At 43.1% G+C, this 72,089-nt stretch overlaps 1 protein-coding gene across 1 annotated transcript; it reads right to left on the reverse strand.

Moving 5' to 3' along the window:
* Positions 1 to 18,035: 18,035 nt before the first annotated feature.
* tpd52 (tumor protein D52) lies at positions 18,036 to 58,300 on the reverse strand (the record flags this gene model as incomplete). The annotated part of the gene is made up of 6 exons (XM_083789831.1): positions 18,036 to 19,757; positions 24,487 to 24,535; positions 44,871 to 44,972; positions 46,987 to 47,135; positions 47,396 to 47,523; positions 58,168 to 58,300. The coding sequence occupies 6 exons, from the start codon at positions 58,298 to 58,300 to the stop codon at positions 19,644 to 19,646; spliced, it is 675 nt and encodes a 224-aa protein (XP_083645957.1). The 3' UTR covers positions 18,036 to 19,643.
* Positions 58,301 to 72,089: the final 13,789 nt, after the last annotated feature.

Below are 72,089 nucleotides of genomic sequence, written 5' to 3' on the forward strand. Positions count from 1 at the left end.
ACATGTGTCTCCACAGTAAGCTGAATAATACAAAGTGTGAATAGAGTTTCTAGGTGAAAGTGATTTTTTTACGTGCCAAAATCTGCCATTGAGCCCCATGTTAAAAGTCTCAAATTTGAAAGCACTATATTTCTAAAACGATGACACCTTTCAAAGATTCCTTTTCAGGCAAACATGTCCACCGTAAGATGAACCTAAGTAGGCTAGAATGGGGTTGGTAGGTTTAAGTATGTAGGACTAGTAGCATGCCAAAGTTTGTGCTATTGCCATAGAGAATGCATTGGGCGTTTAAGTTAAACTAGAAAGCAGTTCCTGTAGAAACTGCGTGGGCTCGCGTAAAATGCTTTGTATAAAGTTATTGCCGTGTCAAGTTTGAAACTCGGGGACCGGAGTAATGGTGTTACCATTGGTGGTCTAAATCCATAATCAAAATTTAGGGACTGTAGCATATTGTAAACAAAAGTAGAAAATGCATTAAAGCTGAAGTAAAAGTTAAAAAAAAGTATGAAAATGTGTAAAAACTATAGTTTAAGCAGAATAAAGTATGTGGAAGTTGTAGAAGTGTTTTTAAAGTTTTTCTTTAAATGTAAAAAAAAAAAAAAAAATCTAAAAAATTGAAGTTTTTTCTTTTTAAGTAAAAAAGAAAAAAAAAATATTTTTAAGTTTTCATTTTTTTCATTTTTTTTCATTTTTTCCATTTTTTTAATTTTTTTCAATTTTTTTCAATTTTTTCATTTTTTTTCATTTTTTTTCATTTTTTTATTTTTATTTTTTTTATTTATTTATTTTTTTTTTTCTTATTTTTTTTAAGTTTTTTTTAATTTTTTTTATTTTTTTTAATTTTTTTGAAAATATTTTTTTATAAACGTGTGTGTGTGTGTGTGTGTGCGTGCGTGCGTGCGTGCGTGCGTGCGTGCGTGCGTGCGTGCGTGCGTGCACTTGCGAGAGCTGTGTAAAGGCCAGCCAATAGGAAGACAGGGTGTGTGTGTGCGTGCGTGCGTGCGTGCTCTTGCGAGAGCTGTGTAAAGGCCATCCAATTGCACAAATAGCAGACCTACAAGCCCACAAGGTATCGCAGAGCAACTCATTGAGATCTTGTAACTTTAATTTCAGCCCTGTAATTAAGCTCTTATATGTCTCAGCTGTGGAAGTGTAAAAGACAAACAAGTGGCGCGCAACTTGAAGGTCTTGATCTTGAATGGTCTTGAATGGTCTTGAATGGGGGGAAACTATGCCCGAACAAATTGCTCTATCGCAAAAAGTAAAAGTCGAATGCAAATAATTCTTTCGCTGTGAGTGGCCTGAGATATTGAGGTACACCATGTGCGATTGTGGTGTTGGTACGATCGAAAATGTGGTTATAAGAGCGAGTTAAGAATTGTCATCGCGATAATTTCCTCGTAAGGATTTTACTATGGAGGTCAATGAGCAGATTGACTGTATTTGTGTCACTTAAAAGGCCGTAGTTCACATTCTGTATGTCTCTGTGTTTTGGTGGTCACATTGTGTGAAAGAGGACATGTGTGGCTACAAAATGACCAAAGGACATGCGTGTAAAGTGAATATCTTGGCCGGGACGGCAATTTGTTTGGTAAATTTTCAAGGAAAGATTTTCTGTTCACGCACTCTAGTGAAAGAAGCCCTGCACTCTAACTTGGCACTAATTAGGCGAAACGGCCTGCGATTGAACTGCGATTTCGGAAAAACCGTTTAACGTATTCAAATACGGTTTGAACCACGAAAAAGTCCAGAGTCGTGTGAGCTTTCTAAAGTTTAAATCACGTTTCTACGACAAAGTATGCCAGAGTAATGAGGCTGCAAAAGTGAGGTTGATTTAGAGATAAATCCCATACATTGTCGATGGGAGGAAAAAACTATAAATAAAGTTAAATATTTTAAAAAGTATAAACTTTTTCAAAACAACTTTTTCACCAATGAAAGTTCAAAGATAGATGAACATTATAAAGTTTGAATGAAGTTTCAAAGTGGAAGTATGACGGAGTAATAAGAGCTCAAAAAAGTTAACTGTGAAAAATGGGACCTTTCTTCCATCAACTCTCACTATAAAGAATGTAAAAAAAAGTTAAAAAGTTAAAAAGTATAAAAAGTATAAAACTTTGTAAAAATTCTAATTGGAGCAATAATAACTGCAAAGAGCTGAACAGTTTGAAGTTTGAACTAAATTTCTAGCATAAAGTATGTGGAAGTAGTAGGGTGCCAAAAAAAGTGGCGGAAATTGGAATAATAAATATAAACTGAGAGTAACTAGTGTGTGCTCGCTGTGGCGAGCCCACAATAACTCCTGCATGACCCCCCTCACCTACTCTCCTCCTGCCTGACCCCCCCTCACCTACTCTCCTCCTGCCTGGGGCCCCCTCGTCTACTCTCCTCCTGCCTGACCCCCCCTCGCCTACTCTCCTCCTGCCTGACCCCCCCTCACCTACTCTCCTCCTGCCTGACCCCCCCTCACCTACTCTCCTCCTGCCTGACCCCCCCTCACCTACTCTCCTCCTGCCTGACCCCCCCTCACCTACTCTCCTCCTGCCTGACCCCCCCTCGCCTACTCTCCTCCTGCCTGACCCCCCCTCGCCTACTCTCCTCCTGCCTGACCCCCCCTCGCCTACTCTCCTCCTGCCTGACCCCCCCTCGCCTACTCTCCTCCTGCCTGACCCCCCCTCACCTACTCTCCTCCTGCCTGACCCCCCCTCGCCTACTCTCCTCCTGCCTGACCCCCCCTCACCTACTCTCCTCCTGCCTGACCCCCCCTCACCTACTCTCCTCCTGCCTGACCCCCCCTCGCCTACTCTCCTCCTGCCTGACCCCCCCTCACCTACTCTCCTCCTGCCTGACCCCCCCTCACCTACTCTCCTCCTGCCTGACCCCCCCTCGCATACTCTCCTCCTGCCTGACCCCCCCTCACCTACTCTCCTCCTGCCTGACCCCCCCTCGCCTACTCTCCTCCTGCCTGACCCCCCCTCGCATACTCTCCTCCTGCCTGACCCCCCCTCACCTACTCTCCTCCTGCCTGACCCCCCCTCGCCTACTCTCCTCCTGCCTGACCCCCCCTCACCTACTCTCCTCCTGCCTGACCCCCCCTCACCTACTCTCCTCCTGCCTGACCCCTCCTCACCTACTCTCCTCCTGCCTGACCCCCCCTCACCTACTCTCCTCCTGCCTGACCCCTCCTCACCTACTCTCCTCCTGCCTGACCCCCCCTCACCTACTCTCCTCCTGCCTGACCCCCCCTCACCTACTCTCCTCCTCTAATGTTCTCCTTCATATTCAATATATATGTGGCCGGGCCGTGGCCCGGAGTTAGAATATTAAAGTATATATAGTAGTAGTAATAGTATATTATTAGACCATTTAAACAAGCTTTACAGCATCACTGGTTCTAAATACAAAGTGGCAGTAAAGAATGGGACAGAAACAAGGAAGTGTACAATATAGTTTATTAATCAGAAATAAAAGAAACACTTTATTGTATGAATTACTTTAAATATTAGAACCTTCTTTGGGGGGAAATGTAATTACAAAATGTAGAAACGAATACAATAATGGCCACCAAATTATGAAGTTAAACAAAACTCAGTCAGGTCTACAAAACAAACATATTACACATCAATACTGCAACCATCCATCCATTATGTAAAATAACAACATTTGTAACATTAATAACATTTACGTCTGTCTGCATGACTATCACACACAACAGGGAGGCTCAACTCAAGGCAGGGCCAGTATGGAGCATGGCCTAGCCCATTCTGACCTGAGATCAGATTCATACGAGGTTTTCCGCCGGACACACACTGGCCTGATGAACCCATTCTGACCTGAGATCAGATTAAAAAAATGTCAGTCGCTCTTCGATTTAAAAAAAATAGCAGACCTACAAGCTCATATCGCGCCACTCGGTGGCGCGATATGAGCTTGTAGATCTGCTATTTTTAAATAGCTAAAGCATAACATGATGCTGACACCAAAATGGGTGCCCGGTCAGAATGGGCTAGATTGTGACAAACAAGCAGGGAAAATAAACAGGACTTTCCTCTATATTCTGATTGATTGATTGATTGATTGATTGATTGATTGATTGATTGATTGATTGATTGATTGATTGATTGATTGATTGATTGAAATATTTATTAACAGTTTGTAGAATTACAGTACATTTCAAGCACAGACTCAATACAAAGACCCTCTATAGTCTATATACTCTATATAGATACATTGATGTATCCTGTGGCAAACCAGGGGAAACAGCCAGGCCCATTCCCCACAGAATGAGGCTGGGGGAGGTGATAAGAGGGAGTATATCACCCTGTACAGGTATTGCAGCCAATGGGAGCCTGGACATGGACGCACCTGCAGCCAGTAAGGCAATCACCAGAAGCTTTTAAAGAGCCGACGCCCAAGCTGTCTGGTGGGTCAGTTTGAACTAGTGGAGGAGTGAGGAAGGAGGAATCGCTCTGTTCATGAGGATGCTGGTATGAGGGAGATCTCTCAAGCCGACTGAACTCCACAAGGGAGAGCCTACAGCACTCTCCCTCAACTAAAGTAGTCACTAGCTCTCTCTCTCTGCTCTACCCACAGGACGGCAAGTGATTAGAAGCCCAAGCCCCTAACAAGAGGATCCCTATGTTGATGTTTTGCCCCGTTTTCCCCTTTCCCTAACACTTTAAATAAAAGACAATTTAAGTTTATGTTGAATCTGACTCTGAGCCTCTTATTTTATTGTGAATCTGTAGGCCTACCTATTCTCCCCTGGGTTGCCATTAAATCCACAGTAGCCTAGGAGGGACATTTCCTGACTGGCTACATATAGGATACTGTATGAATTTACAAAGGCCCAGTTCTCCAGCATGGCTCCTGCACCTCTCACCACTGTAGGCAGAACCTTATCAAATATAAAATAATATAAAACATATACATCTCTATTCATTATGTCAAGTTCAAAGCAAGGTAGGCAATTTCTCCCTATAATCTTTCCCCACAGAAAAAGGGTCCGGCAGAGCTGATCGATACCCTGCCTGTCTTCAGCTGCTATAGATCTAGTAAACGGCCACCTGCTCTCTAGGGTCGCTCCATTCATAACCATGAGAGTCAACCCGACAGCATTCAGTCGCTGGCCCGAGGCGGGTCTGTTATTATGGATTGGATATAGAGAGACAGAGAGAGAGAGAGAGAGAGAGACAGAGAGAGAGAGAGAGAGAGAGAGAGAGAATTAAGCCATTAGGGTGCAGCTTTTGTCCTTGGCTGCCCTCCTGTGTCCTGAAAAGGTACTGCATGTGTAGACGTCACTTCAGGTTCCTTTTTTTCTTTTAAAGATATATATATTTGTTTGGCTTTCGCCTTTTTATTGATAGAGGGATAGATGAAAGTAGGCTGACAGAAAATAGGGAGAGAGATGGGGGGAGGGGGGGGGGGGGGTGACACTCAGTAAAGCCCGTCTGGATCGGGAGTCGAACCTGCGGCACACTGGCCAAGGTGCCCAGAGTCCGGGCCCACTCACGCTGTGAGAACAGAACTAGATAAAGTGCCCATCGGCACAGGTCTCCACCAGGGCAGGTCAGGTTGTGGCCTCCTGGTGGCGCTATAATAGGCCAATGTGAAAAGGGTGCCTTGGATGGCAATTGGATGATTTGAGGCTTTTTGTTAAAAACGGGCCAATCCTGCAAACGTGGAAAGCCAATGTTAGCCAAGATGGAAAATGATATATCGGACAGAGGACGACTTGTGGCATGTCGTCCTCGGCCTAGTGGAAATGTGCGTGTATAATTTCACGGAAATTGCACACTGTGTTTGTGATTTGTGGCATTTTTTTAATCGTGTGAACTTTGGAAGCAGATCTTAAGCCAATCAGGATGGAAGATGGGAAATGGTGCCGCTCCGTGTTGATCACATGACTATGGAGATAGTGTATACCGAATTGTGTGATGTATGGATAAAATGTGTACGAGTAATCTACAGAAATGTGTTTTGCCTAAATCGGCCTCATGGTGGCGCTATAACAGGCCGTTGAGGAATATTTGGGGCAGAGGTTCGTCGTTGGCATCCAGGGAGTGTGTGTGCAAAGTTTGGCATGGATCGGGCCAACGGTGCCAGAGATTAGCTGATAACGGATGGACGGACGGACGGACGGACACACACGGACGGAGAGCGAAAAATACTCTCCCCCCCATGCCTTCGGCCTGGTGGAGACAATTAACCCCTTATGCCATATGTACTTGCTGAAACTGAAAACAGCTCGTAGATCTGCTTTCTTTCTTTAAAGTGTTAAAATGATGTTTTATGTGGCCACACCCACCAGTTATTTAGGAATGGGGTATCCTGTTTTTCACCTTATAGCACCACCCACCTGAACTTAAGCCTCGCCCACAGCTGTTGTATACACTGACACGAAACAAGACAGGAACGCCCAAAAACGTCACATCCGTTTTTTTACCCTGGGCAGAATTTTCTATGGCTGCCAATGCGACTTTTTCCAATCCTTAATCACATACGGACAAAACATCTATGCCGATAATATCTAACTTGCAGAGGTAACGTGCCTTGTCCACGGGCAACAGATCTTTCAACGTATGGCATTGCAAAATACGTTTGATAATCGCTACTCTGCGCAATATTGTTTTGGAAATGCCGCAAATTGCATTACAGTGAACGAGAGCAAATCACAACTTACCCTGGGGGTGGTGACTCCGCCCTGAATACGCGTTTTCGTGTCAGTGTATGATAATGTGGGGTTAGGGGAGGGGATGATTTTGTCACTAAAGTGATGCATTTCGATTGGGCCTTTTAACTCAAAGGTTTTCAGCTTTGAAAGCTGGAGATGAATATTCTGTGACTACCCGTATAGTGCCGAATATAAGACGACTCTGATTATAAGACGACCCCCATTTTTCAAGACTATCATTTTGTGGAAAAAACATTGAAGTCAAAATCTGGTTCTTTATAAAGAAAATTGTTTATTTCATAATGCTTGCGACTTTTTAAAGTGTTTGCGACATGTGTGCAACGTGCATGCATGTGTGCGTTTGTGCATTTGTGTGTGACTGTGTTGACAGACATTAGACCTTGTGTGGTTTCTTTGTGAAAGAAAATGAGGAAGGATTGCAATTCAACTTTCCATACAGTATACACTGTATGCTTCCTAAGAGGTATAGTGAATGCTCTACAGATTTAATCACCCTATCTTCAACAGCAATTCACAAACATCCTTAGTCTGCAGCGTTCTTAATTCCTAAACGGATATAAGGTACAGTATATATACTTTGTTATGTTTCCATCTTAATATTATGATAGAATATACTGTAGGGGCAGGGGAACTTTAGTACTGTCTGTGCATGTGCTTGGTTCTAAATTAGTTGTGTAGAGTTGGACCTCAACAACCTTTATTTTTGAGTGGTGCAACCACTCCAAGGAACAGCAATGTCCGTGTTCCCGTGTTCACCTATGTGTTCGCCTATTAACCCATTCTGACCGGGCACCCATTTTGGTGTCGGCATCATGTTACGCTTTAGCTATTTAAAAATAGCAGATCTACAAGCTCATATCGCGCCACTGAGTGGCGCGATACGAGCTTGTAGGTCTGCTATTTTTGAAAAATCGAAGAGCGACTGACATTTTTAGAATCTGATCTCAGGTCAGAATGGGTTCATCAGACCAGTGTGTGTCCGGCGGAAACCTCGTATGAATCTGATCTCAGGTCAGAATGGGTCAGATATCCTCCATGTGTGCCATCTCCTCTGTCCTGGTACCTTGACATTGAATTGTGTTCTGGATTCTTTCTGCTGGTGGTTCCCTGAATGTGTGTACATCTTTAAAAAGTTAAGGTTTATTTTTGAGCTTTTTATACGCCTTTATTGATAGATGAACAGTAGTCTGACAGTAAATGAGTAGAGAGATGGGGGTGGCAGCAACGTTCGTTGGATACTGTACAGTATACTGTACACACAGTGTACATACAGTATGTACTGCAGTTGGTTATAACTCACTCTTAAGTTTAGTTGGTTAACTTGATTTGTGTGTGCTTTGCCCTTCTCATGTGTGTTCTCTGGAGCAGGTAGGTTGATGGGAACCATCAACTGACAAGCTTGATGTGGCCTTTTACTTCAAAACGTCTTCTTTGCAAGCATAGCAACAAGTCTGGTTAACAAACTGCCCTTCCAATCTGGGCGTTTTGGTGTAGATCACATCAAAGCTTTGTACCAAAACCTAGGTGTATGTAAAGACGATTTAAAACAGGTAACGGTAACAAGTTACAACTGATGAGGTACTGAACACATGTCCCCTGCAACCCTTACCCAACAAGGCCACTGGCCATGACAATTATTCCCCCCAAATTCCTCAGACACTCAGCCATCTCTGAAGGGTCTGCCGTCCACTAGGGGCAGTATATCTTTAGCTTTCCTGTTCTGTAGAGTGTAGAAGAGAGCCATCTTGTTTGTTGTCAGTTTCATGTTCACATTCAGAGATGCATGTTGTGTTGTTTGGAGGTTCTTCACCTAATACTTGTAAGTTTGTTTGTGTTATGCATATATATGGAACTATGATATAGTTTTGCCTCTTTCTTTTATTTACACTCTTATGTGAGTAAATGTTTGCTTGTACATTTTCTTATGATAATTAGCCTGCTTATTTTAGTTCATGTTTTTCTATTATTGTTTGTTTGTACTGCAGGGCTTCTTCATCTTTGTCATTAAAGAAACAATTTGACATAGAGGAGTGTATTTCTTCATGAAGAAGCCATGGTTGTTGTTGGATGCTCTGTCCCTGGCTGCGCTTTCCGAACTGACGACGTGTCTGAAGCTCTCGCCATCGCGCTGTTGAATAATCATGGACTTGCCCATCAGAACGCACCACCTGCCGCTCCGGCCCAGGCCCCAACCCCTCAGGGCCCCAAACTGGATCGGCCTAAGGTTGACGTTGGCGTGTCTATTGAGGAATGGAATGTATTCATCCGTCGTTGGGACGTCTTCTGCGCCGGCTCGGGCATAGGAGCTGCCCAGGCCCCATTCCAGCTCTTTCAGTGTGCTGGGCCTGAACTTGGTGACAGCCTGCTGAAAGTCAATCCCAACGTCACTTCAGGGACTTTGCCAGATCTCATCGCCGCCATGCGTTCTCTAGCAGTCATTCCAGTCGCCACATGTGTACTGCGCACCGAGCTGCTTCAGTTACGGCAGGAACGTGACGAGACCTTCCGCGCCTTCACTGCCAGGGTGCGGGGCAAAGCGGAGACATGTGCCTATGTTACAGTATGTGCGTGTGGCTTGCATGTGGACTATACCGACCACATTATCCGTGATGTTCTAATCAATGGGATTTATGACTCGGACATACGGCGTGAGACGCTGGGGTCACCTGACATCCTAAAGGAGCCAGTTAACGACGTCGTTGCACTTGTTGAAAACAAAGAGATGGCTCGTAATGCTCTCCCATCGTCTGCCCTGTCGGCCATGTCATCGTTCCAGCGCTTAAGGAAGGGCCCACAGGTGAGCCCCGCCCCAACCCCAGTCCCGTCAGACAAGGCGAGATTGGCCTCGTGCCAGGAGTGTAAGGGCACCTTTAATGTCTTCACGGAGGGTCCCCGCGGATGGAATACCAAGCCCCACCAGCTTTGTATTGACTGTTATAGGGCCCGCCGACGCAGGAGGCGACCGCAGCTGTCCGCCGGCAGTCAACAGGCCGCTATGGAGTTTGAGCCAATCTCCCAGAATTCATCTATTCAGTCCAGTGCCCGCCTTGGCCGACGTCACAGGGGCCATGTCAACACACCCGTCAGACTCGAGCACCACATTTTTTCGAAGGGCGAGTGGAGGCGAGCCAGGACGAGGGACCATCCCCGTGCGCTGGTCACTATCTCTGTTGACAGGCCGGTCGGACTGAGTGACAGCGCTAATGGCCAAGGCTCGGCCAACGTGGCTAGGGTCTCTGCCATAGCGGACACTGGTGCGCAGTCGGACCTTTGGTCCTTAGAGGAGTTCCTTGCCTGCGGATTCTCGCGTGATGTCCTACGTCCTGTCCACCTCAGTATGTCGGCCGCCAACCGTTCCCCCATAGCTGTCGAGGGAGCATTCTTCGCTAGGCTTTCCACAGCCTCCGGCAGCAGTGGAGTGTCGTCCTGCCGCTCCATGGTGTACGTGAGCAGCTCAGTCCGGGCCATGTACCTCTCATATGATTCGTTGCTCAACCTCGGCCTCCTACCTTTAAACTTCCCGTCGGGTGACATCGGCGGGGGACCCAAAGACGGGTATGGACCCGACACCCTTTACACGCTGAGCCGTCCTTTATCTGTTTCTGCCGTGAGGTCCACCAACGGTGGTTGCACCGACCAGAGCGACCCCTATGGCGCCCAGTGCTCATGTCCCCAGCGTACTGTCCCGCCGACACGTCCTGCGACCCTACCATTCCCTTGCACACCGGAGAACAACGGCCCCATGAAGGATTGGCTGCTCCAGAGATACGCCTCATCCACGTTCAACACTTGCCCTCATCGAGCATTGCCGTGCATGGAAGGGCCACCCATTGAAATGCACGTGGACCCTGCGGCCACGCCGAGAGCATGCCACACCGCAGCCGTGGTGCCTCTACACTGGCAGCAGAGAGTCCACGATGACCTTCTCCGCGACGAGGCCCTTGGTGTCATTGAACGTGTGCCATATGGTGAACCTGTGTCGTGGTGCCATCGTATGGTAGTCACTCGGAATCACGATGGTTCCCCCCGTAGGGTCGTGGACCTCTCACCCCTCAACAAGTTCTGCCTACGTGAGACCTTCGCCTCAGAGTCTCCGTTTCACCTTGCTCGTCGTATCCCGAAGGGCACCTGGAAGACTGTCACGGACGCCTGGAACGGCTACCACAGTGTGCCCCTGCGTGAGTCGGATCGTCATCTGACCACCTTTATCACACCCTTTGGCCGCTGGCGCTACACGAGGGCACCACAGGGTTTCCTGTCATCAGGGGATGGCTACAACCGCCGCTTTGATGCTGTCCTCTCAGACTATGAGCGCAAAGAACGTTGTGTGGATGACACTATCCACTACGACACCGACCTGGAGCAGCACTGGTGGAGGACCATTGACTTTCTGACACGTGTCGGCCGTTCAGGCATTGTGTTGAACCCAGATAAGTTCCAGTTTTCGTTGAGGGACGTTGATTTTGCTGGCTTCAGGGTGACGGACGCGACCATCGAACCACTCCCCAAGTACTTGGATGCTATCCGGGACTTCCCTGCCCCAGAATCTACGACGGATATAAGGAGCTGGTTCGGCCTTGTCAACCAGGTGGGTAACTATGCCCAGTTGCGCGACACGATGGCTCCATTCAAGCCGTTCCTCAGCCCACGTTGTAAGTTCTCGTGGTCGCCCGAACTGGAGGGAGCATTCCTGTCGTCCAAACGTGCCATTGTTGAAGCAATCCGTGAGGGTGTGGAGATCTACGACATGCAGAAGCGCACCTGCCTCCGTCCCGACTGGTCCAGGCGTGGTGTCGGTTACTTCCTGCTCCAGCAGCATTGCAGCTGCGCCTCGGGCGTACCAGACTGTTGCCCTGGAGGGTGGAGGATCACCCTCGCCGGTTCACGCTTCCTGTCCCCAGCGGAGCAGCGCTATGCAGCCATTGAGGGAGAGGCCCTGGCCGTGGCCTGGGGTCTGGAGCAGACGCGATACTTTACACAGGGATGTGACAACCTTGTCGTTGTTACCGACCATAAGCCCCTGGTGAAGATTTTCGGCGACCGCACACTGGATGAGATAACGAACTCACGCCTGTTCAGGCTCAAGCAGCGTACCCTCCCGTGGCGCTTTGACATTGTGCACTTGCCGGGCAAGAGCAACCATGCTGCTGATGCAACCTCCAGACATCCTTCCCCTTCAGGCTCAGCAGACAGCCTGTCACTGGGGTTGCCGGGCATGCCTGACGACGTGGAGTCCGCACATATGGCTTCTATCCGCAACGATGCACAAGAGCTCGGGGCCGTCTCCTGGTCCCTCCTTGCGCGAGAAACAGCGGCTGATGCGTGCCTCGGCCGCCTTCTGTACTTGATCGAGCGTGGGGATGGAGTCGACGTGGATGACCCCGCCCTGGCGAGTCTGTCACCGGTCTGTGAGTCTGTCTACGCACAGGATGGCGTCCTACTATATTGTGACCGCGTCGTGGTCCCTCCATCCCTTCGTGCCAGGGTCCTAAGGAATCTCCATGCCGCCCACCAGGGGATCTCAGCGATGGAACAGTACGCCCGTGCCATAGTCTACTGGCCTGGAATGTCGGAGGACATCCGTGCTACCAGGTACGGGTGTGCGGACTGTAACCGCAATGCACCGTCGCAAGCGGCCACGCCCCCTGTGCCATCCTCGCCGCCGTCCACCCCATTCGAGGCGGTGTTTGCTGACTTTTTTGACTATGGAGGCCGCCATTATCTGGTTGTCGGAGATCGACTTTCAGGCTGGGTGGAGGTCCTGTGCTCTACAGCAGGCACTGCTTTGGGTGGCTCGGCCGGCCTAGTTCGCCACCTCCGTGCATTCTTCGGCACCTTTGGCGTACCAGTGGAACTTTCTAGCGATGGTGGCCCGGAGTTCGTGGCTGGCCAGACACAGGAGTTCCTCCGCTTGTGGGACGTCCACCATCGTGTGTCCTCTGTTGCTTTCCCGCAGTCGAACGGGAGAGCGGAAGTCGCGGTGAAGACTGCGAAGCGCCTCCTGATGTCCAACACTGGCCCGACTGGCAGTCTCGATCATGACCGCTTTCTGCGCGCCATGATACAATTACGCAACGCGCCTGACCCGGACTGCAACCTCTCGCCGGCGCAGATTGTTTATGGTCACCCCCTTCGTGGTTCGCTTGCCTTCGTCAACAGGCTTGAGAAGTTCTCAGACCCTCGTGTCCGGCCGCTCTGGCGCCAGGCGTGGGCAGCGAAGGAGGATGCCCTTCGGACCCGGATGTCCCGTACCACTGAGTCTCTGAGGACTCACTCGAGATCACTCCGCCCGCTGACGCTTGGTGAGAAGGTGTTCCTTCAGAATCAGCAAGGCCCGAGCCCTAACAAGTGGGACAGGTCGGGAGTGGTGGTGGAGTTGCTTGAGCACGATCAGTATCGGGTTAAGGTGGATGGATCAGGGCGGTTGACTTTGCGCAACCGGCGCTTCCTCCGTGGCTACACCCCAGCCACCCCTTGTGCCCTACAGCGGCCTGCGGCGCAGTTGCAGCCGACCGTGGCCCTGGATCGCCAGCATCTGCCTGTCCGCCCGTTGACGCCCCAGGGGGTCGTTCAGCGGTCAGGGGATGGACCCCTTGACGCGGGTTTGGGCTCCTCCCTTCTGGCACCGTCTGATGGGGCAGCCTCTGGCCTAGGGTCCCAGGGTGACCCCGTTCCCTCTGCCCTTGATTCCCAGGGCGACACTGTTCCCCCTGGCGTCGTCCCGGGCACGTCTCTTCAGGTGTCACAGTCGCCGCCGTCTCCGCCCCTGTCTGCGCGGCCGTGCCGCACTAGGGAGCCGCCTAGGCACTACGAGCCGGAGACTGGCCGTTGGACGCTTTACTGAGTCCTTTAATCTATTACAGTTCATAGCTTACCGGACTGGGGGGGATGAAGGGTCTGCCGTCCACTAGGGGCAGTATATCTTTAGCTTTCCTGTTCTGTAGAGTGTAGAAGAGAGCCATCTTGTTTGTTGTCAGTTTCATGTTCACATTCAGAGATGCATGTTGTGTTGTTTGGAGGTTCTTCACCTAATACTTGTAAGTTTGTTTGTGTTATGCATATATATGGAACTATGATATAGTTTTGCCTCTTTCTTTTATTTACACTCTTATGTGAGTAAATGTTTGCTTGTACATTTTCTTATGATAATTAGCCTGCTTATTTTAGTTCATGTTTTTCTATTATTGTTTGTTTGTACTGCAGGGCTTCTTCATCTTTGTCATTAAAGAAACAATTTGACATAGAGGAGTGTATTTCTTCAATCTCCAATAATCACCCGCATAGCGCAACAGTATCCAATCTGGCTTCAGAACATCCCACTCTGTGTGGGTTCTGTGTGTGTATGTGTGGCTGTGCCTTTAACAGTCCCATTGCAGTGTTGGGGGGCGGAGCCAGAGATGATGAGTGGAAGGGGAGACACCTGGCCAGTGTCCTCCCCAAACACTATTTAAGACACCTGCTCTCACAGCACTACAGATCTGCTTTGCTCCACAGGCTGCAGGGGCGGCCGTAGGAGAGTTCCCTTGTTCATTTTGGTCCCAGGTTTTTGGGCAGCATGTTTCCCTGCCAGTATTATTTGGAAACTTTGATTTAATTGTTTAAAGTCTACCTTTTCCACAAGTATGAAATAAAATACTTATTTTTCGATTGTCCTCCGGTGTGGTTTCCCCTTCTTCGTTATGGCCCCAGAGCCAGCCATAACAACTGACACATGCCTCCTCTATTTGAGCGACTACATCAAAGAGGTGGATGCTGGCAAATACTGCAGCATGGTCATGCTGAACCTCCAAAAGGCTTTCGACATAGTTAACCACTCCATACTGACTTTCTGTCTTTCCCTTTTTTACTTTCTTCATATGATTTCCTGTTCTTTCATAGAATTGTATATTCTTCAAATGTTCTGGTGAATTGAAAATGGAGGACCCCGATGTAAATAAGTTTTAAGTGCTTTTCATGGTTTCGTAGTAGTAGCAGTTGTTTTTATTGACTTTCTATTCTACATAGCCTACTGTGACATAAAATGTTCAATCAATCAAACCTGAGCCAGGATGCTCACTCCCTTGAAAGGCCTGTCTCCATGCAGTCCTCCAGCAGTTCATTAGATCTTTGCGACACCCACTATGAACCACCTTCTTCAATATCTTATGCGAATATATATGCACTCAACCACACTACACAATCCACATCCACTCATGCATGAACTGACTTTACTGATTTCCACAGCTCGTCTGTTCAGCCTTTATTTGTTTATTTGCTATGTTCCCTTGCACGGTGGCACGTACCCTAGGCCAGGGTCATGACAAAAATTGCTATCTACAAGCTCACAGCATGCGGCAACACATTGTGAGCTTATCGATCAGCTATTTTATATAGTAGTAGTAGTAGTAGGGAATTCATTTGTGAAAAAAGCAAAAAGTTGGAATATGGACACACAAGGTTTCAACCCGACAGTGGCGATATGGTCTACCTCAGTCAAACCAGGGGCGTGTAATGTTCTATGCAGTGTTATGTGCGCTGCCGACAATTTATTTATAATTTCCGGTATGTGTTGGACCCGAGGTATTCCCCTCATCTCGATAATTAGTGCAAATTGCACTCTAGTCTATTCACACATTTTTCTGTGAATTAGATATGACCGTCTATGGAGCTTATACTTTAGGGTTTGTTTTTTGAAGAATACTTAACTTAGGCCTACACTAACTTCAGTTCCTGTGTGTGTGTGTGTGTGTGTGAGAGAGAGAGAGATAGATGAGTTATAATAACTTTAGGGGTCAAAGATGTTCCCCAAGTAGTAGAACTTGAGAAATCGACCATTTATAAATGGCGAGATAAATGTTGTTTCGTGACTCATGTTCAACAAATATTTGTATTATTAGGTATTATTACTACTTGTTTAGTAGGAAAGAGGGGTGAAGTTTAGCGGGTGGCGTTTTAAAAGGAATGCATAACAGGCTGGGATGAGCTCAGATGTCAGCTGCTCCAAGGGGTCCTGCTATGTGAATGATGAGCCAGCAGGGGAACACTTGTACCACACATGAAGCTATGGCCGCTTATTCCCCTGAGCCTTGTTCCCAGTGGGACAGCCAGCACTCCTTTAAATGAAAACCATTTTTTATCTCCTAGCTCCTAGTCTGTTCCAAAGGGCACAGTAGCCTATCAAATGCCACATACATACATAACACATGTGCACACACATCTCTATGTGTGTCACACACACACACACACACACACACACACACACACACACACACACACACGTGTGTGTGTGTGTGTGTGTGTGTAATAGAAAAAAATACAAAAACAAAATGTATATTTAATCTTTTATAGTTGTCACGAGAAGGAAAACATTGCATGTTACAGGTAAACTCAGGGAGTGTAGAATAAGAATAATACATGTGACTAAAATAATCTACATCCTATAACTATCCTTCATCGTTCACAATCCAGAACAATAACAGCCGGGTCAACGGGTCCCTGCCTTGTATAGTATGCGTTTCTTGTACGTCGTGTTGGAGGAGGGAGGAGAGGTGTCGAACTCCCCCGGCAGAAACAATAGGGGAAGTGTTCAAATATTGACCACGACCACGTCACACACACGTTTATGACCGTCTGCAGCCTCAGTGTTTACTTTAGTTAAGAGTTCTAAGAATCCCAGACTGGATTCCCGCCCAAAAACTGCCTTACAGCAGAGAGCACGGTCTTTGTCCATTACATGGTTTAAAGCAAAATACAATGTCACAGACAGACAAATGTCCAAAATGTGTATATTATGGCCAAGTCCTATTGCCCTAATGATTTGTGAAACGTGTGAAAAGGAGCCCCGCACACTAGCGCAGTTTGCTAAACAACTAACACAATATGTAAAATGATGTTTACGTAACATAGCAGGGTCCTACATATTCTGACAACCAGGTGAAGACATCACAACGTTGACATTTGAGTCTTCAACCTTTTGTTTAATTGCTTTCATGCAATATCCTGACTATTACAATTTTATGGAAGATACTTCTTCTGAACATATTGCTAACATATTGCCACTTCAAATCATGTGATCTTAAAATAATAGGGCAATAGCCAGGCAATATACTACAAGCAAGAGCTTGTAGATAGCCCATTGTCACTGCACCACATGCTTTCATAGAGAACATGCATGGCTTCTGTGGAATCCAAATGACTTAAATCAGTCATCGTGAGTTTAATCCATGTTTATAATTCGGGGGTAAAAGAACAATTTCAGCTTTGATCAAGCACACGGTTCAGATCAGAGCTGAGTTAGCCACTCTGCTTCCTCCTCCACACCTAAAATCACCACTGATGATCACCAATGATACGATTCTTATTCATGGGATCTTAATCTACATAATAATAATAATAATAATAATAATTATACACTTTATTTATAAATCTGTAAGGTCCTTAACTCGTAATCCAACTCTGAGCAGTGTCCAAATGGAACCAATTGAAGGTCCATTTGGTTCTGGGTTGCAGTTGCAAAATGCCACTGCGACAGCATGCAACATAACGTTGCAACAACAGTCATGTATGTGTACAACACAGAACACAGTACAGCGGTTCAAAGACAGTATTGTACTTGTAAAACATGAATATACGAGGTGAAACTGTTGAGATATGCCTTAATGCAGTCACTACAGTGATGGACTACCATGCGTTCTTGTGATATCCTATAATATGATCATATACAGGAACAACAGAAAAACTAAACAGGAAACTGTTTGATCATGGAAAACTGAATTGAACCCTAAACTCCCTTGTTTTTTTTTGTTGTTTTTTAAACCCCAAAACAGGAAGGGAGGATTAAATACTTATCACTGTATAATAATTCACACACCCGGTAATGTTAAGGGAATAATAAGTCTATAAAGCCATCAAGGCTTTTCATTTATATAAAAAAAAAAAGACTGTAAAGTTTTCTCCATTTTTGTGCAAGTGGCGACAACACCGGGCAAAATCCTGAGTGTTAATTCAACTCTCTCTCTCTCTCTCTCTGGTAACACTTTCAATCTGGCCTCAGTATTTTGGGCATGTCATTATGGACGGACATTTGATGTTCAAACATTAGGGCCTTACAGCAACATCCATTTTACAAAAACATTGCAAGGCACAATATCTTTTTTAATTTACTATTTGAATATCCGGATCTGGGGATCCAGTACCTCCTATGACGATTTCCTGTTTTTTGTATATTCGTACGTCTCTAAATGTTTCGATGAATTGTAACTGGTGGGCCCTGTTGTAAACAAATGTATGCGAGTGTCGTCCACTCACAGTTACGTTTTTGTATCGAGTTGTACTTGAAATGTACTGTAAACTGTTTTGTAACTAGTAACTACACAACCCAAACTCCTCCTTATGAGCCTTTGGACACACTACATGACACATCTCATACTGTACTTAGGACGGCAATGGAAACAAGCTGTAAGCTTTTATTGTTTTGTTTTGTTATGCCATCCTTTTGATTATGGTGGGTCAGATGTATGCTATTATGGCATATGTTTATTTCATGACCAATAAATCAATCAATCAATCCATCCAATCAATACCAAAGTGTCAATTTGCCCATAAAAATAACACTCAGGATTTTGTGGTCCACCAGATGTAGCCATCAACAACAACAACAGCAACAACAGACATAATCCAATTAAGGAACCATTGTTTTTGGCAACGTTTTACTAAGGTTTTCTGGGTTTTGTGGGGTGGGGGTTGGGTCGTGGGGGTAAAGAGGGGAGGGGCGGGACGTCCCATCCGTCTTGTGGCAGGAGACCCCGTTGTAACGACATGTGTGACAGCACTGGTTCTTAACGTCGGGTTCCGGGGACCACCCGGGGTCCAAATGGGACCTTTACGGGTCTGAGGCCAGGTACAAGATTTCTCGTGCTTAGGTATTAAACCCAGCTATGCCAGGGATGAGAAGACGATATCTTTTGATTACTATTGATTCAGAAATGTATCGCTGATATTTACCTTATAGTTGTTCCCCCGTCGCTAGGCAACGCTTGCTTCCACTATGGTGGGCGATACAAATATTCCCCCCCCCGTCCACTTCCATTATAAGCAGCGTTTTTCTTGAAATTGAAGCTCAGATTGAGGTAATATGAGGTGAGGGACGATGTTAAGGACGGGGAAAAAAATAAGACCTAAATTCGCCAAAAAAGCAGCAGTCTGTAAACACCTGTACGGATCCATTTGGTGCCATTTGTGCACTCTCAGAGTTACAGACCCGTAAGGGTCCATTTGGTGCCATTTATGTACACTCTCAGAGTTACAGACCCGTAAGGGTCCATTTGGTGCCATTTTTGTACACTCTCAGAGTTACAGACCCGTAAGGGTCCATTTGGTTCCATTTTACACGCTCAGGCCTCTTCAACCTAAATAACTTTTGGTTCTAGAACTGGTTCCGTTATACATTCTTGGAACTTTGGTGCTTTTACGGAACCGGCGACCATTGTGGTTCCAGTTCCGAACCAACTTTTAGGGTTCTGAACCAATTCATTTTCAGTGGAAACACTCTGAACTGGTTCAATATTAGACGTGGAAAAAAATAACCGAACCCCGGTGAAAAGGGGGCCTCAGAATTACAGACGTGTAATGGTCCATGTGGTTCCCAACTATCTGCGGACCCGCTCAAGGACCCCCCTGGGGGGGGGTCCCCAAATCCTACATTGAGAACCCAGTGTGCTACAAGCAACACGAGAGAGAGCGAGAGAGAGCGCCTCTAATCCCCACACGCTCTGCTCCGCTAACAAGTGAGCGCACGTGTCACACAAAAGGAAGGAGACAATTGGATCATAAAGGAAAGGTCAAAGGTCACGGGGAGGGGCAGGAGGGGTCAGTTGTTTGTCAAATGCAGGGAGGGAGAGAGGGAGGAGGGATTGGCACATGGGAGTTAAGGAGTTTAGAGGCGACGGGGTGAGAGGCCAGAGGTCAGATTTCAGTGCATGGGCGCTTCCTGGTGGGGCGTGTCTTCAGGCTGCTGGGTCATCAACGCCGCCTCGGACTCAGGGTCACTGTTGAACTGATCGCCGTGGGAGGGGGCCATCTTGGTCTGAGAGAGAGAGAGAGAGAGAATTGTTTCACACTAGTCCTTACCCGTTCTGAATATATGAACAGCAAATCATGTTCAGTGTGCGATGTAATAGATCACATTACTGATAGGGGGGGTAATTGTTTACAGATGGTCTTGGGAAGTTGGGTTGGGCACAAAAGTATAGGCTAATTAAATGCTGTAGTACAATCATAAGTACACCATTGATGTGTGATGTAAATATGGTGGTGATATTCTGCCTATAAATGGAAGTTATTGAATATTTTCAAGTTCGGTGTTGCACTTTGTAGATGGTCCCTAACCGCTCACCGTCTGCTGCCCATGGAGATATAAGCTATTAAACGGTGAACGCGGAGGTTGGCTTTTTGGGCTTCAAAGCAAGTTGTAGTTTGTTCTTTATATAATCAGGATAGGAATTTGATGTTTTGTGTGATTTAGGAACGTGTTGTTGTCATTGCATCTGTCTGTGTGTATTTTGTCATTGTGTTGTTCTGACGGCACGGGATCTGTCTTCCCCAAACGTCTCCATTTGGCCACCCCGAGACCCCGACAGATGAGCATTCCGTTGTGATCGTGCTGTTCAGTGTGTCACGCAGCCACGCTGGGTGCGCGCAGGGCTGTAACCTGTCGTTGTCAGTGTCCAGGCTTTGAGCATGCATGTAGCCCATGTGTATGGCACGGCGAAGGAGGTGGTTGAGGAGGGGGCGGACAGTGTGGTCTCGAAACAGTGTGTGTGTGTGTGTGTGTGTTCACGTTAACATGCCTCCGTCCAACTGTCGGAGCTTTCAGGTGCCTGTGCCACGCAACCCGGCCGCGGTGCTTCCCCAAAGAAGAAGTTATGTCGACTGACGCAAGAGTAGCTGTACTATGGGTCCGAGTTGTTTTCCTCGTGTGGGTCTGATGCATAGGTCTGATGCCTGCCTGGGGGCGGTGTGAAAAAGGGGAAGTGCGTTGGAGAATGCAAGGGGAATGTTGCGCCGGAAACTGTGTCCCAGTATTAATCTGTGTCCGTCCCAACATGCATTTCACTGGTGACACTGGTGACACGTGATTTGCGGGGAGATGAGTTGTGCGGTTGGATTATTATTTCATATAAATGGGTATTGTACTGTAAATATGACATAAATATGAATGCAAAGTAGTGGTTGAGGTGTGGACAGGCTAGCTGTTGATGTTGTGCATGGTGAGATGTGTGCAAACGGTGTGGTTTAGTAGGAGAAGACGGCCAAAGGATGCAACACACACACACACACACGGCGCCAAATTGTATAGGGCACTCTTTGTTGTGTTGCGGCGGTAGCTAGAGGAAGCATGCCAGTGGGGTAACGGTGAGAACGGTGGCCTGTGGTGCAGGTGTCGCTAAGGGGCGGAGGTGTGTGAGGGTGCGAGGTTAATTCACTAATAAATTCATTATTAATCATTAATGTGTCAAATCGAAAAAAGGGCTTCGTTAAGACCTCCATATTCATATGGTCAATGCCTGTGTGAAAAGCGGGAGTGATTGGTGCAGGCAATGAGGAGATACGGCGGTGTTTCTGACACAATGTCAGACATTGTTAGAATTATAGATGATATGATATCGTCACAAAACACAATTCTAATATGTAGACAAATATAAATAAAGAATAGTCCATTGAATAGTCCCCACTCTTTGGGGTGTTTTTTTCTGCCACTGTATACAGTATAATGCACATACATGAAATCCGTCCTCTGCCATCCTACAACAACAACTAAGAGCAGTGAGCAGCCATTTTACGCCGCATGTGATGTACCAACTGTACAACTGTAGGGTTGGGATCGGGAACCGGAGGAACCGGATCCAACATTGAGGAACCGGAATTGGTTCAATCACATTTGGTGACAACCGGTTATGAAAACCAGTTTTAATCACGCGGTCACAACTTCCGTTTGTGCATGGTGTGCTGTCAAAAGTGGGACGTGGACTTCAGGTCTGCTATACAGTACGTATGATTGAATTTGTTGCTTATGCAAAATTATCTCTATATTTTTAAGTGGTGCAACCACTTCATTAACCCATTCTGACCGGGCACCCATTTTGGTGTCGGCATCATGTCATGCTTTAGCTATTGAAAAATAGCAGATCTACAAGCTCATATCGCGCCACACAGGTGTATCAGTACAGTACAGTACAGTACAGTACAGTACAGTACAGTACAGTACAGTACAGTACAGTACAGTACAGTACAGTACAGTACAGTACAGTAGAGGGACCCACACACGGTAACTCTGTAATTTCTCGACCGTTTCGGATGCGGGGTGGCTCGCCGTAAACCAGGCGCGTTCCTGCGGGTCTGGAAGTTCCGGGGACTCTGGGGGACCCCCCCACACGGAGTTGCACTGTACTATGAATCGTTAAAGGGAATCGTTAAGGAACTGGAATCGTTTAACCCATTCTGACCTGAGATCAGATTCATACGAGGTTTCCGCTGGACACACGCTGGTCTGACGAACCCATTCTGACCTGAGATCAGATTCAGATAAATCCCAAAGGATCCCAACCTTGCCGTAGTTGTGCAAGTATTTATATACACAATGACTTTAAACGTTTCTTGAAGAAAACAATGAAGACAAATCGATAATTTAATGAATAAAGAGAGGAAAAAACATGTTATATAATCTAACCTACAAGTTCTGAAGAACTGTGTGTGTGTGTGTGTGTGTGTGTGTGCACGAGCGTGCGTGTGTGTGTTTGTGCGTGTCGATTTGTTAATCGATTATTTGATTTACCTCACATTAAATCAGTTAGAGGTGTCGGTTTTGATGTGTTTTCTGATGTGCCCAGCCTTATTGTGCGCGTAAACATGTGTACGTATGTGCGTGCCTGTGTGGACTTGGGGGTGGTGTCAGGTTAGTGTGCATTTCATCACGACACACCAATTCATGTCATTCGGGGTGAATGCAGTGTCACAGTGCGTTCTTTTCAAATAGCCTTTGTATAAAGCCCAAACCACACCAAAGTGTTGGGTCGGGACAAGACGGATTTTAAAGTCAACCACACCAATGCAACTCATCAAGTTGCAATGAGTTGCATTGGTGTGGTTGGGCTTGAGGGTTAAAGTGTTGAACTGATTTTGATGCCATGTTACGTAAAGTAATTTTGCTGGGGACCAAACGGTACCCCCCTCTAGGATCCCTGGGGGTCCCCAGACCCCAAATTTAAGAACCACCGGTGTACTCCAACACATCACTACAATACATGCACTGGGGATGTTACCATTTAATCGAAATTCGATTAATCGCTGTTAAGAAATTCTTCAATTAACTTAATAACAACCCTGATAATCTGTTCATGATCAGATACAATGATGTGGATTATAAAGACTTGGGTATTGACGTGTAGGACAGATATGGAGCACAGACAAAAGAGGCTGCATCTGACCCTGGAAAGAGGACTCGGGAGGACGACGGCTCCCCTGAGGCTATGGATTCTTACCTTGAATGTCTGTCGAATACGAAGTAAGTCGGAGATTCCTGACTTTATTGAAAAATGCAAAAAACTATGATGTACTGTGCCTTAACAAAACAAAAACCGATGATGCTGATACACCCGAGATGACCTAATGTTTGCTAGTAACAGACACAAGCTAACAAACCGGCGCTCTGAGGGAGTGATAATAGCTGTGAGTATGAAAGTGACAGATGAAAACGTATAAGCAGTGACCTAGCTGTTTGTTTAAAATGTAACAAACATGCACTCAGTTATGACAAAGATCTTGTGATACTAGCGGCCTATATTAAAGCAATAAGCCACAAGGGGTGTCGGGTTACTGGGTCTTTTATAATGGTTGAGAGGCGTGGTGAGACCCGACGGCGACGCGTATAGCGGAGAGGGTGTGGCTGCGCCCACCAGAGCTAGCCACACTTCCTTGTTTCCACTCGGCCAGTCTCTGTGACGGGGGAATAGGAGGCGCTTGATGTCTTTACGAGGCTGCCCGGACTCCGGAGCCACACATTCACAGTCATATGAGCGCGGGCGGTGCTTAGACGCCCACGCGGCCAGGGTGTGTGTCTGCTGGGAATGATATAAAGTTGATTGAAGGTGTGGATTATCGTGAGATTTACAACATAGTAACCAGCCAATCAGAATCAAGTATTGGGACTAACCGTTTTAGAACCCGCCATATAAAACTAGATACTCAAATGTAGACTGAGTTGTTTTGACGAACTGAAATTAATAATTGTCGACATTGAATTGGAAAATAATTATTTTCTGATCTGTGGTGATATGAATTAACCCATTCTGAACGGGAACCCATTTTGGTGTTAGCATCATGTTATGCTTTAGCTATTGAAAAATAGCAGATCTACAAGCTCATAGCGCGCCACCGAGTGGCGCGCTACGAGCTTGTAGGTCTGCTATTTTTGAAAAATCGAAGAACGACTGACATTTTTATAATCTGATCTCAGGTCAGAATGGGTTAATCAGACCAGTGTGTGTCCAGTGGAAACCTCGTATGAATCTGATCTCAGGTCAGAATGGGTTAACCTGACTCCACCAGATGGGGCAGCAGAGAGTACACTGGGTTCCCCCCCCCCCCCTCCTGCTCCCATCTGGGAACTCTCAGGCAGACTCGATGCTCCGGCCACCAAACGGCCTGGCCAATCAGCGGCAGCTAGAGGCGGGATCAGGCCAGCACTGTGTATATGCCTTGATACATACATGCCTTATTCTGCAAAAGCTTATTTTAAGAGTTTTGTTTTGCGTTACCTTTAACGTCCCCACTCTCTCCTCAAACGACTTGAAAGGCGGTGTGTTTCTGTGGAGAGAGGAAGATGAGGGAACGCTGGTGAGTGATGGCCTGACCAACCAATGAGCACAGAGAGAGTGAAAGAGAGAGAGAGAGAGAGAACTAACGACGGGAAACGGAGAGAAGGAATATCCTGTCGTGTCTGTCTGCGGTGCACACATGTGAAGCCAGAGTAGATGATACAATGACCCTAGGAAGTGTTTAACCCATTCTGACCGGGCACCCATTTTGGTGTCGGCATCATGTCGTGCTTTAGCTATTGAAAAATAGCAGATCTACAAGCTCATATCGCGCCACCGAGTGGCGCGATACGAGCTTGTAGGTCTGCTATTTTTGAAAAAAATCGAAGAACGACTGACATTTTTAGAATCTGATCTCGGGTCAGAATGGGTTCGTCAGACCAGCGTGTGTCCGGCGGAAACCTCGTATGAATCTGATCTCAGGTCAGAAGTGTTTAAAGTAAAATACCTTAAATGAACACTTTGACTTGGGGCTCATTGTAAAAGGAGCGATGGGAGGTTCAGTGGAAAGTGTGCCACTGCATACGTGTCACAACAAACAATACAGCAGCTTTCCACTGTGACCCCGTTCTGTTCACTGCTCCCTCGTCACACCCTGCTTTCTGTGTCACTTCCACACAGGACATTTCCACATGGCGTCCATTTTGTTTTCTCAGAAATGACGTGTTGTAAACACGTCGTGTTGTATAAAGTATTCTCTTTTAGTTAGTGGTGCCGTGTCCAATTGATAACGCTCCTTTAATAACTATCCAGATAATTACTATTGCACATTTGTGTGCCTGGTGAAACGCTATAGGCTGTTTTGTATTTTGTTTTCCAGTTCAGGTAATAACATACTTACTGCACGATACAAATATGGCATATAGGAAAATATGCACAAAAAAAAAATATATGAAAAAGCTACTACTGTGGAAGGGTTATCATATATTAATTTACTTATATTGATCCTATAAACAATTTAAAATATGTATAGTTTTGCCAACTCAATTCTAATTCTGGAGCTCTGGCTCATGGACTAAGAACCAAAAAGAACTGAACCAGTTTCCATTGGGAACCAACCGGTGGAAAAGGGGTCTTATAGTACACAAGGAAGTGGAAATTAATATGGATTTGGCTGCAGACCCCATCTGAAAAGATGTTGTGCCAGGGATCCCCATACAAGATTTGTGTCAAAATATTCAGAAATGGTCATTTTCCACGATTTTTTGAAAATAGCAGACAATAGCTCACAACATGTCACATCGTGACACGTTATGAGCTTGTAGATTGTCCATCTTGTTAAAGTTGTTAAACTTATTTTGATGCTATTTTAGCAAATTTGACTGGGGACCCCCTGGAACCCCTTCATGGACCACTGATGTAAACAACACAGCTGCAGCTAATCAAATAAATACAGGTGTGTTTAGGATTTAGGAGTGACTGGCAATGCTGTTGACTGCCGTCTATGCTTTATTGCTTGCACATTTGATGAAAATGTGACACACCCGTTATTAACCTTATTAGCTGCTGTGTGTATTTAACCTGCTGTAGCTTTCAACCTGAACTAGAAAACAAACTACAATATCAGCCTAGGGGTTTCATGGCCGTGACAAAGGAGCGTGTTTTGATTCTAGGAAAATGCTAGGACACTAAATTGTGGGGGCATTCTCTAACAAAATGCTTTGAAGTCAAGTCATGCGTGTATAGGCCATTTGGTAGGTAATGTTTAACTGTGGTGGCTTTATAGCCGACCAGTACAGAGGGACTCTCTCAGATACCCCATGAGGCCCCAGCTACAAAACCTAACATTTCTTTACAATGCTACAAAATGAAACCACCTTCAGGCGCTGAAAGCCGTATATGGGCCTAACCCTCTTCCATGTTATAGCCTGAAATGCACCATGATACACTCACCACTAGAGCCCCGACCGGTCGTATATATACAGTACAGTACGTATGTTCAATGGTCAATATATTGGGACATTATTTGACTTCAACACCAGGTAGCAATTATGCAGCTCATTTTGCCTCCATGTTTAACACTTAAAAAAATAGCCGGTACGGAACATACTGTAGTGTAGGTAATCAGCATTGGACCCCATACATTGCCATTGGTCAGGCGCCGGCGGTTAGTGACTATAGGCCTACAGACGTTCCTTACCTCATGACCGGCATGCTAGCCGAATGCTGTATTGTACGTACGCTATCCGACAGCATTAAGGAAAACAGAGAGAAAGAGGTAGGAGTTAGTACAGTACAGCATATAGTAGTGGTTCTCAAATGTTATCAAAAACAACCCATAGCTTGTTTAAAAAAATGTCAAGTCAGTTATCCGATGGAATGTTGTTTTACTGTTAAATGTTTAAACATATATTCCAATGTTTGATTATTTGAAAATAGCAGATCTACATGGCTCTAGTCTACACAGTATATTAACTCATGTTGCTTGGGATCCCCTGGAACCCCCCCCCCCCCCCCCCCCCCCCCCCCCACGACCCCTGGAGGAGTCCCGGGAAAACCCCACTTTGAGAACCACTGCAGAATAGCACAGGCTGCCGGGGTGTTATTGTTGACGCGGCAAAACAGCGAGGAAGATTATAACAGAGAGAGCACACATAATAGGTTATAAAGACAGTAAGTTAACAGAGAGAGCACACAGAATAGGTTATAAAGACAGTAAATTAACAGAGAGAGCACACAGAATAGGTTATAAAGACAGTAAATTAACAGAGAGAGCACACAGAATAGGTTATAAAGACCAGTGGCGTGCACAGACATTTAGAGGGGCAGGTGCTCAAGTGAAAAAAGGGGCACCTTTGGTGCTTTAGCTATTGAAAAATAGCAGATCTACAAGCTCGTAGCGCGCCACCGAGTGGCGCGCTACGAGCTTGTAGGTCTGCTATTTTTCTTTAATCGAAGAACCACTGACATAGAAACATATCTTTAGATTGTGGGGGCCTAAATAATATAGTAGAAGCGTTTTTTTTTAATCAAGAAAAAATATTTTTTTTAAGAGCAAAATTGCCAAAAGGGCAGGGGGTGCTCTAGCACCCCCTAGTGTCTATCTGTGCACGCCACTGGTTATAAAGACAGTAGCGAGCATGTCTGGAGGATTATTCCGTTTTACGCTTCCCATTCCCAGTCCACATTTTCATCCAGATCAATGTATGAATGTGGCTCTATATGATGAGCTAATCCTCCTTAGAGGTGTGTGTGGGTGCGGGGGGGGGGGGGTATCTTTGTCATCAAAACGTGAAGATAAAGCCACACACACATACACACACACACACACACACACACACACACACACACACACACACACACACACACACACACACACACACACACACACACACACACACACACACACACACACACACACACACACACACACACACACACAGCTATCCCTGTGAGGACCTCAACATTGTCTTAGCCCTAACTAACCCTAAAAGCCTGTTATACGTAGTTGCATGCCTGTGTCGTGGCTGTGAAAGCAGCAAATCAACAAGCTGACGATGCGTCACAGCCCTATACACGTTGAGCTGCTATTTCAGGTGTGCGACGCAACTACTGTACAAGTCTAAATCAGGCATACAGTAAATCCAACTTGCAACCCCTAAACCTCTAAATGCCTAATCCTAACCCCAACCGGAATCGTTTCCCAATTGAAAGCCAGTGAACAAAACAAATTTTTGCGAGGACCAGGAAAATGTTCCTCACAATGTCTATTTCTCAAATTCTACTATGCTTGTGGGGGACATTTGTGGGCACATGTCCCCCACAACCCCCACCCCCGCATACACACGTTAATATATGCTATACACCTGGAGCGGCTACAGGTCCAGGCTAATACGTGAGATTGCATTTCTCAGCACGCTGCGGCTTTGGGGCCCCTAATAAGCATCTAATTAGCTTAGGGGGAGGGTGTGTGTGTGTGTGTGTGTGTGTGTGTGTGTGTGTGTGTGTGTGTGTGTGGTAGTGGGGTGTCAACGGTGGTGGAAAGTAACTAAGTACCTTTACTCATGCTTTGGCTATTGGTTGCGATTTCAACTGGAACCAGCAACTTCCTTCCACCTAGTAGGAAGCATTTGTCTTTTAGGTTTTTTTTTAACCACAACTGTTCCAGGTCTATTTATTTACTTAAAGATTTGTTTTTGGCTTTATCTGCATTGATAGTTCCAAGTGAAGACGGGACAGGAAAGAGGGAGGGAGCAAGCCGATCTACAAGCTCACAGCGTGTGACGTTGTGACGCGCTGTGAGCTTGTAGATCGGCAATTTCTGGGGGCGAAGAGACGTGGTATTATAGAAGGAAACAACAGCGGCTGCAAGTCAGGTCCGTGTCAGTGAGAACAGAGCGTCCCAGTGGTTACAGCTGGTATCACAGCGCCGGGGCTGGTAAATAATTTACATCAGCACTGCCAGAGGCCCCCGGGTGGGAGTAGTGAAAGATAAGGAAGATCACACACACGCACGAATGGCATTTTCACAATAATTTGCCATTTGCCAATCTACATGATCTGAGTCTCAACGTGTCACACTGCACTGTACTGTGAGCTTGTACGGTAGATAAAAATGTCTTCGATAATAATAATAATAATTGTAATAATAATAATAATAATCTAAATGTCTAATCCTAACCCCCAACATGAATATTTTCATAGTTGTAAATTGTAAAATTAAAAATAACTTTTCACAAAACAAGCCATTTAGCATCCATTAGGATCAGGAAACATTGTTCTCACAATGTGTTTTTCTCAAATACTATAGGGCAATTTGGCCCTCAAGTATAGCGCACCACAAACACACACACACACACACACACACACACACACACACACACACACACACACACACGCACACACACACGCACGCACGCTCCCTCCAACAGCACATCTAAAGGCGAGGTGCTCCACTCAAGGGCACTTTGCTTGGACGTTGTTGAGGTAGAGGTGGGGGTGGGGGTCTCTCTCCACTCCACCACCACCAACCAGAGCTAACCTGGCCGGTCACGGGGTCTCGCACCTGTGACCTTAGGGCCGCAAAGGGTCACTTCTACATCCCTCCCTCCATCCCCCCCCCCACCCCCCACCCCCAGCTTGTGGATTAAAGGGGGTGGGTTTAGAATGGGGATGGATAGAGGCTGCATGGGTGCATTATGCCAGAGAGTGGATGCGGCTGAATTAAAGAGAGATTACGCTTACAGAGTTGATGGTGGAGGAAGCAAGCAGAACTAGAATGCAGAGACACAGGCCAACGCTAATGCAGAGACACAGGCTAATGCTAATGCATTGGGGCCACAGAAATGAGAAGGGGTTGGGTTTACGGAGGGGGTTAAGTACAAGTAGAGGTTTAAGGGAGATGAAACACAGTGAAATGCACAGAGGTCACTTTAACTCTGACAGTGTGAGAATGGATCACCACTTTCACACCTAGTGTCCCTCTGTCTGGGCACGTCATTACAGCAGAAAAGAAGCCGGTCTACAAGCCGGTGCCAGTGACGCAATTGTGCGACAGAAAGTGTACAATAGGGCGTTAAGTGGTTCAAACGTGGGTAGGCCTATAAGTGATATATGTGTTAAATAGCTCTTTATTCTGATATAAATCATTGCTATAGAATATTTGTTCAGTAACAGGGGTTTCCCTGTCTCTCCAGCATTTTAGTAAACAGAACATTTATTTTCGGGTCTGGATGCCAATTTTTATCCTATCAGGAGAGAGAAGAACTAGGGCAACTGGAAGTGATGGAGGAAAAAGGGTTCTCTTTCCTAATTGGATAAAATTGGTATCCCGAGCTGAAAATTAGTTTACTATTTACCAAAGAGCTGGAGAGACTTGGAGACTCCTGTTAATGAACAAACAACTCTCTATAGCAACGATTACTATATCAGAATATAGACCTTTTTATTTAACAATACAATCTCACTGTCAATATCATCATATTTAATTAAAATCAACTCTCAGAATTGTACTATACTGTGTAGGAAAAAAAACAAGTAATCACAGAGTGATCAGTGGACTGATCACTCTGTGTGACTTTCAGCTGAAGCACTAACTAGCATGACTCGACGCAGCCTTACCCTGAGAGATCACTAACTAGCATGACTCGACGCAGCGCTGCCTTACCCTGAGACATTAATGTCATTCGACTGCAACCTGCAAACACATAGCGCTCAATATTAGTACTGTTAGATCAGTGGTTTTCAACCATTTTCATATCAAGGTCCATTATTTATTCGGCATTTGAGCTACGGACAACCATGTGATGAGATTTAGCCTCTCAGACCCAAAACGAAAGAATATTGTGTTGTTGGATGAGATATTGTCCACAATTCCATGCTGTATCGACATGGTACCATAGGAGAGATAACAGGCAAATGTTGATCAAAATAACAATTCTACATCCTCTCATTTTGTAGATTAAGTAATGCAGATGTTTAACAATAATGTAACTTTGGAGGGTGTACATTGTACAAGGAAAATGGACCTGTAGCCTTAAGGGTCCATTTGATTTGTTTTGGGAAAATAGCAGATCTGCAAGTGGATCGGCTATTTGCAAATCTCCGTCGTATACAGAGTTCAAATGGTTAAACTGAATTTGATGCTATATTAAAGGACGACCCATTTTCAACCTATCTTCATATAATTAGTCTGACCATCCTCAACTGATGCTCATGATAAAAATTGTACTATTTTCTCCCTCTCATAGGAGGGCTGTGGACATTTCAGAAACCCGGCTACAAGTGACGTTGTTTTCTTTTACATTTATTATTATTATTTTCTCATTTTGTATTTCGATTTCTATTAGTATGAGTAGTAGTAAGAGGCACTATTATTCCCCAGGGACCCCTATGTCCGATTTCGGCACTGAAGACACTCCCTAGGGACGAGGGGGCGGGGCCTAACCCTTTTTTTCCGATGACGTCATAGTATTGATTTTGCTGATTGGAGTTTCCGGTATCTGATGATCTCATCGTATTGATCCTGATAATGGCATTTTCATCTTTGGCAGTTGGGGGATCAATATGATTCTAGTTCTGCTTTTGTGTGAGGCAGTTAATGCCCATCTGTTCAAACTGAACTGTGCATGCACTGATTTGTGTAGGCGAACTGTCCTATTGATTCTATCTGTGTGTGGGTCTGGGATCAATAGTTCGTATATGGGTCGTGACAGGGACATGCTTTTGCTGGGTGTGTGTGTGTGTGTGTGTATGTGTGTGTGTGTATTGCTCTTACTCCCATTTTTGGGAAAATGTATTGAATGAGTTATAAGCAGACAAATTATAGCGATGGTTTTTAACAGCTTAGATTATTTCCAGTTTGGTTATAAAAGTCAGAGAGGAACTGATTATGCAACTATCAGCCTGCTTATCCCCATCTTACTAGGCCAGCTTTTTATTGATTTTACGTTTCCTTTCAACCGCAAGCAGTGGTCTCAGTTGTCTTACTGAGGAAGGGGGGACAGTGGGGAGGAATCATACAGAGCATATCTATTATCTCTTCAGAACTGGTGCGGGGAAGAAAAAAAAAAAAAACTCGTTAGGGATCATTGTGACAAAAACAAAAGAAGCTTGTCATTCATGAAGAGGAACCTGTGCAGGCCATTACAAATGGTGGACAAATAGTGGAGGTAGTAGACAGTTTTAAATACTTAGGCAGATATATTGACAGCAAACTCATTTTCAGTGAAAATACTGAACAGATTTTTAAAACTTGTAACCAACGTCTTCACCTACTACGCAAGCTCAACTCCTTTAGAGTGAGCAAGCATATCGTGGAAACAGTCTATAAAAACCTGATAGAGGGAGTCTTGTGTTTTAACATGGCAATGTGGTTTGGCAGTCTAAAGGTCAAAGGAAGAAGCAAGCTGCAGCGATTAGTAAATCTAGCCTCAAAAATAATTGGGAAGAGACACCAGCAATTAGGCTGTATCTACAATGAGATACTTCGTAAAAAAAAAAAAAACTATCAAGATAGCAAACGACCCCGTCTCATCCACCCTGCACCGACTTCCAGCTACTTCCCTCTGGTAGACGGTACAAACTAGGCATGCCATGGTATGAGATTTTACAGTACGGTACGATGCCGATATTGATAATCTATACCTCGGTATTCCAAGGTATTTATATTTATAAAAATAAAATAAAGATTGCCCCCCCCTGACCTATGTCTAGTGACTACCTCCACATCCTTATAAGCCCTTCTTTGTCCCCCAACATGCAGGCCTACACATATATATATATATATATATATATATATCATAATATATGCCATGATTATGAATTGATTACCCTGGACCGAATGGAAACAAGACAGCAAGGACTTTTATCAGTGATCCCTTTGGATATGTGGTTGACTGTATCCTATACTGATTACACTTCTGCCAATAAAAGTATTCAGTCAGTGAATCAATAGCTATTCCTCAGTCCCCATTGTATTTCACTGTACTATGGCTCCCCCTAATGGCCGTTTAATTTGTACCCAGTATGGTGGAGCAGAGGTGATGCAATCTGCGCATGATCACAACTGTCAATGTGTGCCTCCGTGTTGACAGTCCACACTTAGTTACTACATATGGAAATATGGAATATACATTTGGATCTGGGTGTTTTTCAGCATCACTAACTCAAAGGTAGGAAGCAACTTTTCAATCTACTGCATCTGTGGGGTGAAAATATTTGTGTTAAGTGTTGTTGATGTTGTAACCGTTTGTTTTTTACTGTTTGGTAAAGTTTTGCATGGTTCAGGTTGTCTTAAGGTTTTGTTTTAATGTATGACTTGGATTATTTTGGTACGTGGTGGCGTATTTTGTGACAGTTGCATGGTTCATGATGTCTTAATGTTTTGTTTTAATGCATGACATGGGTTATTTTTGGTATGTGATGTGGTGTTTTGTGACATTTGCATGGTTCACGGTGTCTTAAGGTTTTGTTTTAATGTATGACATGGGGTATTTTTGGTATGTGGTGTGGTGTTTTGTGACAGTTGCATGGTTCATGATGTCTTAATGTTTTGGTTTAATGTATGACTTGGGTTATTTTTGGTATCTGATGTGGGGTTTTGTGACATTTGCATGGTTCACGGTGTCTTAAGGTTTTGTTTTAATGTATGACTTGGGGTATTTTTGGTAAGTGGTGGTGTATTTTGTGACATTTGCACGGTTCATGATGTCTTATTGTCTTGGTTTAATGTATGACTTGGGTTATTTTTGGTATGTGGTGTGGTGTCTTGTGACATTTGCACGGTTCATGATGTCTTAATGTTTTGGTTTAATGTATGACTTGGGTTATTTTTGGTATGTGGTGTGGTGTTTTGTGACATTTGCACGGTTCATGATGTCTTAATGTTTTGGTTTAATGTATGACTTGGGTTATTTTTGGTAGGTGGTGGTGTATTTTGTGACAGTTGCACGGTTCATGATGTCTTAATGTTTTGGTTTAATGCATGACATGGGTTATTTTTGGTATGTGATGTGGTGTTTTGTGACATTTGCATGTTTCAGGTTGTCTTAATGTTTTATTTTATTGTATGACATGGGTTATTTTTTTTTGGTATGTGGTGTGGTGTTTTGTGACATTTGCATGGTTCAGGTTGTCTTAAGGTTTTGTTTAATGTATGACTGGGGTTATTTTGGTACGTGATGGTGTATTTTGGGACATTTGCATGTTTCAGGTTGTCTTAAGGTTTTATTTTATTGTATGACATGGGTTATTTTTTTTGGTATGTGGTGTGGTGTTTTGTGACATTTGCATGTTTCAGGTTGTCTTAATGTTTTGTTTTAATGCATGACATGGGTTATTTTTGGTATGTGATGTGGTGTTTTGTGACATTTGCACGGTTCAGTTTGTTTTAAGGTTTTGTTTTAATGTATGACTTGGGTTATTTTATGGTATGTGGTGTGGTGTTTTGTGACAGTTGCATGGTTCATGATGTCTTAATGTTTTGGTTTAATGTACGACTTGGGTTATTTTTTTTGGTAGATGGTGGTGTATTTTGTGACATTTGCATGGGTCAGGGTGTCTTAATGTTTTGTTTTAATGCATGACATGGGTTATTTTTGGTACGTGGTGATGTATTTTTGGTATGTGGGTATGTGGTTGGGGAATTTTTACATGGTTCATGATGTCTTAATGATTTGTTTAAGGTATGAGTTGTATTATTTTGGTAAGTGATTGTATGTTTTGTGGCATTTGCATGGTTCAGGTTGGCTTAATGGTTTATTTTAATGTATGACTTGGATTATTTTTGGTACATGGGGGTGTATTTTGTGGCGTTTGCATGGTGCATGGTTCAGGCATGCCGCGGGCATGTCTGTGGCCGTTTGAGCTGTGAGGTTGGGGGTTAATACTGAGTAATGTACGGTTAGTTCATGCTAGTAGGGTACATGTTTAAAGTAATCATGTATATCATATTGGCGTAACTAAATTTGAAATGAGTTGAGTGGACTATGTATTTTTAGATGAACACACTATGTTGTTCACCTACAATTATAGGGATCGATGACTAGAGTAGATTGACGGCATTTTACAATAGCTACTATTACGTATTATTGACATTTAAAGTTAGATAGACTATAGTCTATACTACATGGTGGTATAGGCATCCATGGACTTCCAGGGAATTCAACCCGAATCTGTAGACGGGGTCTGTACACAAAACACCATGTTTTGTGTTGACAATAACTACGAGGCAATAACAGCCATCATACTAGTAAATATTATGTATACTAGTTAAATTATCTAAACTCTGTGATTTGGCATAGACATTTTTTCACGACACATAGGAAGAGTCTAAACTACATGCATAATAATAAAATATGGTTGAATGTTTCAAATACTGGATAGTTAGAATGGGTCATGCATGTTTTTAATACAACCACCTTAACATCACCATGTCTGATGGTGCACTGTGTAAATGTAACAGGTTATCTACATGGTGTATACTAAAGCATGTAATACTGATGTACCGATGTTTTTCCAAGAGTTCAGATCGTATAGTTTAGAAAATTGTGTAAGTCTATACTATACGAGGTCTTTAGATCATGGTCAGCACCAAATATCATACCAAAAGTCTGTATCTTATGTTTATCAGGTTTTATTTTGATCAGAAAATAGACAATTATACAGATGAACATACACTGTAGCACAACATGGAGCAAAATGTACAAGACAATGAATTCACCAGGACATCAAATATACTCAGTCATCAACTATTTATAATGTATATCTATATATATATATATATATATATATATATATATACAACGATGCAATCAGGTCAATCATAGTGGCAATAGTTATGTCCTTGATTATTATTTTTTGGATCATATCAGGGTAAATCCTTCCAGTAATGCAAATAAGATGTACATAGCCTATGGATTCTTGACATTGGCAGTGGTCCTACCTCAACACCGCTAGTTCTCAATACCTTAATAACCCCCGGTATAAAATCATCAGTCCACAACTTGTTCATTAAATCTTTAAAATGATTGTAGAAGTAATATCGGGGCGTAATATTCAAACATGTGTGCTCGGTTTGACTAGAATGGTCTATGCGGCAGCCGTTGCAATCATCCTTCATCTGTTCGGTTATAGCGTTTGTGAGTAGTTGACCAACATGTATTTTCAGAATATCTGTAAGATTTGTCGGGTTTGTCCCAGCAAACTCATCCAAAGTCAGTGGCCAATTCAGGGGGTATGGCGGCGAAAGCAATGGTGTGTCGGAGGCTGGAGGGTCATGGGGAGCAGTTGAATTTGGGGGTGATAGGTCTACCCTCTCAAAATACTCTGTGTCCCCCGCACCATAGCCCCAAAATGCCCTCTCAAAATGTTCATCGTTCTCCGGATCATAGTCGCAAAATGCCCGGGCATCATCATATTCATCGCTGTCCGTATCTGCAGTACTGATGTTATGCCACCACGGGGGGTGTATACATGGTCCATTGCGGGTCCATCCACCATGAGAGGTCCCTTCATTCGAGTTTGATTCTCCCAATGAAGAAGTAGAATCCTCCATGGTGCGTGAATGGCGCAATATACTGGCAATAAGGATATTATCTACATCTATGCATCTACTCTATATAGCCTATGCCGTGGACTCTCCAAGCTTAAATTATAAAGTATATTGATCAATATTGTTCAAAATCGTATGGCTAATAATTAACAAAAATGTATACATGTACATGTAGAAACATGCATTATTTTTTAGATACTGGTTTGAAACTGCTGACGACAACATAAGTTAATAGCCTAGTTGAAATGTATCAGTGTAAATGTATTGTAGACACTACCATGAATAATCACTGAGAGGGGTGGGGTGTATAGCTAAGGAACAAACTAATTAAAAGGAAGGATCATCACCATTGCATAATCTTGATTAGTTACAATAGTCGCAAAGTTTAGTATACTACCACCGTAAGAACCTAACTAGAATCTAACACCGGTAATAGTGTAAATATATATATATATATATATATATATATATATATATATATGAAATAAAAACAACAATGAAGATATGTTGATTTTTTTTTTGTTTTTATTACGGAGAAACATAGCACGTATTTACACAAGTATGTTACACATTACAATTAATAGACATGTTCAGTTCATTCCCATTCGCTTTGGGGTTTCAACCAGGTAGAGTTGGGTTTCAACCATCTAGTTTTTAGGTGAAGCAGACGCTGAGATCGTCGACATGCCTTGGGTGCAGACAGAGGGGAGGGTACGTCCTCATCACCAGAGTCTGCAGGGGATGGTGGTGGATTGGAGTAGTTCTCTGGTTCAGAGTTCGGTGCTCGGGAGGACGGGGTTGTAAGGGAGAGGTGTACAAATTCCGCATTTTCGGACAGTCCAGGAGTTTTCTTGCTCGTAGTCATGTCCAATGGTTCGATGCTAGCAAAATATTCCTCATCCGTATCGATTATTAACCCGTCCGACTCGAAGTCCTGCTCATCAATTCTCAACATATGGTTACTTAGCAGCTCCGCGGCCATGATCTCGTCCTCTGCCCTCTCTTTGTATAATTCAAAATCACGGGTATAGACAAATCTACCCCGTGTTGAATTATATTCCTCTAGTCTGAGAGGGGTAATATACGGGCTATATAACTGGTGCTCCACAGGTTCAACGGGGTTACGTGGTTTACCCATAGCCTCCATGACTAATACTAAGAGGAGATAGTTGATAACAAATGGTGTTTCCTGAGAAATTATCTCATATAGCCTTATCCTCTGGTGTGAATAAGCCTTATCCTCTGGTGTGAATAAGCCTAACTCTCTTTGCTCTATACATACATCTAGATCTGAGCCCTCCCTTTTAATTAGTTTGTTCCTTAGCTATACACCCCACCCCTCTCAGTGATTATTCATGGTAGTGTCTACAATACATTTACACTGATACATTTCAACTAGGCTATTAACTTATGTTGTCGTCAGCAGTTTCAAACCAGTATCTAAAAAATAATGCATGTTTCTACATGTACATGTATAAATTTTTGTTAATTATTAGCCATACGATTTTGAACAATATTGATCAATATACTTTATAATTTAAGCTTGGAGAGTCCACGGCATAGGCTATATAGAGTAGATGCATAGATGTAGATAATATCCTTATTGCCAGTATATTGCGCCATTCACGCACCATGGAGGATTCTACTTCTTCATTGGGAGAATCAAACTCGAATGAAGGGACCTCTCATGGTGGATGGACCCGCAATGGACCATGTATACACCCCCCGTGGTGGCATAACATCAGTACTGCAGATACGGACAGCGATGAATATGATGATGCCCGGGCATTTTGCGACTATGATCCGGAGAACGATGAACATTTTGAGAGGGCATTTTGGGGCTATGGTGCGGGGGACACAGAGTATTTTGAGAGGGTAGACCTATCACCCCCAAATTCAACTGCTCCCCATGACCCTCCAGCCTCCGACACACCATTGCTTTCGCCGCCATACCCCCTGAATTGGCCACTGACTTTGGATGAGTTTGCTGGGACAAACCCGACAAATCTTACAGATATTCTGAAAATACATGTTGGTCAACTACTCACAAACGCTATAACCGAACAGATGAAGGATGATTGCAACGGCTGCCGCATAGACCATTCTAGTCAAACCGAGCACACATGTTTGAATATTACGCCCCGATATTACTTCTACAATCATTTTAAAGATTTAATGAACAAGTTGTGGACTGATGATTTTATACCGGGGGTTATTAAGGTATTGAGAACTAGCGGTATTGAGGTAGGACCACTGCCAATGTCAAGAATCCATAGGCTATGTACATCTTATTTGCATTACTGGAAGGATTTACCCTGATATGATCCAAAAAATAATAATCAAGGACATAACTATTGCCACTATGATTGACCTGATTGCATCGTTGTATATATATATATATATATATATATATATATATATATATATATAGATATACATTATAAATAGTTGATGACTGAGTATATTTGATGTCCTGGTGAATTCATTGTCTTGTACATTTTGCTCCATGTTGTGCTACAGTGTATGTTCATCTGTATAATTGTCTATTTTCTGATCAAAATAAAACCTGATAAACATAAGATACAGACTTTTGGTATGATATTTGGTGCTGACCATGATCTAAAGACCTCGTATAGTATAGACTTACACAATTTTCTAAACTATACGATCTGAACTCTTGGAAAAACATCGGTACATCAGTATTACATGCTTTAGTATACACCATGTAGATAACCTGTTACATTTACACAGTGCACCATCAGACATGGTGATGTTAAGGTGGTTGTATTAAAAACATGCATGACCCATTCTAACTATCCAGTATTTGAAACATTCAACCATATTTTATTATTATGCATGTAGTTTAGACTCTTCCTATGTGTCGTGAAAAAATGTCTATGCCAAATCACAGAGTTTAGATAATTTAACTAGTATACATAATATTTACTAGTATGATGGCTGTTATTGCCTCGTAGTTATTGTCAACACAAAACATGGTGTTTTGTGTACAGACCCCGTCTACAGATTCGGGTTGAATTCCCTGGAAGTCCATGGATGCCTATACCACCATGTAGTATAGACTATAGTCTATCTAACTTTAAATGTCAATAATACGTAATAGTAGCTATTGTAAAATGCCGTCAATCTACTCTAGTCATCGATCCCTATAATTGTAGGTGAACAACATAGTGTGTTCATCTAAAAATACATAGTCCACTCAACTCATTTCAAATTTAGTTACGCCAATATGATATACATGATTACTTTAAACATGTACCCTACTAGCATGAACTAACCGTACATTACTCAGTATTAACCCCCAACCTCACAGCTCAAACGGCCACAGACATGCCCGCGGCATGCCTGAACCATGCACCATGCAAACGCCACAAAATACACCCCCATGTACCAAAAATAATCCAAGTCATACATTAAAATAAACCATTAAGCCAACCTGAACCATGCAAATGCCACAAAACATACAATCACTTACCAAAATAATACAACTCATACCTTAAACAAATCATTAAGACATCATGAACCATGTAAAAATTCCCCAACCACATACCCACATACCAAAAATACATCACCACGTACCAAAAATAACCCATGTCATGCATTAAAACAAAACATTAAGACACCCTGACCCATGCAAATGTCACAAAATACACCACCATCTACCAAAAAAAATAACCCAAGTCGTACATTAAACCAAAACATTAAGACATCATGAACCATGCAACTGTCACAAAACACCACACCACATACCATAAAATAACCCAAGTCATACATTAAAACAAAACCTTAAAACAAACTGAACCGTGCAAATGTCACAAAACACCACATCACATACCAAAAATAACCCATGTCATGCATTAAAACAAAACATTAAGACAACCTGAAACATGCAAATGTCACAAAACACCACACCACATACCAAAAAAAATAACCCATGTCATACAATAAAATAAAACCTTAAGACAACCTGAAACATGCAAATGTCCCAAAATACACCATCACGTACCAAAATAACCCCAGTCATACATTAAACAAAACCTTAAGACAACCTGAACCATGCAAATGTCACAAAACACCACACCACATACCAAAAAAAAATAACCCATGTCATACAATAAAATAAAACATTAAGACAACCTGAAACATGCAAATGTCACAAAACACCACATCACATACCAAAAATAACCCATGTCATGCATTAAACCAAAACATTAAGACATCATGAACCGTGCAACTGTCACAAAATACACCACCACCTACCAAAAATAACCCAAGTCATACATTAAACCAAAACATTAAGACATCATGAACCGTGCAAATGTCACAAAACACCACACCACATACCAAAAATAACCCAAGTCATACATTAAACCAAAACATTAAGACATCATGAACCGTGCAAATGTCACAAGACACCACACCACATACCAAAAATAACCCAAGTCATACATTAAACCAAGACAATAAGACATCATGAACCGTGCAAATGTCACAAAATACACCACCACTTACCAAAAATACCCCAAGTCATACATTAAAACAAAACCTTAAGACACCGTGAACCATGCAAATGTCACAAAACCCCACATCAGATACCAAAAATAACCCAAGTCATACATTAAACCAAAACATTAAGACATCATGAACCATGCAACTGTCACAAAACACCACACCACATACCAAAAATACCCCATGTCATACATTAAAACAAAACCTTAAGACAACGTGAACCATGCAAATGTCACAAAACACCACATCACATACCAAAAATAACCCATGTCATGCATTAAAACAAAACATTAAGACATCATGAACCATGCAACTGTCACAAAATACGCCACCACGTACCAAAATAATCCAAGTCATACATTAAAACAAAACCTTAAGACAACCTGAACCATGCAAAACTTTACCAAACAGTAAAAAACAAACGGTTACAACATCAACAACACTTAACACAAATATTTTCACCCCACAGATGCAGTAGATTGAAAAGTTGCTTCCTACCTTTGAGTTAGTGATGCTGAAAAACACCCAGATCCAAATGTATATTCCATATTTCCATATGTAGTAACTAAGTGTGGACTGTCAACACGGAGGCACACATTGACAGTTGTGATCATGCGCAGATTGCATCACCTCTGCTCCACCATACTGGGTACAAATTAAACGGCCATTAGGGGGAGCCATAGTACAGTGAAATACAATGGGGACTGAGGAATAGCTATTGATTCACTGACTGAATACTTTTATTGGCAGAAGTGTAATCAGTATAGGATACAGTCAACCACATATCCAAAGGGATCACTGATAAAAGTCCTTGCTGTCTTGTTTCCATTCGGTCCAGGGTAATCAATTCATAATCATGGCATATATTATGATATATATATATATATATATATATATATATATATATATATATATATATATATATATATATATGTGTAGGCCTGCATGTTGGGGGACAAAGAAGGGCTTATAAGGATGTGGAGGTAGTCACTAGACATAGGTCAGGGGGGGGCAATCTTTATTTTATTTTTATAAATATAAATACCTTGGAATACCGAGGTATAGATTATCAATATCGGCATCGTACCGTACTGTAAAATCTCATACCATGGCATGCCTAGTTTGTACCGTCTACCAGAGGGAAGTAGCTGGAAGTCGGTGCAGGGTGGATGAGACGGGGTCGTTTGCTATCTTGATAGTTTTTTTTTTTTTTACGAAGTATCTCATTGTAGATACAGCCTAATTGCTGGTGTCTCTTCCCAATTATTTTTGAGGCTAGATTTACTAATCGCTGCAGCTTGCTTCTTCCTTTGACCTTTAGACTGCCAAACCACATTGCCATGTTAAAACACAAGACTCCCTCTATCAGGTTTTTATAGACTGTTTCCACGATATGCTTGCTCACTCTAAAGGAGTTGAGCTTGCGTAGTAGGTGAAGACGTTGGTTACAAGTTTTAAAAATCTGTTCAGTATTTTCACTGAAAATGAGTTTGCTGTCAATATATCTGCCTAAGTATTTAAAACTGTCTACTACCTCCACTATTTGTCCACCATTTGTAATGGCCTGCACAGGTTCCTCTTCATGAATGACAAGCTTCTTTTGTTTTTGTCACAATGATCCCTAACGAGTTTTTTTTTTTTTTCTTCCCCGCACCAGTTCTGAAGAGATAATAGATATGCTCTGTATGATTCCTCCCCACTGTCCCCCCTTCCTCAGTAAGACAACTGAGACCACTGCTTGCGGTTGAAAGGAAACGTAAAATCAATAAAAAGCTGGCCTAGTAAGATGGGGATAAGCAGGCTGATAGTTGCATAATCAGTTCCTCTCTGACTTTTATAACCAAACTGGAAATAATCTAAGCTGTTAAAAACCATCGCTATAATTTGTCTGCTTATAACTCATTCAATACATTTTCCCAAAAATGGGAGTAAGAGCAATACACACACACACATACACACACACACACACACCCAGCAAAAGCATGTCCCTGTCACGACCCATATACGAACTATTGATCCCAGACACACACACAGATAGAATCAATAGGACAGTTCGCCTACACAAATCAGTGCATGCACAGTTCAGTTTGAACAGATGGGCATTAACTGCCTCACACAAAAGCAGAACTAGAATCATATTGATCCCCCAACTGCCAAAGATGAAAATGCCATTATCAGGATCAATACGATGAGATCATCAGATACCGGAAACTCCAATCAGCAAAATCAATACTATGACGTCATCGGAAAAAAAGGGTTAGGCCCCGCCCCCTCGTCCCTAGGGAGTGTCTTCAGTGCCGAAATCGGACATAGGGGTCCCTGGGGAATAATAGTGCCTCTTACTACTACTAGTATGCTAACTTTCCAGGAACAGAAAACCTGTGGTTTCTATTAGCTTGGATTCCCCATTGATGATGTCACTGCTAGGCCGGGGGTTCTGAAATGTCCACAGCCCACCGAACAGACCAAAATGATACCATTATTATTATAAAGAGCATTAGTGAGGACCAATTATATGAAGATAGGTAGAAAATGAGTGAGGTTGTCATTTTGCTGGGGACCTCCTGGAACCCTTGTGGGGCGGCAGTGGCTCAGGGGTAGAGTGCCTGGATGGGAACCGTAAGGTTGCCAGTTCAAACCCAGGTTCCCCCAGAGTTACTGTCGAAGTGTCCTTGAGCAAGACACTGAACCCCTAATTGCTCCCGATGTGCTAGTTGGTGCCTTGCATGGTTTCCGCTGCCATCGGTGTATGAATGGGTGAATGTAATGCACAATCTCTGTAAAGCGCCTTGGATAAAGGCGCTATATAAATGCACCATTTACCATTTACCATTTACCCTCTCAAGGACACCCTGGGTGTCCCCTCAAGCCACTTTGAGAACCACTGGGTTAGATGTTTAAATTAAAACGCTTCAAAGTTGGATGTGACAGACAAACAAACAGGATACATGCAAGACACACTATTGGGTTATCATGCTGTCAATGTCAAGCACAGTTATCCGATGGAATGTTGTTAAAATTAGTATTTAAATAGCTATAATTAACAATTACACAATTATTAATGGAAAGATTGTGATGAGGCTGGTCTGTTTGTACAGTAGGCCTACTGTATGTACACAGTATATCACTCAGTCCACCAGAGGGAGGAGAAAACGCCAACACATACGTGCGCTGAAAAACGTACTACGCAGACACCCCAAATTGTTTGTTTTGAATGTTTACACTTGTGGGTTTGTGACTAGGGTTGTAAACAGATAATCAAACTAATTGATTCAAGTAATCAAAAATGATTGAATTTAAAGGTATATTCAGTGATTTCACTTAATTCAAATATCACTTATTTTTTTGTTTTGTTGTGATAATCCTCCCTACTATAGAGTGTGCTTGCCATATAAGGAGTTCCTCCCTGTCCCCAGTTAACCCCTGGGGGTCAAATAACCTTAGGTTTCGTTTTTGGCTCTCTATCCTGATTGGATGAAAGGCTTAGGTCCCAGCCAAAAACGAAACCTAAGGATTTTTTAGTGAAAACACTGAATATACCTTTAATAAAATAATAAATTTTCCTAAATACTGAACGCATTTGATTGTTGCGGTACATTCTGAGCTTGTAGATCAGCTATTTCTGCAATTTTTCAGCCAAAAAAACACTAATCGAAAAGGTCATCAATAGAATAATCTCTAAAGATAATCATGAGATTGCTGTATCCATATTTGTGGTGTGTGTGTGTGTGTGTGTGTGTGTGTGTGTGTGTGTGTGTGTGTGTGTGTGTGTGTGTGTGTCCACTGTCCAGGATGTGTGTCTCACCTGACGTCTTCCAGCTTGCGGCTGATAGCAGAGCCCATGCTGGACAGTGCTGCCGTGGCCTTCTGACCCGCTTGGGACAACGTCTCTGATGTCTTCTTATAGCTGGGAGGAGGACAGAGAGGGACACAGAGACGAGAGGGGACAGACAGACAGACAGAGAGAGATACAGTATGATATAACTTTAACCCATTCTGACATGAGATCAGATTCATACGAGGTTTCCGCCGGACACACACTGGTCTGATGAACCCATTCTGACCTGAGATCAGATTCAAAAAATGTCAGTCGCTCTTCGATTTTTCAAAAATAGCAGACCTACAAGCTCGTATCGCGCCACTCGGTGGCGCGATATGAGCTTGTAGATCTGCTATTTTTAAATAGCTAAAGCATAACATGATGCTGACACCAAAATGGGTGCCCGGTCAGAATGGGTTAATGTCAGAGTCATCTGTTTGCTTTGAACACAACACAGTACATTTATAACTGCAGGCTGAAAGTCTTCTATTTAGAGTTCAACTATGGGAACAATTCCAACAGAGTCCGTATTATTTCATGTCATTATAAGGGGAAATAGCAGATCTACAAGCTCTTGAACTTGTGGATTTTCTATTTTTCACTGCACGACACCATCGTTTCACAAAGTATAAAATAGGGCTTGAGCAGCTAAAATCATTACTGAAAACATTTCAGTTTCTTGAGGGGGCTCCCGGGAACCCCCAAAACCAAGGAATAACCCGTAGGTTAGCGAACAGGGCCCTCCAGGGGCCTTGGGAGAAAAGACGTCAAAGACGTCAATGGCAGGGAATGCCGTTATCTTTTAACAAAGACATGAAGGGGTTTTCTACAGAAAGCACCAAATAAAACATAATATGCAAAGAGATTCTCTAACAGCACTAGGTTCCGTTATGTTAAATAGTTTATACTTTCTACAGGAACTTTGAACAACGCACCACATCGACAGAGATGCCAATCTTACAAATTCACGTGAAGTTATGGCATCCGCTAAACCTAGAGGTTTAAGAATCTCTAGGTTAGCGGACGCTTTTCATGCCAAGTACCCCCAAATATGCAATGGTTAAAACTGTTTAAGTGCCATGCCCGTAATCCCGTAACCCCGACGTCTTTGCAATGGGTGCCATGCCCGTAAAGACGTAATTTCAACACAAAAAAAAGAAAAAAAAAACTTTTTTTTTTTTACTTAAAAAAAAAAAACGTCCTCTCTTTTTTTATAATGGGAGAATTGGCACTCAGAGCCTAAACTGGTGACCACCAGGTGGCGCTGAAGGAGGTGCACGCACATCCACAAATTGCAACGGGTGCAGGATCCAAAAAATAACTGAGAGAGGAGAGAGGAGATCTGCACACCGTTTTAAAATCTCCCAAAATAATGTATTGACAAACAGACTAGCGGACACAGACTAGCCTCACAGGCCTTCGTCAGGTATACTGAGTGAGAGTATACCTGACGAAGGCTCAAACTATATTTAATTTCCTGAAAAATGAACATGTTGGAGTTAGGTGGTTTCTTCCCGACAGCAGAGCTATTCTAAATGGGACCCAGTGTATTTTCATGTTGCAGCTGTATCAGTACCTGGCCCAAGCTGTTCCCTAGCAACGCAATTCCACTGTCAAGCCACTGTTGTCACATAGCAACTGAGCACCACCCACTCAGCCTCAGGGGCCACCGTGGCTGAGTGGGTAGAGAGAAGCCATCTGGTAATCAGAAGGTCAGTGGTTTGTCTACATGTCCATGTAGTGGAGCTGGATGAAACTAGAACTGAAACTTTAAAAAATAATAATACTTCGTTTGGGTACAAACTCTACTCTACGAAAAGTACAATTTGTTGCCGATACATTTGTACTTTTAAAAGTTTCAAATGCATGCTTGAGTAGGCTTGTTGTAACTTCATTATTCATATTGTGGTATTGCTTAAGTATAACAGCAAGTAAAGAGTAATTCTTCCACCACTACAGCATGAACATGTAATGTTAAGCCCCGATTGTATGCCCTATTTTTTTACTATTTATATCGAACCTCGTGAGCTTGTACACATTGGCAATGTTCAACAAGGGACACCAAGACATGCGACATAAATTTGGGTCTCACTGTACGTACGCTGTGGATGTAGTGACCTCCTGCCAGCTTTTGGTGATGTTCTGTTTGAGTTCGTTGAGTGGAGTGATGCCCAGTTTCCTCTTAATGTCTGCCATGTGCTTCTCCTTGTGTGCAAGCACCTGGGATAGAGTCTGAATCTCATCCTCCACCTTACAGCGCGCGCACACACACACACACACACACACAATGCAGATGTTACACATAGAAAATAAATAAGTGTTCCCAGATCGCAGTCGTGCAAATACCCGACGATCATTCACGGTCTCTGTGAGTTCAGTGTGAGTACACATTGTGTACTGTACGTTGATTGAAATCAGTGCTTCTTTTCATAATCGTTCAATAACCTCAATTGAGGAAAACGTTTATATCGTCATCATCATCATCATCCTCATCATCCTGTGCTGCTAACCTTGACGAGGTCCGCTTGCAGTTCCTCCCGCTCCTCGTCTGTCAGGGCGGGGGGCGACGGGGGGCCGCTGACCGCCGTCACCGCATCCTCCCCCACCTCCGGAATGCTGTCTGGACGCTTCTGAGACACTGAGAGAGAGAGAGAGAGAGAGAGAGAGAGAGAGAGAGAGAGAGAGAGAGAGAGAGAGAGAGAGAGAGAGAGAGAGAGAGAGAGAGAGAGAGAGAGAGATCTTACAGCTGTGTGAACGTTATGGGTGAGCGGCGTGCTAGCATTACTTTAGTTTGTTCCTGCAAAAAAACTATCCAAAAAAAGGAACGTTTCTGTGATTCTGTCACACAGCCAATGGATTATTTGATTGGTTTCCCTATAGGTCAGTCAGTGGTTCTCATTTCTCAAATGGGGTTCAGTCAGTGACCCTAATGGACCCTTAGGGTTCTGTAACTCTAAGAGCGTTTGGTACACATACCCACTGCTCTATACATGCCATGGTGTAACACAACTAGGACACTATAGTAAACAACAATACAAGTAATGCCCTTTGAAACGTACACAATATACTGTAGCAACACTTTTTCCAGTAATGATATTGATTTTGTTTTTTTCGCCATTGATGATTTGTTGTTATTCTTCACGTCACGTCTATGAATTGATTGCATAGGGAAATTGCAAGTGCTGCTCAACCTTTTCAGGACACGACTACACTCCATCATGACCTCTCCTCCACCAGGAAACCACAGCCACCGATGCAGTGTTGATTTTGACAGCACATTTTAATATATTGAATTCCTCAACTCCTATCAGGGGGGGGGGGGTGTCCACCAGTTCAAATGGCTATTGGCTATTTTCAAAATGGCCGAAATGTATATAGGCAGGGCTGACTATGTAAAAGTAATCTAAATCTACAAAGTAACTAAAGTTTTCAAATAAATGTAGTAGAGTAAAAGTATTAATATGTGGATCCGAGACGCAGTGCAGTCGAAGTAAATAGTAAATAGTACTCAAGAACAGTATTAAAGTAAATCTACTTAGTTACCTTCCACCACAGCGTACTGTACAGCAACACGAAAACTGGATTGTATTTGTCTCTCACACTCACAGAAAACATTGCGCGCACGCGCACGCACACACACACACACACACACACACACACACACACACACACACACACACACACACACACACACACACACACACACACACACACACACACACACACACACACACACACACACACACACACACACACACACACCCCTTTGATGCAGTCTCTAGCTAATATGAGCAGCAGCAGAACATCAATAATACAAGCAGAGTGTGGATGGAGACGTGTGTGTGTGTGTGTGTGTGTGTGTGTGTGTGTGTGTGTGGGGGGGGGGGGGGGTGCTCTGACAGCGCTGGGGGTCCGCTGAAACTCGGGTCATTAGGAGCTGTCACTCAAACGGTCTGACCTGTTCACCCGCACGGCTACAACACCCTGCGCCGCTAACCTGCAACGGAATCTAGTTTTTCCATTGGATGTAAAACACACTCTCATTGATTTTAGGGTTGAAACGTGAGAACGATGGACCGCATGACAGTAATCAGTGGTGGGAAGTAACTACTAGGCATGCAACGATTCACTCGACTCACGATACGATTCCTATCACGATATGAGGTTCACGATACGATTTTTCACGATATTAAAAAATATATATATTTTAAATTTTATATAATTTATCTTCCCCCCTGAGATTTTTTATTTAACTAAATTGCAAAAGAAGTATCATTACTTTTGACAGTGCAGAAACATAATTGCCTTCCTTGATGAGCATCGACAACTATCATCACCTGGGCACAGACACACACAGCTCCCCTCTACAGTCACAGACACACACAGCTCCCCTCTACAGTCACAGACACACACAGCTCCCCTCTACAGTGCTCTACTACTGAAAGTGACTATCATTTCTCTCCAAAAGCACTTGAATATGATGGAATATGACTAAAGCTCACATTTCACATCACACATCACACTTGAAAACGATATATCGTTACATGCTTAGTAACTACGTATATTTACTCAAGTACTGTACTGAAGTATAGGTTTGAGGTATTTCCAACTTATCAACATTTAAGGGGCAGAGACCGAATGGCCTATGGTCCCTTATTTTGTTGTATATTGTATTGCATGTAGGCCTATGTTTGAGGTACGAACAGCTGCAATACCACTCTGTGACCTAAAAGTGGCGCTGTTGAGCAGCCTAAAAGGGCCATTAATTAACACTGAGCACTTCTATAACTATAACTGCAGCCAGCCAGCGGTGTCATTGAGCAGTCTGCACCGCTCAGTTCACATGGGTGTGATTCTTCTTATTGTTTGGTCCCGTCTTATCACTGCTTGCAGCTATATTTGTACTTCTACTCCAGTGCATCTCAGAGGAAAATGTACTTTTTAATTCCACAATGATTATTTTCTTTAGTTACAAAGTCACTTTGCAGATTTAGATTATTCTTTCAAAACGTACATTGACCACTTCAGTCCCATATATACTTGAAAATAGGGGGTGCATACTTAGTTTAGACTAGTCATTCGTTAGACATGGGTTAAGGTTAGGTTTAGGTGTGCTGCCCCGTGGGAGGTTAGGTTTAGACTAGTCATTGGTTAGACATGGATTAAGGTTAGGTTTAGGTGTGCTGCCCCGTGGGAGGTTAGGTTTAGACTAGTCATTGGTTAGACATGGATTAAGGTTAGGTTTAGGTGTGCTGCCCCGTGGGAGGTTAGGTTTAGACTAGTCATTGGTTAAACATGGGTTAAGGTTAGGTTTAGGTGTGCTGCCCCGTGGGAGGTTAGGTTTAGGGTGAGGGTTTGAGATAGTAGGTTGTAGTTGTAGGACTAATGACTGGTCTAATCAATGACTAGTCTAAACCAAAAACTGTCTAAACTACGTACTGCACCCGGAAATAGCCAGTCTACAAGCTCAAAACGCGCCTGAGCTTGTAGATTTGCTATTTTCAAAAGATTTGTACATATATTTAATTTGAAACCTTGGCCATTTCATGCACAATGAGTTATTTTATTTACTTGTAGCCTATATTTTGATACCAATACAAAGCTTTTTTATTCACGTAAACTTTGAATAATGGACATTTACTTGTTTACAGAGTATTTCTACATTGCAGTACTGATAATTTAGTCAAGTTAAAAAGAACCACTGGCTGGTGGTGGTGGTGGAGGTGTTGGGTTTTCAAAGTCATTCTGCACTGTGCAACCACACAAATCTATGAGAAATTAATGCCACCGAATTAGTACAGAATCTTAACCCATTCTGAACGGGCACCCATTTTGGTGTCGGCATCATGTTATGCTTTAGCTATTTAAAAATAGCAGATCTACGAGCTTGTAGGTCTGCTATTTTTGAAAAAAATCGAAGAACGACTGACATTTTTAGAATCTGATCTCAGATCAGAATGGGTTGATCAGACCAGTGTGTGTCCAGTGGAAACCTCGTATGAATCTGATCTCAGGTCAGAATGAAGGTCAAAATAACATAGAAAGCATAGAAATAAAGCAGACCATCAATACACAGCACAACATGCAGCTCTACAGGCCCACTATCGGACATGTACAGGGGGAAAAGGCCAAAATGGTGCCATGGTACCGATCGTATTGGCTACCGATTGCCACTTTTTGTCTTTTCTGCTCTTTATTGATAGTTGAAGTGAAGGGAGGGAGAGAAGGGGGAGTCAGACACGCTGCAAAGGTCGTCATGAACATGAACGCGACACGAACACAACACGTGCCACGCTGTCAGGCCAGAACCTGAATCGGGGAACGTCAAATTGGGGTCCGCGGGCTAATAAATGTGGGGCTTCTTGACATGAGAAAGTATGACAAACCACTGCTCATAGGGTATACACTGATTGCACAAGGCCAAACAAACATCATGCTATTGTCGTGTATTTTCACACAACTTAAAGGTTTTATGACATTCATTTTCATTTATTTTTCTTTTTCATTTTTTCTTTTAGGTTTTATGACCTCAATTACACCCAAAAAACCTGAACTTTAAACATTCAGTGGATTTTCTGTGGTCTGAAGTTTTCTTTTGGGTTTGGAAGCCTTTTGAGCAACAATGAAAACAGGCAACACAGTGAAAACAGTGACATCTGCTGGCAAATCCCATTGACATATATGGGATTTGCAGTAAGTGATGTCACTTACTGCCGGCAAATCAGAGCACCTGTTTGAGCCAGAAAACCACAGATCACAGAAAATCTACTGAATGTTAAAAGTTCATGTTTTTTGGGTGCAATTGAGATTAGAAAACCTAAAAAAAAACAAGAACAATTCCAAAACCTTTTTTTTAATGTCACAATCCCTTTAAATTTGGAGACCACACTATAATATTCATTCAATCATTCAGCTCATCTCCCTGGGAGGGGATTTTTACAGCGAGGGAGGTTGTCACCGTTGGGAGTGTTTTTTTTGTCACGGGCCTGCCATCAACAACATGCTACAGTACTTGACTACAGAGGAAATCAGTGTGTGCTCAAAATAATGAGAAGAAAAAAATTTATGTATGCAAATAAAATAAAATAAAATAAATACATTATCTGCATAGCGATTATTCTATCAATTACCATTCGATTAATTGAACAAATAATAAATAATACATGTTGGAATTAATTGAATTCGTGAAAAGTGTTTTTGGGTGTTTCTTTTAAATAAAAAACAAACATTCATTATGTAATATTAATGTTATATTATCATTAATAAAATCCAATTCAGTTTTGGGGTTTGCTTAGCGGTAATTAATTACAAGCCTAAGGGAGCAGCACGTGTTGATTGGCAAAATATATGCATGTCAAAACACGACGATCAACTGGAGCGAAAGTGAGATTCCGTTATTAGCAAAAGCAAAACAAAAACAATTCCACTGTTTAATTTGCACAACTGGTAGTGCTATCAAATTAATCCATGAAGCCGTCAAAGCTGCAGCATCACTTGGAGACAACCCATAGTCAACTTATTGACTGCCAATGACGTATCTTTGAAAAACAAAGAAGGGTCCCGCACACTGTCAGAAACTTGCCAAAAATGTTGCTCTTCCTGCTTCATCTCGCTCTCAGTTAAGGGGGCCAAGATTTAAAGACACCCGGTCTGCCCTACACCAAATCTCTTCACCATGAATAGCTGATCTACAAGAGCTGCTGTGGCGTGAATATCGTTCTACCGGTACAGGTTCTACAGGGGAAGTGGAGGTAGGATTTTGTTGCGGTTAATCGTGGAGGTGGAAATCAAATGTGCAGGAAGTAGTAAATCTAGCGCTCACACTATCATTGTGCAGACAAAACTATCATTCTCATACATATTGCCTTTCTTTCATCTCTATCTCTCTCTTACTCTGGCGCACACCAGTGTTATAATAGTTTTGTTTTTTTCATTATAGTTTAGTTTTAGTTAGTTTTGACATATTTTTTTCTAATTCAGTTAGTTTTAGTTAGTTTTTAGAGCGGGTTTGCTAGTTTTTATTTAGTTTTTATTTTGGTGAAAATGCTTAGTTTTAGTTTAGTTTTAGTTTAGTTGTAGTTTAGTTTTAGTTTTTTTCGTACTTTGGTTTAGAGTTAGCGTGGCTACATGCTGCCGTACGGTGCTGAAAACTGTCGTAAAACTTGTTGGAGAAATGAGGAAATTAATCTAATGAATTTAAAAGGATTATAATATAAATATCCGAAAGGCATATACATATTGATAAAAACTAAAACTAAGCGTATTTTGTCTATAATTTCAGTTAGTTTTGAGGACACACAATACAGTTTCAGTTTAGTTATCGTTTTTTAATTTATTTTTAGTTTTTATTAGTTTCAGTTAACTAAAATGTTTTTTTAATTCTAGTTTTCGTTTTTTAGTTAGTTTTAGTTAACTATTATAACCTTGGCGCACACACACACACACACACACACACACACACACACACACACACACACACACACACACACACACACACACACACACACACACACACACACACACACACACACACACACACACACACACACAATGGCAGCAACAGATACCTCGGTCAGAGAGGCTATAGTATCATGTCCTGTACACAAACTCCTGAGTGTAAATTTCACCCCCAGTATTAATATCTTTATTTACTGACATCTGACGTGGCTGTGATTTAACCACATTAACCCTCTAGTGATTCAGCAAAAATGGATGATCTGCAAGCTCACAATGCGCCATGTGGCAGCACAACATGACAATTGTGAGCAATTGTAGCTGAACAGATTTTGTTTAGAGGGGAAAGAAAAGTAGGAGACTTAGTGGATTATATAGGATATAAGTGGTGAATTAGAGCAACATTCTAGATTCAATAGTTGTCATGTAGTCATAGAAGAACAAGCAGCGGAATTATTGAATTTAACATTCAGCATTTTAAATTTGTTTGGCTTTTAGGCTTTGTAAACTAAAATGGAACGCCAGTGACCGAGTCCTGGAGGCACCTTGTCCACACCACAGCCTATAGTAAAGGTGTCAGGCATAAGTAAGTAAAAACAAATGTTTACAGGGCAGATACGACATCCGTGCGCACACACACACACACACACACACACACACACACACACACGCACACACACACACACACACACACACACACACACACACGCACACACACACACACACACACACACACAATGACCAGGAAGTCCAACTCAGCACTAGAGGAACAGGTTCAGCAGGGTGACACTGTACCGTCAGCATTGGGAAATGTCCTCCTGTAGGCTAGAATGTGAGCTCTGCGTGCATGCGTGTGTGCGTGCGTGTGTGCATGCGTGTGTGCGTGCGTGCATGCGTGCGAACACTGTAGCCATAGGTGAGTCTTGTGAGAGGGGGAGGCTTGTGACAACTTAAAGGAACATTTCACATTTTTCAACATCTGTAATTATGAGTGCTCATTCCTCACTAGTGCTCGCTACGGGACATTGTCATTTCTGTCTACATCTCTCTCTTTCCCTCCGTTTCTCGCTCGCACGCACACAGATCCATCCACCCACCCACCAGTGGTGAAGTAAAATTCAACATACTAAATATCAGTAGCCAGTGGGTGGTTCGGGTATCTGGTTAGGATGCCTCTCGGGCGTCTCCCTAGGGAGGTCCACCAGGCACGTCCCACTGGGAGGAGACCCCCGACCAGACTCTCTGGTGGAGCCGTTGCCCCCCCCCCGACCAGACTACAGATATGCGGTTGAAGATGGATGGATGGAAACAGCAGTATAATAGTATTGTAGTGTAAAGGACCTATAACATAAAATTCAACTTTTTCAATTTATTTTGTGTTTTTGGGGCTCCCATGTGTGTTTTCTATCCCCACAAATAACCAATTTTGAACAATCAGGCCTTCATGTCATATGGGTGTTTTAATGGAAATTGCTCTCAGAAACAGCTCATCTGATTTTGGCCTCATCGTGATCAATGTCACTCATGTCACCTCATCAATGTCACCCTACTTTGTATAATTCCTCCATTTCTTCAGTCTTCAGTTGCAAATTTGCATTTCCACTTTGTTTACAATGTCCACCATTGTTGATTTTCCAAGCTGGCATGGAATGGAAACAAGCCTGGTTTTATCTAGCATGAGTATTATAATGACTAAAATATTAAATAATCTGCATATCAGCACCCTCTCCACCTCAGGACAGTGTGGTACTGCAGCTAAAACTGCTTTCAAAGTCCAGAAAGAATTGACAAGGCCTGGTTATATCAGAGTGGTGATTGAGGCTCAAACCATTAGAAATAACTTTGAGGGACATAGACAATATGATTATTAAATATTAAAAGCAGTTTTAAAATGCATGTTATTTGCGCTTTAACAATAACCTAAATAGATACATATTTCTGCAGAAAACAGGTGGGGTGTGGGTTTAAAGTGTGGTCCCATTAAATTGCTTATTGCTTTCAGTTCCAAGTAGCATGTATTTGCCTTCCTGTATATTTATGACCCTGTACATTACCAGGCTGTTGTGCTGCGTCCATAACCCTGTCACACTGTGTGGCATTAAGTGACATAGAGCACGGCTGTGGAGGCCATAATGACCCAGTGAGGAACACAAAAGGATGTGGACGTAATGAGCCATGTCAGGAGAGAGCTTAATGATGATTACACAACGCATATCATTAACTCCCCTTTAGCAATGACAAGCTAAACCAATGATTCTCTTTCTTTTTAACACCCCCCCCCCAATTCAGTCATTATGCCAGTTAATTCCCCCCACACTCATGTGTGTGTTGTCACAGCTGTTGTTACGACTGCAGGTCGCAGTTTACTATGAAAACCTGCACCTCGCGTCCGTCACTCCTCGTGACATGCTCCATATATGGCCAATTCAGAATTCATTCCATATGTTGATCTGACCTCATCAAACCTTGTACACTCCATAAATGGCAGTACAGAATTCATTCAGACCTGACCTCATCAAACCCTTAGAGATCTTCATATATGGAGCTGACCTGTTCTGACATTCCATATGTTGATCTGACCTCATCAAACCCTGTGTACACTCAAGACACGCTCCATATAATGCTGCCGTGCCTCAGGCGAGGACGCTTCTCACCCTCAGGGCGTCTTACCAGTATCCTACTGACTCTACGATTTCTACGGCTCTAGCAGAGAAGAGATTCTCAACCCGTTTAATTTCAAGGACCCCTAGCTAGTTTGACATGCATTAGTCTACGGACCACACATTTAATGCTATTTCTATCGCTGGGAGCCTCAATTTATATTGTAAAATCAATGTTGATTTAAACCCATTCTGACCGGGCACCCATTTTGGTGTTAGCATCATGTTATGCTTTATCTATTGAAAAATAGCAGATCTACAAGCTCATATCGCGCCACCGAGTGGCGCGATACGAGCTTGTAGGTCTGCCATTTTTGAAAAATCGAAGAACGACTAACATTTTTAAAATCTGATCTCGGGTCAGAATGGGTTCATCAGACCAGTGTGTGTCCAGTGGAAAACCTCGTATGAATCTGATCTCAGGTCAGAATGGATTAATGCTATTTCTATCGCTGGGAGCCTCAATTTATATTCCATCAAGGACCACTGGGGGTCCCCGGACCCCACTTTGGGAACTGTGCAGTGCACTAACACAACACATTGGGAGATTTGTAGATTGCTATTTTCACTAGGTTGGGTACCGGGCCGGGATACAATTTAATCAAATCAGGAGAACTTATGCAGGATAAAAAAAAGGGAAATTGGAAGTGATGAAACAAAACAAAAAAATGCATACAAATTTTGAGACACCATAACAATTTAAGCAGTTCTTCCGCATGTTTTAATAAAATTGGTATCCTGCTGACCTGAACACTTAAGTTATTTCCTGTTTACAAGAGCTGGAGAGACAGGGAGACCCGTTACTGAACAAACACTCTATAGCAATGATTACTATATAGAGTTTCATGAGAAAAATGAATTACGGTATATACTTCAACTCTCAGAGTGTACAAAATAACAGTGATATAACAGGTTTTCGTTATAACTAGTCCTTACCCATTCTTATTATTCATTATTATTATTATTAGTCTTTACCCGTTCGAAGACAGATCATAGCCTGTTACGGTATTTAGTATTACGCTATACCATGTCTCGCCCAATTTACCGTTTACGTTCAACAGTGTCACTTCTTCCCAACATGCATTGCACTACGTGTCACGTGATCTAAAATGGCAACCACGCATGCACAATACTGGGGCATACATATACACACAAACACAGGAATACTGTCGCCAAACACTGTGGTTGGTATTAATTCTACCTCTGCCAAAGTAATCACGACCATTTATCTGAATGCCATTCCCGACAAAACATCTAACGTTTTGGTTCACACAATGCAACGGCAAGATCTTACAACAAATGCATTTACTTTTTAAAATCACTTTGGAAAGAACAAGGCAGGTGTGCACGCCAGGCGAGCGAGTGCCCATACCTCAAGCCCCCCATGCAGGTTCTCACACATCAAGTAAACAAATGTGCTGTCCAAGTTGGCAATCACAGCAGTGGGCGGAAAAGTTTAATCGCATGAATACAAAAAGAATGAGCGCTCCCAACGCACGTCTAAGCCAATCAACGGAAATTGTTGTTGGGGAAACTTACAGGAGAGTCTGACATCATTATTCGACAGCTCTAGACAGATGTATTGTAAACGCACTATATAACTAAAGATATACACGTGTGAACAGGCTAGCAGCTTCTTGAAGAGCTGAAATAGTAAATCCACAATAACATTTTTGGTTGTCTGTCTGACAACACAACAGTGACACGATTAAAAGATGCCAAGGTCCAATTCTTAAAGTAGACAATTATAAATTACCCACACAAAAACATCTACTGTATGCATCAGCGTTTCATGAAACTGTCTGCGCAGCATGAAAACAAAGATGCACAGTTCAGCCTTCGGGGACTGCTCATCAAAACATGAAAAATGATACATTTCTTGAAATGGAAACAGAACCATATTTCTTTGTAGAAAGAATAAAGAACAAACACAAGTTCAATTCCTAAGAAGTTTTACAACTGCGCCATTATAATCCAGTCCTGACACTGTGACACAAATGCATCGCTCAAGTCCATCCCCACAGCTGATATGAGATGACGTAACATTCATTTCACCCACACACACACACACGACCCGTCGCCGCCACACACCCCCTCACCTCTGCCTGCTCTGTCGTGCTGCTGCTGCTGCTGCTGGGGGTGGGGGTGGGGGTGGTGGTGTCCCCCACCCGCCGCCGCCCGGGCGGCGGTGGCGGGGGAGCCCGGTGGCGTCTCGCCGTAGGCGGGCGACAGGTACAGGTAGCTGGTGTTGACTCCCTGCTCAAAGTCGAAGGGAGAGTGGTAGTCCTCCAGAGGGTCCATGCCTATGGCTGCTCCCTCCTCCGGTCCCAAAGCCGTGTCCCGCACGCAGCGCGCTCTATCCCTCCCTGGCCTGCCCTAACGCACCGTCCTACCGCCGCCCAACGCTGCTGCGCACAGCGCTGATTGTCTGCATGTGATCTCTCGGTGCGTACACACACACACACACACACACACACACACACACACACACACACTGTCTGTCTGGGTCGCTTGTTTACCGCTCCCAAGACTTCCCTGTGTGTGTGTGTGTGTGTGTGTGTGTGTGTACGCACGTGTTTGTATGACACACAATATCAGGAGTGTGACTGAAATTTGTGGTCAGCGAGGGTGTGAACAGTGCAGAAGCGCTCGCATGTGTCTGTATGTGTGTGTGTGTATGTGTGTGTGTATGTGTGTGTGTAATGTGTCCCCGTCTGCGTGTCGTCAATGTGCCACCCTTCGCGTTTCTCTCCCTCACGTGACCCGAGAGAGGTCGAGACCTTTTCACGCACCGTTCGCCTCCCGCGGTGTTAATGAGTTACCTGTCCCGGGCACACACCCGCGCACACACACACACACACACACACACACACCCGCGCGCACACACGTGCTCTCAGTCATTCCGTCTAACATGGAATCCCAAAGGTCAGTCCATCTCTCAACAACGTCTATATATCCACAATCAGGGCTTGGCTTCACACGCCAACTGGGTTGCAGATCAGCCCCAGTGACACTCTATATCCCTGCTCCAATCCCTCCTGGGAGTCTCTCTCTCTCTCTCTCTCTCTCTCTCTATCTCTATCTCTCTCTCTATCTCTCCCTATTTTGGTGTTCAAGAAAAAAAACGAATAATAAAAGAAATGGAGTCCCATTTGTGCGGAGGGGGTCACGTGTTATACAGAGGGAGGGAGGGTTGTTGGAATGAAAGGCGTATAATCTGCCCTGCCCCAGATTACTGCTCTGTAATCCAGGGAGGGCCGCCTGGCCGGGGCCAGCTGGGGATGCTAGCCTGTTAAGTCATTCTGACCTGAGATCAGATTCATACGAGGTTTCCGCCGGACACACACTGGGTCTGATGAACCCATTCTGACCTGAGATCAGATTCTAAAAATGTCAGTCGTTCTTCGATTTTCTTCAAAAATAGCAGACCTACAAGCTCGTATCGCGCCACTCGGTGGCGCGATATGAGCTTGTAGATCTGCTATTTTTCAATAGCTAAAGCATGACATGATGCCAACACCAAAATGGGTGCCCGTTCAGAATGGGTTAAGAGTGGAGGAGCTGCAAAGTGCCAGGGGGCTGCACGACCCACTCTCTCTCTCTCTGTGTGTGTGTGTGTGTGTGTGTGTGTGTGTGTGTGTGTGTGTGTGTGTGTGTGTGTGTGTGTGTGTGTGTGTGTCTCGAGCATTACTGTACTTGCAAGGGACAACGGCCAAGTGTCAGCGTCCCCACAAATATAGTAGAATTTGAGAAATACTGTAGGTTCTCACAAGAGCAATATATATATATATATATATATATATATATATATATATATATATATATATATATGAGAGAGAGAGAGAGAGAGAGAGAGTTAGGCTTGCAATTAGAAGAAAGGTTGGGGTTATACCGTAGTTAGGATTAGGGATTTAGAGGTTAGGTTAGAGCTATAACCTTAAGGTTAGATTGGGGTTACAGCTTTCCGTGACGATGTCAGGCACCGGAAAAAGTAGCCGATCTACAATCCGCTAGTAGATCTGCTATTTTTCGTGTATTTTCAATGTCGTCCTAAAAAAGGTTGATGTCCTCACAATTGGAGTAATACAAATGCATGCTCGTGTGTGTGTGTGTGTGTGTGCGTGCATATTCAAGCACACTACAAAAGGCTGCTCACTCACATGCAGACATTAGTTAAAGTGTGTCTTTATCGTCCACCGACGATGTAGACTAGACACGTACACACACACACACACACACACACACACACACACACACACACACACACACGCACGCACGCACGCACAAACGCACGCACGCACGCACGCACGCACGCACGCACGCATGCACGCATACAGACTGTAAAAATAGAACCGGAATCATGAGTTACTCAATTACAGGACAGGAGTGACCTTGAATGAAAATGACATGTATGTCTATTTGGCTCATAGAGTAAGACAGACTTTTGCACTATTATATTTCAATCATATGAGTAGATTATCAAGACAATTTAATTCCTAGCAATTTAGCAAACCAATAGAAGTGGTAAGGCTCACATCGCTACTACTGTATGTCTGGCAGAAATCACATTAACGTTTAGTACACAACATCATAGACCTTGCTCTGTATTTGCAACAGGCTTTCAAAGTATAATTTGTAGAGAAATCTCTGGTTCAATGTTAAAATATATGGTTTTGGGCTATAGATTAATTCATTAATTAACACCTCCTTTTAACTGGGACGTATACAACAATATAAGCTATTTTTGCCTTTTTTGGTTTGAAAAATGTTATATAATAACCTACGGTACATATAATTGACATGCCCCAAATGTGGATAGCCAGCTTGGAAGTGGGCCATTCTATAATAGTTTGGAAATATCAATATTGAGATAAGAAAAGGAAATGATACACATACACATACACATACACATACACATACACATACACATACACATACACATACACACACACATTTTCATTGTGAAAGAAGACTATTTGAGCATTGTGATTGTGGGAACATAATGCCCCGGCTAACTTGGATGTTACAGTGGCAGTTCCTCTACATACTCCATTCTTCCTCCAGAGACAATAGACTCAGTGGTGACAGCTCTCTATTCAATGTGTGTGCGTGTGCGTGTGTGCGTGCGTGCGCGTGTGTGTGTGTGTGGGTCATGTCATGTGTGTCATGGTCTAACCCAACGAGTCAGGTTGCACGCCACACACTGCTACGATGTATAGAGTTCCCCCTGGGACGTTCACACGCACATGTATGTATTGTATCGCGCCGTCATGTGACATGTATGTATAGGGCACGCTGTAACAGCACACACACGCACGTGTGCGTATGTACGTGCATGCGAGCTCAATGTGAAGCTGGGTCTAATAGAAACTATATCTACTGTACCATGCCGCGGGAAACCAGGTTCCGGACAAGCCCCCCCAACCCCCCCCCCCCCGATGTGACCGCCTGGACTTGATGTAATTATTATGCTTCTTTTAGTAAGGGCATTTTATCAGGTATTTGACCAATCTGGGAACTAAATCGTTACCAAGAAATTTCTTCACCAATGCGTTTCTAAAGGTGTCTAATAACATGTACTAAAAGTTTGAAATTCAACTCCCGGGGGAAATTGAGTTATTAGCATAATATGTGACCATACCCATAACATCCTATATAAAGTCCAAATTTCATCATTCTTTCAGTAGCATGTGACATATGAAACTAGGGGGTTTTCATGATACTGAATCCATTCCAAGCATTAGTTTTGCACAAAAAACACTCCTTGGGAGGAAAACGGCCATAGCCGTCATCACAAACGTGATGAGGTCAGCACATTTGGTTAAGTGGATATGGCCTAATTTAGCCCAAGGAGTGTTTTTTGTGCAAAACTAATGATTGGAATGGATTCAGAATCATGAAAAACCCCTAGTTTCATGTCACATGCTACATAAAGAATGATGAAATTTTGGCCTTATATAGGATGTTATGGGTATGGGTCACATATTATGCTAATAACTCAATTTCCCACAGGAGTTGAATTTCAAACTTTTAGTACATGTTATTATAGACACCTTTAGAAACACATTGGTGAAGAAATTTCTTGGTAACGATTTAGTTCCCAGATTTTCATAGATTTCTCTTACTATTTGCTTCAGGCAGGGCTACCCGTGCCCATACACACACCCACACTCGTGCATTATTAAACGCATACATATATTGTGATATGATATAACAATTGCAATACTTTCTGTATCTTTCTGGAGCATGTGCAGGTATACCAGTCCGGAGACGCCTTTAAACAACAAATGATATCTGACTCAATATAGACTTTGGACTTTTGTATTGTGTCCAGATACAGTCTACAGTATTTAGCTGTGTCTTTGTGAAAGTCTTGCTTAATGTTGTTGCTTATATAATATCTTGATTACTTTCACCTTTTCCATGTCCTTTTTGTAAACTGGAAAATACCAATAAACTGTGATTGTGTGAGAGAAAAAACGAATGACGCCAAACATGTTTGAAAGTGAAATCCCATTAATCAGACCAGTGTGTGTCCGGTGGAAACCTCGTATGAATCTGATCTCAGGTCAGAATGGGTTAAGGACCCAAACATTGTTCTGTAACAAACATGGACCTGTCTCTCTTGCATTTGGAATAGTACACCATAAAGTTTAAAAAAAAATCAGACCTGTGTGAAGTGAGTGGTGCAACACCGCCCCCTGTTCGTACCCCAAACAGTATACTGTACATAGGGACGCAGGGACACAGCCAGGGACGGACAACGCTGGGCATTGGAGTGGCCGCACCCTATGGTTGCACCACTCAAAAAGACAGAGAGAGAGAGAGAGATTTACATTGGCAGTGAAAAGGCACAGAAATAAGTGGGGAGGGTTAGTTGGCATACAGCAAAAAATAAGGAGAAAATGGCTAGAGATAATTGGCTATTTTAAAATGTAAGTTGCGCCTATATTTAAGCTGTAATCCGTCAGTAGGAACAGAAGCAGGACCCCTCCCCACAATGCAAACTCACACACGCACGGACGCATGCACACACACACAGGGAGCATAGTCATTTTTTTGTGTTGCTTAATGAAGCACGGCATGGGATCAATTAAATGATTATTGGTGGCGTGCTGCGTCACATGAGGAGGTCGAAAACCAGAATCATGCGGACGGTGGATGTCCGCCGTGTGCAGGCCGCCATGACCCGTGCCCGCAGAAAATCTCTGAGGTCGCGATAAGACACCGGTTTTAAGACTGAGGAGTTCACAGTGTGTAGATTGGAGTCCCAGAAGTATTAACCATGTGAACCCCAGCATGCCTGCCTATTCTGGGTGGGAACATTCGAAAAGAAAATCCAAAAGCAGCCAATCTACAAGCTCACAATGTGTCGTACAGCGACTACAATTATTTGAAAACATTAGTTACTAACATTACTGTACAATACATCAACTACTTAAGCCGTATATATACAATTTGGCCATTTGAAAAAGACGATCTACAAGCTCACAATGCGCATTGTGAGCTTGTAGATCTGCTATTTTCTAAATATTTGTATACATTTGAAAACTTGGAATGGGACATTGTGAACAGGTTGAGAACCACTGGTCTAGCTCACTGGTTTCTGCCATTGTTGGTGTCAAATTGTGAAAGCATGAACAACTAAAGAAATAAATTGTTTTCGCCTATTGATGACATGGCCCAAATATTGATGCCAGGTTGTAAGTTGTTAAAATATATTTCTTTAGGTATTAGGATTTGCCTCTGTATGGGACACGGACACACACGGACAGTCGGACACACACGCTACTATACAGTATACACCCCTTGAGCCCCTCATCTGATCAGCCATCAGCTGGATGGAAATTGAATTTTCCCTGCAGAATTGATCTACCCAATCTAGCAAAGTCTGAAGCCTATATAGGACGTTGTGGGAGATGATGTTTTCCTCCGAGCCCTCGCCCTGTGCTGCTACCAGCTACAGGATCATCAGAATTCAATTAAGGCCTCAACCTTCACAGGAACTGAAGCCAGTTATGTCTCTCACATGATGCTCGTCAGCCTGGGAGACACTCTCTATGTATTTACTCTACTGTATTCTGTAGGTGGGGACACTGGACTGGACTCACGAGGTGGACAGTAGGACAGGGACACAACATGCTACTTTAAAAGCTATACCCCAGTCTGTAACTTTCCTGTCCCACCAAGTATTCGAAGCTGGGGATCCTGTGCAATTGGCTTTTAGTCACTTGAGCTAATAGAGCCTGCCTGTATGCTATGGGGAGAAATGTAATATTGACTTTCAGGCAGTAGAACTTCAGTCATGTCAAACCAGATCTAAATGTCTCAATATAAGAGCAGCACCCCAATTGTTTTAGATTGCATTTACATACCAGATTGGACAAAATTGCGTGCAGCATTATGTAGCAGAACGTAGTGTCACTTTGTCCCTCCATATGTCAGTCGTTAATCAAAACACTGGCTCCAAAAGGGAATTGAGATGAAAAACAAATAGTAAAAACTAATGGAACCGTAAAGGCCTGTAAATCCGAGACTGCATAATTGGAACCAAATGGACCCTTTATGGGTCTGTGGCCCTAATGGATTCATATTAAAAAAAGTTTAAGAACCATTGATTCAGAGAAAACCATGAGATTGTGTTAACCTTGCTGTTTGTTTTTCATTTTTCTCTCCGTCTAGTCGTCGCCAATTCCTGCCCACGTGTGGTACAGTGGTGGCTGTCACTGTGGGTCTGGGCTGAGTGCAGACAACCACATGCCTCAGCAGCTCTAATCCTCAAGACTAGAGCAATATTAGCTTTGCGTGATCCTTCAAAGTAATGGAAATGTATAGGAATAAACGACTGGGGTAAACTAAATAAAAACAAGACCGCTTGGAAACCACGCAAAACAATACAAAACAATGTATCCTTCAAGTGGTTGATGATAGCAAGCCAACTAAAAGGTAAACAGTAACTGTAACAGACGAGACGCATATATAATCAAAATATACAGTAACTTAAAGGGATTGTGACATTAAAAAAAAGGTTTTGGAATTGTTCTTGTTTTTTTTAGGTTTTCTAATCTCAATTGCACCCAAAAAACATGAACTTTTAACATTCAGTAGATTTTCTGTGATCTGGGGTTTTCTGGCTCAAACAGGTGCTCTGATTTGCCGGCAGTAAGTGACATCACTTACTGCAAATCCCATATATGTCAATGGGATTTGCCAGCAGATGTCACTGTTTCACTGTGTTGCCTGTTTTCATTGTAGCTCAAAAGGCCCAAAAAACCCCAAAGAAAACTTCAGACCACAGAAAATCCACTGAATGTTCAAAGTTCAGGTTTTTTGGGTGTAATTGAGGTCATAAAACCTAAAAGAAAAAAGAAAAAGAAAAAGAAAAATAAATGAAAATGAAGGTCATAAAACCGTTAAACCCAGGATAACACACCATGAAACACTTGTTTCCAATGTGCTTCTGCACAACGTAGTCATTCAATAATGAAGACTTAATGTTTTGTATCCGCAGTGCCTGGTCTCCAATGTTTCGTTTGTTTTCCAATATATCGTTTTCAGCACATCACAGGACCCCTGTGGGTTCACAATCATGATGTTTGAGTGCCAAGCAGGGAGGCATTTGGGTCCTGTTTGTTTTTTTTTAATCGTTTTTGGCATTACCGAACAGCAGCCAAGTTAGGCACACCAAACAAAAGAAAAGTTGGTCTAACATCATCAGCACATTGTTTTATTTTTTTAATAATTCAAATGTTTATTTATTTTCATCATCAGCACATTATGTTGATATTAATTTTAGAACATTGTGATAGTTCATATTTAGTTAAAAAGTATAATTAGTTATGTTATTCATTTGAACAATGATTAACAATGACACACATTGTAGCCTCCCAAACCTTAGAAACTTGATGGCATAGTACAGATTCGATCGACAGATATAGACAGATGCAGCTTTGTGCACACTAGTGCACCTACCGAAGTGCTACCACATTTTTGCCTAAATATATGCATCTCGTGTCTAACCTCATGTACACATACATACAGTGACATGTTGACATGTTTCTATTTAAGGTTTTCTGAAAACAAAACGAGAACAAATCACATCCACTCCTTTACGCCTGTAAACCTGTGATGTGACCATGGAGTTGACTGAAGTAATGACCATGTTACAGCAGGTTACTATGATTTGGTAGTTGTGTTCGTTCACACACAAACAACATGGCGACTTCTGCTTTCAGCTGATCTTGAGGCCTGAAAGCAGAAGTCGCCATGTTGTTTGTGTGTGAACGAACACAACTACCACATTCACCCTTATATTTCCAATCATTGTCTCCACCAGGCCGAAGGCATGTGGGGAGAGTATGTTTTGCACTCCGTCCGTCCGTGTGTCCGTCCGTCCGTCCGTGTGTCCGTGAGCAGCTAATCTCGGCCACCGTTAACCCGGTCGATGCCAAATTTTGCACACACACTCCCTGGATGCCAACGATGAACCTCTGCCCCAAACTTTCCAGAACGGCCTGTTATAGCGCCACCAGGAGGCCGCTTTGTGCAAAACAGGTTTTTGCACAGTACACCTACAGATTTTGTCCAAACATCACGCAAATTGGTACACAGTCTCTCTAGAGCCATTCAACGAAACTGGTCTTTCAGATTTCTCACACTCCATCCTGATTGGTTAAGATAGGCTTCCAACGTTCACAGGAGTGCTCAGTTTCAAACAAAATGCTGCAAATCATGAACACATCGCGTGATTTCCGTGAAATTGTGCACCCACATTCCCACTAGGCCGAGGACGAAATGCCACATGAACAATTTCAACTCAGACTCAAGGTGGCGCTATAACTGGCCAAAAAGTGTTTTTACCTCTAACTGCACGGATCTGTGGATAACTTTGTATGCCAACTCCCTAGAGGCCAAGGAAAAACCTTTGCCTGGAATTTTTCACATCTGCTCTTTATAGCGCCACCAGGAGGCCGACATATGTAAAACACATTTTCTATTATTACTCCTTCAGATTTTATCAAAATTTCACGCAAATCGGTATACACTATCTCCATAGTCATGTGATCAACACGGAGCGGCACCATTTCCCATCTTCCATCCTGATTGGCTAAGATTGGCTTCCAAAGCTCACACGATTCGTCCATTTCGAAAAAAGGCCACAAATCACAAACACAGTGTGCAATTTCCGTTAAATTATACACGCACATTTTCACTAGGCCGAGGACGACATGCCACAATTTTTTCCTCAAAATCAGCCTCACGGTGGTGCTATAACAGGCCAATTCCTGTTTTTAGCTATAACTGCATCGATCTGTATACAACTTATGTATGCACACATGGAAAAACATTGTACCTGCATCCCTCCAACACGAACCTCCGGCCCAAATCTTCCTCAACAGCCTGTTATAGCGCCACCATGAGGCCACAACCTGACCTGCCCTGGTGGAGACCTGTGCCGATTGGCACTTTGTCTAGTTTGTTTCTATTCCCCATGGTCCCTGCACCGTAGGGTGGGTCAACCTGTAGTGTGACTGTCAGAGTGGTGATGTGGACGCAGAGTCAACTCTACTGTTTGTACTGTCGCCTCCGAAGCGGATTGATTTATTCCTTTAAAAAGAAAAAGGACGCACCCTGCTGAATAGGATTGTGTAACATTTTATGTGAAATTGATCAAATAAAAGCAGGGCCATTCTTTTTTTCTTTTTTTTTTTTTAACTCTGGTACCCCTATTTTGATCATATATGTATGTTCAGAACTTTTCAAACTGTTCAAATAATAACAAAAATAGCCAATCCTACTGTACATGCTCACGTGCCAAAACCAAGTGCCATGACAAGTTAAAGGCTAGCTATTTTGCAGGCAGGCAGACAGACAAATTACAACACCCTGACAAAAAATAATTGAAATGAATTTAATGTCAGATTAATTGTAGCCACAATGTGTAATCTCTGAGACAAAGACAATGGCGGTGACGTTCCATGGTGGACTAATATCAGATTTACTTTGGTCAAGGACAAGGTCAACATTGTACTTTATTGTTACATCTTGTGTACAGGTACGGGTACAATTTACTTTGTTTGGCTTACTTCAGACAATGCAGCTACCGTCAAACAGCAAAAAATAGATACAGGTAGGTAGAAAAAAAGAGCAAACAGAGTAAAAAGAGCATCATATGTACAATTGTACATGTGCATGTTTTCACTGTAGTAGCAAAGTTAGGTGAACTTTGTGTGAACAACTTCACAGTAGGCTATGTTCCATATAATATACACAACTAATTTAGTTTAGAAGGTGTAATTCAAGCATAATAGCGCAAGAAGAGGACGAAGGTGTGAGGGAGGGGGGGGGGGGGGTAGCTTTTTCTTTTTGCCCTGTTTTGCTCTGGTTCTTCTTATCAGTTTGTTCATGTATCTGATTGTGTGTGGAAAGAAGCTGTTTTGCTGGCTGCCATCAGTCTTTGTTGATAAGAGCCCCTTTTGAAAGGTTTGCGGTGAGCGCTTGAAAAAGAAAATCGATTTAACGATTTAATTGTGTTTCTGCCGTTGAACATTAGAATATTATGAATACATTTTACATTTGTTTGGCTTTTAGGCTTTGTGAACTAAAGTTGCACATCGGTCAGTTATGATAAATAATAATAATAATATAATATAATATAATAATAATAATAAATAGAACGAGAATACAAGTGTGCATATAATATTTTATCTTGGCGTTCGGCTCGGCTACATTTTTCTCCTTGCTCGCACAATTAAACACCATCATTAAACATTAAGAGCAGGGAGATAGATATACAATAACAACCTCCCATGGGGAACAGAATAACTGTTGCTGGTGGTGGGAGCAAACATCACATAACAACAACCAGGAACCATAAGCAGAAGGAAGGCAGGAAGAAGCATGCAGTCTAGTGAGCTTTATACCCCACCCAATTGGTGAGCTGACTGCCACATCAGCGAATGACATGTGGGTCTTGCACACTGAATAGACCCACATAGTAATGCAGCATATTAACCCCTTGAGTATACTGTATGTATGCACCCTTGAGCACAGCATGAAACCCCTCGATTATATCTGACTGAACTAACTCTGTGAGCGACGTATCATTTATTTGAAGAAGGAATCCCCCCACCCCTTTTTCCCCTCACTGTATATTTTCCCTTTTTACCTCCTTTATGATGAATTCCTGTTCTGTTCTGTTCTTTGACTATTGTTGACTGTTTTGATGAATTGAACAAGGTGGACCCTCTTGTAAACAAGTGTAATGCTTAATTGGGTCGTCCACTCACAGTTAACAGTCTTTGTATTGAGTGTGTGCTTGAAATCTACTGTCATTCTGCAAACGGTTAATACATATTTCAATCAAACCATCCAGTTCCGTTAAAAACACGGACGTTCTTCTTAGCTCATTTATGTTGTTATGCTGCGTTGCAGTTACAGTACAATATTAATGCTTCTGAAGAGGAATACACTTCAGTAGAGACAGACAGAGGTATAGTAATGGTTGAATTTGAGAAATGGAAGCTGCAAAAGCTCAGTTGGAAACGCAGAGGTGAAGTGAGTGACATCAGAGCCCAGGCACAGCACAGGCGTAAACGGCAAGAACGGCAGTGTTGCATACGTCACGGTCCATGACTTGGCAAACCTGAACTTGCGCACATTTCGAGCGCTTCCTTCCGCCTGTCTCATTTGTAATATAAGATGACATTTCAGCAAAACAGCAGACTGGGACTGATTCCCTCTCGGTGCCCTCGCAGCACAATACAGCTGCTTGTGTCTCTAACAAATCTAATAAGAAACTTTGGCCATGACCCCCCATTTAGTGCTGATCAACCACATTAAACAGCTGATGGAGGACAGCTAGACATCTGGAGACAGACAGACTGATATGAGATCCCTATTTGGAAAGTATAGTAGTGTCCCTGGGATCCAGGACGCTGGCGTCGCTGGGCAAGACCTACGCTGCAGAGTGCGTTGCTAGAATTTGGCGGAAGTAGCAGGATTTTGGCGGAATTTAGGCATTTGGCAGACGCTCTTAATCCAGAGCGATTTACAATATTATCATGAAACATGCATAAGCTAAGAGCGTAACAGTGGAATATCTATATAATGAAACTATACATACTATACTACTATACAAATATACTATAAAGTGCTATGACTACATAAAATGCAATTCTAGTGCTGACTACGTAACATGCTATATAAGTCTGTATAAAATGCTATCGAAGTCTACATAACGTTCTATCTAAGGAGGGCTAGGGTAAGTGCTACGGGCCATGATGGAGTCTGAAGAGGTGGGTTTTCAGACTACGGCGGAAGATTAGGAGTGAGGCTGCAGTTCTGATTGTGACGGGAAGTGCATTCCATAGTTTTGGAGCCAGAAGGGAGAAGAGTTTGGGACGTGTGGAGCGTTGTCCTGGCGTTTTTAGTGAAGGTACTTCCAGCTTCCCTGCGTTGGCTGTTCTGAGTGCGCGGGAGGGTTTGTAGGGTTCGATCATACTTGTAAGATATGTAGGAGCCATACCTTTGGTTCCTTTGAATATGCCAGCATCAGGGTTTTGTATTCTGTGCGAGCAGCGACCGGGAGCCAATGGAGGGAGCGGAGAAGGGGGGGTAAACAGGTGGTACGCAGGACGGTTGAGTGATTTCCAACGAGCGCTTCCAGACTCCAACACTCCAATCCATGCTGCTCAATGTTTTGCCACTCAGTCTAGATGAGGGGGGCGTGTCCTGATGGGAAAATCATGCATGTGCATACCCTCTATACATTTGACAGATGTTCCAGACTGACACAATGCAATCTCCGCCTTATATTGTGACCAGGCTTTTCTCTTCGCATGATGAGTAAGGCTAGGGATCCAGGCTAGGGATCCACAAGTTGTATGCCCAGTGTATATCGTGGACAATAAATCTGATTCATTGATTGATTGATTGATGAGAGAAATATTTTAATAAAGTTATTTGAAGCAGACAGTGCACCGGACTGGACACTACATGCCATCTTTATTATGATTCAGACATTGCTGCAATTGCCTCTCTCCGTTGGGAGTGACATAGAAATGTACAAACTGTAGCTTAACGCTTTTTCACTGTACTATACACAGACAAACGTCTGCTCGGTGGCCATGCACCACAAACACTTGACTAGCCAAGTCCTTCACGTCACATCACACAAACCCCAATCATCTTCACACACACACAAACATTCCACACATTGTACCAATAACTACAGAGGGAAAGACATACCCCCCCTCCTCCTGTGAAAGCAGACCTGTGTAGGGCCAACAGCAAATAACTGCTAGAAACCACAGCACACAGCGGGATAAACTAAACACAAAGAAAGATGTGTTTTGTTATCAACAAGGTCATCTAAGCACACAGAGAAGAGAGGAGACTAAAGGCCTTATTCCTTTGATAATTCCGCTGACTATAGCACCACAGTCTTTGCAGTCTGAAAACACTGGATTCTAAACCCTAAAATAGGCTATCCCCCCGTCTCCCTTTTCCACCTCTATTGTATGGTGTCCGTCACCCGAGACAGTAGAGGGGGGGGGGGGGGGGGGGGGGGGGGGAAGGAAGGGACAGATCAGCTGAACCTTGATAAGACTATCTTGATTGAACTGACATACTGGGACTTATAAAAGAGGCTAAACAACAATCATATTTGGGTGCTTCGGTTTCAGATCTAGCAGTGACTATGGTAAGAAAGTATTCTATTGTTGCCTGCCCTGTGTGTACATGCATACAGTATGGGTATGCCATTATCTTCAGTGTACTGTACAAGTACATAATGCCTTCATGTGTGAAATCATATTGCCCAATTGTTCTTGTAAAGTTTCTTGTAGTATACTATAGCTTATTTATATACTACATTTGACAGCTTAATGAAAACATATTTTTATAATGTTGCTCTTCATTGCAATGCACCAACTTTACTGAGACAAATGTGTGCAAACGCACAGGTGGCAAATACAAAATAGCTGATTGTCAAATAATGTGGGAAGAATATAATATAATAATAATATAATAATAATATAATAATATAAGATCGTATATTGTTGCTGTCGGATGAAAAATGTGTATGTCC

This window comes from Protomyctophum parallelum (assembly GCF_964188405.1).
Source record: "Protomyctophum parallelum genome assembly, chromosome: 1".
Lineage (NCBI taxonomy): Eukaryota > Metazoa > Chordata > Actinopteri > Myctophiformes > Myctophidae > Protomyctophum > Protomyctophum parallelum.